This window comes from Podarcis gaigeae, assembly GCF_964106915.1.
Source record: "Podarcis gaigeae genome assembly, chromosome: 1".
NCBI lineage: Eukaryota > Metazoa > Chordata > Lepidosauria > Squamata > Lacertidae > Podarcis > Podarcis gaigeae.
In genome coordinates this window covers 105,049,013-105,121,101 of record NC_139678.1, presented here as the reverse complement: position 1 = coordinate 105,121,101, position 72,089 = coordinate 105,049,013, and the positions used below count along the sequence as shown (strand labels likewise).

The window sequence follows — 72,089 nt, the reverse complement described above, 5'->3', positions numbered from 1 at the left end:
ATCCCTATGGACATTTTTGTGGGTGCTTGCTGGGGCGGGAGGTATAGTCACAAAATCCTGATGTGTTTGAGTAGGGAGTTTATTGGTGATCCCATATCTTTTCGTATTAGGAATTGCAAGAAAACGTTCGGTAGATAGGATTGTCTGCTCTTGATTCATAAAAACACTGTCCCCTTAAATGAGGCAATGGGGTCAAAGCATACCATGTTTGGGAGCAGGGCAGAAACTAGGAGTGGAGAGCTGGGGGAACTGGGCAAGTCAAAGCCAAGGCCAAGATGGAATATGGTAGGGTTAAGGGTGTGGCTGGAATTGGTAGAGGTGGAGCCATAAAGGTTTAGGCCCTAATACTGGTGACTTGGCAAAAACAGGTTCAATGGTCAGAGTAGTTTGGTCTGCTTAGATTATATATTTTTTAATTCTAACAGTTTAGTACATTTAGTTTGGCACCTTGTTTCTTATGGGACCCCTTTGAAAAGATGCTTGAAATCAGTGGCTGTGGTTCGAGATGTTGAGTTACTTGATCCCACTGCTATAGAAGCCCTTTTTTTATACCTTTCTCTCAAAGCATCTCATGGTCCCCGGTAGTGTCAGTAGTGTTAATTGCAATAGTCCAGTAGTGTCATTGCAATAATAGCACGATCCGTACAATATTACACTTGAAATCAGTGAGGATGCACTGACTGCATAAGATAGACGGCCCATTTCTACCGCATTCAGATTAGATTGGTTTGCCAGCTTGGACAGCTGAATTTAGCTCCCAAATTCTACAGCAAAGTATATTCTTTCACTTTCACAGCCAGCTCTCTCACTGTTTCTTATATGGCAATATAACTAAAGAGAATCCATATTTTACTATTTAGAATAACAGGAATTAAACCACACAGAAGGAAATGCAGTGGAAACTATTCAGTGGCTGATTAAAAGTAAGGAAATCCAGATTTGAGTGCAAAACTCTCTCTCTTTTTCTCTGTTTTTGCTTAACTCTTCCCCATTACTTTAGAGGCTTCAAATTGTGGCTGATCTCACACATCACAAGCTGTAATACACCTAGAGACAAAGGGGTGAATTAAGGATGCAGCATCTGACTTAACTCTGAGTTTCCTGGCTGTAGGGGATTTAACGTTATTTGAACACACTTTTCTATGGTTTAATATAGAATTATTTTAGGGCAGAACTTGGTGGCAGTGAAGTAGCTGACACCCTCTCTGCTTCTCCTAACCCTTTTTAAAGAGAGAATGGGAGGGGGTGGAGAGAAGCTTTATCTTAATTAAAGTTTAATTAAGGATCACGTTTGGCAGTACTTTTCACACCGATCGACACCAGCAGATTTTCTAGGGCTTAACTTTATCGTGCAGAAAATCCTCTTTTATTACTCCCAACCTGTTGTAAAAGCTGTTGGCACAGAGCAATGGGCTGCTTCATTCAGCCGCCTTGTTTGCCGCTGGAAAAATCCCAAGTCTCTAGAGATAGCACCACAGTGGTTCAATTTAATATCTATCCTATCACTACAAGACTCTAGCTCATTATTAATGATACTATTCATTAATTTCTTGTTGGGCTGATGTTGTTATTTATTAAAATATTAAAGAAAGCTCCTGAGACACATACATAATGAGAGACACCTCCGTTCCATGAGCTATACCAGTGGAGGGGAATGAATATACTGGAGATTTACCCATAGCCCCATACACTCTCCCTCTCTCATTAGTCCTGCTACATCTCGGAGTGACACAGTAAATTCATTTTGTGCTCTGTCCAATCAGAGCATAATACAAATGTGGGGCTCTTTTTTTTAATGAGCCATTCCTATGCAAAATGAATTGACTACTGTCTAACTCATCTAATCTGCCTCTATTTTGGGAGAAGGACTAAATTGCTTATATTTATATAGGAAATAAATAAAAGTTGGCATAGAGCTCTTGGCTCTCCCCCTTTTCCCTTTTCAGTCTTGCATTTGGAACATTTCAACCTTCATCTAGTCTATATTTTATAAACCTGCCACCTTAGCAAGCTAAATCCAAGCATGACATTTAAACATGTGAAGGTTGTATTTAAAGTAGCCCAAACAAGCAATTTGTACACCGTAGTGGTCATTTGATACTGGCTTGCAAATGCACACATATTTTTATTCAGGTGACGGTGCCTACAGATATCCTAAGAACACCTGATCTTTGCCCAGTCTTTCAATACAGAGCTTTTGAGATCACAGCTGCCTTGAATGGGCTTAAAAATACGAGAAGGGACATAATAATAAACTCAATTTACATCTATTTTAGGAATATATTTTTTTTATTATCACAGTTTTGTGCAGGCAGCTGTGGTTTGGAGGGGGGGGGGGGAAATCTCCCGTTTTATGTTTGTCTTTTGCCACTGACTGAAATGAGCATAGGGGAATCTGCATAACAATTGAGGGGTAGCATCTGAAGGTAAAGTTTTAATTTGTTCTATATGGTTGTTGTTTTCACCCCTGTGCAAATAATTGCTGTGGGGAAGAAATACCTCACTGTTTTGAGGGGATTAACTGGGCATAATTGCAGCTTGTTTTGATCCCTCTTTTAATAATGGATCCTCTCAATCCATATCCACTGCAGCAGCTTTGTGTGGATTGCAAGCTAGTTTCAAAGCGTTTATGTATACCTCTAAGGCCTTTGTACTGTGAATTCACAGTCGTTTGTTTCTTAGGGGGGGGGGAGAGGGGAAGGAGTCTGGTTCAGAAGTAGAAGAGACTCCAGTGGAACTCTTTATTTGTTGTCTAAAAAGATCAGGCACCCACAGCTAACATAATAGCGGGCTAAGATACGCTGCTGAATGTCTGACTATATGTTTATGATCTTTCCCTTGTTCTTCTATATATTTTTTGCAAACTTCTAGAAGCAATATTGTGCGTCACGCAATATCACCTATTTTAAAGAGCCATAGTTGGATTCTGAAATCAACTCTGTGTTTGTATAAAAATGCTTTACCCTCTGCCTGCCCCACCTGAGTTCCAGGATAGGGTGTTTTTCTTTGGGGGGTGGATCTGACCCTTCTCACTTAAATTACTCTGCTCACCAAGGGGTGTCCGTGTGTGGTAATGAAAATGCAACATGCACCTGCAGAGAGGAAGCTGGATCCAAGTGTACCCCAAAGCTGTAAGCCGGTCCTTTAGGGGGAGTGTGACTCTGTCTAGAATAGGATGAGCACATTAACTCACACAGATGAACCACCCACCAATGGCACCTCCTTGTCTGCATTGAACTTCAGTTTTCATCTTGTCCATTATTGTTCCCAGACACTGAAGTATCACTTCCTCACTTAAATTTGATGTTCAAAAAGGAGTAGCAGAGATGTCTGTCATCAGCCTATTGTTGGCACCTCACTCCATAGCTCTGGATGGCCTAAGTCTTGTAGTTTATAGACACTCAAAGGCCTTGGGGACAAAGGGGAACTTAACAGAAGCACTTAGCATAAATGTTACAGCGTTGAGCAATAGTCCCCAATATCACCTTCTGAAATCAGCCTTCCAGGTAGGAATAAAAATCCTGAAGCACTTGGGTGCCTTGCTCAGAAAGGGAATGCTACTAACTGGCGGATAGTTATCAAAATCTTCCATATCCAAGCAGGTCTCTCCACCCCCATCCTTCAGGTCCAGCGCCGAGGGCCTTCTGGTGGTTCCCTCATTGCGAGAAATGAGGTTACAGGGAACCAGGCAGAGGGCCTTCTCGGTAGCAGCACCCACCCTGTGGAAAGCCCTCCCTTCAGATGTCAAGGAAATACGCAGCTATCTTATCTTTAAAAGACATCTGAAGGCAGCCCTGTTTAGGGAAGTTTTTAATATTTAATGCTGTGCTGTTTTTAACACACGATTGGGACCTGCCCAGAGTGGGGTATAAATAAATTGTTGTTGTTGTTGTTATTCAGGCATGGGCCATCCCATCTCAAGGTCATAGGTTCAAGCCCTGAGTTGGGCAAAATATTCCTGCACTTCATGGAGTTGGACTGTGATCATCACGGTTCCTTCCAACTCTACAATTCTTTGATTCTACAATTATGCCTTTTAAGGCAGCCAAGCCTACCCTCTCTTGGAAGGAGGCATTTACCCAGCAACCCATTACCTTTCAGCTCAAGAGGGACTAGGGATGAGCACATGTGATAGGCAGTACTCACACAGACTCCTGGCCCACATCCTTTGGTTTGAATAACTGGCATGTGTTACATACATATCTAAAACTTATCCAGCTCCAAAAGTGTCTGGATTGAAATGGGTTGATGTAATTTTAGTTATATTCAAAACAAATTCAAAGTATTACTTGGAAATCACTGTACAATGGTACCTTGGGTTACATACGCTTCAGGTTACAGACTCCGCTAACCCAGAAATAGTGCTTCAGGTTAAGAACTTTGCTTCAGGATGAGAACAGAAATTGTGCTCCAGTGGTGCGGTGGCAGGAGGAGGCCCCATTAGCTAAGGTGGTGCTTCAGGTTAAGAACAGTTTCAGGTTAAGTACGGACCTCCGGAATGAATTAAGTACTTAACCTGAGGTACCACTGTATTACAATACTTGTAAATAGTTTGAGGCATGATAGTTCAATAGCATTTGACTCCCTTTCTGTGGCTTACAATGCAATTATATATACATGTCCAGTAAGACATGAGATAGTACTTATTCCCAGGTAAGTGTTTTCAGAACAGCGGTCTTAATTTTTGTCACTCATGAAGATATTGAGATGTGTGAGTGAGAACTTTTCCATTATACAGTGATACCTTGGTTTAAGAACAGCTTAGTTTATGAATAACTTGGATTAAGAACGCTGTTTTGGTTTGTGAACTTTGCCTTGGAAGCAGAACATGTTTCGCTTCCTGCTGAGTGTGTTCCATTTGTAAACTGAGTCCCCCGCTGCTATGGGAAGGCACGCCTTGGTTTAAGAACGGACTTCCGGAATGGATTAAGTTCGTAAACCAAGGTACCACTGTATTGCAACTCCGAACTAATAGTGTATGGGTTAATCTTGCTCATTCATTTTACCAAACAATTCATTTTAAGAAGCTGTGATCATCGCTGAGGCTCTTTTTTTGTGTGCTTCCTCTGTGTGACGTCTGGAGGATGGCAAATTGGGCGTTTTCTGTGGTGGTTCCCCATTTGTGGAACGCTCACCCTAGGAAGGCTTGCCTGGCATCTTCAGTACATATCTTTAGGCGCCAGCAAAAGCACTCTTCTTCTTCCAGGCTTTTGGCTCATTAAACTATCTATGGCCTTTTAAACTGTGTGTGTCTTATTGTTATGTATTTTGTGTTTTTAACATTGTAAACTGCCCTGTGATCCTTGGATGAAGGGTGAGATGATGATGATGATGATGATGATGATGATGATGATGAAAAAGTTTTATTTGATCAGGCCAGAGTCCAGCAGCCTGTTTTCATAAGTAGTCTCCCTACTTGTAACACACAGCAACTGGTAAACAGAGGCTTGACAGTGGAGGTAGGAAATTAATAGTCTTTATCCTCCATGAATTGTCTCAGCTTTCTTCAGAAGCCATCCAAGTTTTAGAAATGGAAACAAATTCACTTAAAAAATACTGTAGTGGAAAAAATTCCATTATGCCCCATGTTATTGACTCGGGATGAAACACAGCTGTGTTCATCCCCTGAATTTAAGGCTCTGAAGCCCCTGCAAAGCCTTTTGGGGCTGAAGTGGGTATTTGTTCCCTCTCCTGTCTTGCCTCCCGAACCATTCCTTTTGTAAGCTACTGCTAGACTGCAGTCAGTTCCTTATACCATGATTCCAAAGAGTATTTTTTGCTTATCTGAGGTCCCTTCCTATAATATTTTTGAAATATGATATTTCATATTTTATTGCCCGTTTCCATTCTTTTATAGTTGGTATTTGTTGGTTTCCCCCCACAGTATTTACCAATGTGCCACTATACACCTTTCCTTTTTGATACTATTCCTCTTCCCCCCCCTAGCAAAATAACCATAGTGTCTAGTTCTAATTTATCATTTTTAATTCAAATGACTATAAGCAAGAAAGGAGATACTTCGCAAGAAAGGTGTAGTGATACTGAGTTGTACCCAGATTATTTAAAAGCATTTGGCTTAATATTACAAAAGTCACTAAGTGGTATGTGAAAACCAGTATAATTATAAAATACAGTACAGCCTAAAACCAATAAAACAGCAACATAAAAGCATATAAAACAGCTAAAACAGGAACTAGGGGATTCCAACATGTATGCCAACACAAAGGACATTCCATAGTACAGGGGCAATAGCAGAAAATGGTCATTTTCTGGCTACCACCCTATCACATACTGTTTGTTTTGGTGCCACAAGTAGATAATCCAAGTGATTTTACAGGTCAAAATAGGGAGGCAGTCTTTCAGGTGCGCTGGTCCTGAGTTGTTCAAAATATTGCTCAAAGTAACCCATTAAACTTAATGGACATAAGTTATTCCCATCCATTCATTTCAATGGTTCTGCTCTGAGTAGAACTAATATTCTATAAAACTCATTCTTTCTGAGATTTGTACAGTGGTACCTTGGGTTAAGAACTTAAATCGTTCTGGGGGTCCGTTCTTAACCTGAAACTGTTCTTAACCTGAGGTACCACTGTACACATCTCAGAAAGAATGAGTGCGATTTCTGTTCTCATCCTGAAGCAAAGTTCTTAACCCGAGGTACTATTTCTGGGTTAGCGGAGTCTGTAACCTGAGGCATCTGTAACCTGAAGCGTCTGTAACCCGAGGTACCACTGTATATAGCATTCTATCAAACTCTAGATTGGGAAAATGCTAAATACTGGTATTTGGCAATCTGTTTGGGTCAATTTGCTTTAATATCTGTAGCAATTCTTTTTATTGTTGCAACAATCTGGTAAGGCATTTTATTTAATTATTAATACTTCCAGGCCTTTAACAACAACAACAACAACAACAACAACCCAAGGGGGCTTGCAAATTAGACACACTAATGCAACTACAACCATAAAACTGTTAATAAAAACTGGGCATTCAAATAACAAACATCCGGCGTGCACACAAAGAAAAACACCAAAATAAATCACATAACTACAAATTCCTGCTGGTTGTAGCAAAACAACAACTCTGGAGAAAGCAGGCAAAACAAAGCAACAAAGTAGGTCTCTGGGGCAGAAAGTAATGGGGCCTGTTGCAGCACAGTTGGCAATGTGTTTCAGAGACATGGGGCCAGTACAATAATTTATAATACAGTGGTACCTCGGGTTACAGACGCTTCAGGTTACAGAATCCGCTAACCCGGAAATAGTACCTCGGGTTAAGAACTTTGCTTCAGGATGAGAACAGAAATTCTGCTCCGGCGGCACAGCGGGAGCAGGAGGCCCCATTAGCTAAAGTGGTGCTTCAGGTTAAGAACAGTTTCAGGTTAAGTACGGACCTCTGGAACGAATTAAGTACTTAACCCGAGGTACCACTGTACTGTATTTGGGCACAATTTAAATCAAGACACAGCTTTAAATTAGGACTATTGATACTTCCCTCCAACCCCCCTCCCCCAAATGTACTAAGAACAGTTTCAGGTTAAGTACGGACCTCTGGAACGAATTAAGTACTTAACCCGAGGTACCACTGTACTGTATTTGGGCACAATTTAAATCAAGACACAGCTTTAAATTAGGACTATTGATACTTCCCTCCAACCCCCCTCCCCCAAATGTACTAAGAACAGTTTCAGGTTAAGAACGGACCTCCGGAACTAATTAAGTTCTTAACCCGAAGTACCACTGTAATTTATTATTTATACCCCACCCATCTGGCTGGGAGGAAGGCCCTCAGGACTGATGCTATCATTGATCCAACTAGGCAGCAACCTCGGGCGCAGACCTCAGAGGGGCACAGTACAAACCTTTGAGGTGCACCATTTTATACAGATTAGTTTTTGATATATCTTAGAAATTACTGATAATGTCTTACCTTTATATTTTGAAGAATTTTATCGTTTTTACACATTTTTAAAATAGACATTAGCAATTTTTTGGGGTGTGTGCAAATAGTTAGCCTTGCCTAGGGTCATGGATGGATCTCCTATGAAACCTATGGAGCTTAACTTTCAGGGCCCCTAATCCCGGAAGGGACTTTGGGCCAGCTTGCTTAAACATTTTAGGTCTAGTAGACCCAATTTGAATCAAACAACACACATTGATTAAATTTTTGTTGTATATATATCAACAACCTCAAAGTCTGAGAGTCAGTAGCACAGACGTTGTAAAGGTGTGGCGATCCGTCGTGGACCAGGGCGCCAGCTTCTGAGGTCCAAGGCACTGGGGCTCCCAATCTTTTTTTTAATGGGCTAGACCCCCTCAATGTTCAGAGGGCCCCCTGCGTTGTGTCAGGATGTTGTACGTGGGCCCCCTCAATCCTCTGGAGAAGGTGGTGCCTCTGGTCATGGAACAACCCCATTGAAGAAGATAACAGTGGCTACCCAGACCTTGTTGCTGGTTGCAAAGGCCCCCCCAGGCAGTTGAAGCTTCAGCTCCCCCAAAATGTAGGCCCGACACTGTCTAGGGCATAAAGTAGCCTGGCACTGGCACTACCTCGGGTAGATCCTTTTATTGTCCTACTGTTAACGAAGACCTGAGATTGACTAATGGCTTAGCGAAGGCCATCCACCGCATTCATGGCTGTGCTGGGATTATAACTAGAGGCTCCCAGGTCATGGCACTTTTTCACCCCACTACTAGACCATCCGGAAACATGACATCTTGAAAGATGCCTTCTTAAATCAAAGTCGGCACTAATTTAACACACGGGCCTAGGATTGTGTATTTTATAAAGGGACTACAAAGGTGTTAGTGATTTTTATATGCTCTGCTATAACCTGTCACTCCAAAGATGAAGGTTTCAGTGGCTCTGGGTTGTGCTGCATTTTTATTTCAGGGCTCAGACTGTGGAATTCAAAAGAGGGGGAAAAACCTTTTAAGTGGTTTGTAAAATGGCTGCATGATAATGTTGTCTCTCGAGGGAATGTTATAGGATTATTTAGTACACCCGTCATTTTAATAGGCTTCAGAGGAGCCACCTACATAAGGCTATATTATACACTGGCAATTCACCCAGAGTAGGTGGCAGTGGGAATCTGCCATTGAATTCTCTGCCATCCGTTGAGCTGGCTAGTACCATGCAAAATGGAGATCCCATCATTTATAGCATTGTCAGGGCCTAAATGTTGGTGAGTGCTCCTGAGCTGACACACACAGGACAAAATTGGGTAGGTGTGTTTTCCCTTGTCACTGTAGAACTGTGAAAGGTAAAGCCACACATGTCTACTAAAAGCAAGTCAATCCAATCCCCTTCAAGCAGTGTGAATACATACCATATCAAAGCAGCAAATATTATATTGTTAATCTTAAATATTGTTCCAAACGTTCTAACCAAGGCAAAAGAAGCTGGGGGAAGGGATGGGAGAGGGAGGGAAAGACAAGGGCGAAATAGGGGGTGGGGTTAATGCCATAACAAGGCTGACGCTAGATTACAATCACTATCACAAGGGAATCTGGCTTTCCAATCTCTTACAATCTTTAACATATATTTGAAGTGCATCCATTCCAACCCTACATAATCAACCATAGCTGATGTTTTCGTTCATCAGCATAAACCACACTGTCTGTTATCTTCCTGTTGTAAATGAAACTTCAACTGTTTTTTAGTATATAGATATACCTCAATTTTAATATTTTCTTGTCCTTCACTGGACCATTTTTTTCTGGTACCAGGACCCAGGTTTTTAATGCCATTCAGCTTGACTGGTGGGTCTAGGCTTATGGGTAGCTTTTCTTTTTCTCCCCATCACCTTCAGGAGGGGCAATGTTAATCAGGGAAAGGTTTAAGCCCCCCCACTCTGAATACTGCCCAATTCCCCTCCCCCCAGTGGCTTTCAAGGCTGAGCAAAATGTTTTGAGATCTAATCATGGATCTTCTGTGTAATGTGTAGCTTGGCCTTTAAAGCCAATTCTGTCAAATACGATGAAATATTCAGAGGGACCAGAAAACTAGAGCAGTTGAGAGAACTGAATCAAGGAATCTGTTTCATCGTTCCATAGTCAAAAAAGAAGAAGTATATGAACTGAGAACTTCCTCTTTCACAATCATTCCTCTTCTGCCTTAAAAACTAAACCCATGTGGTTATCAACTCTCTCACTTCCATTGAGGCCTTTTCCCCATTCAAAGCAACAGCAATGCTATTTTTATTTTCCTCTCCACACCTTATTTTCTTTCCCAGATGCTGTTGTGTCTCCCTGAAGCCCGCTGCAAACATACATGCTTGCATCTGCCTATAAATCTCTGGAGCTCCTAGTTCACACGTCTGGAGCATAATGATTTGTTGCAGGAGACGTACATTTCTGGACCACCCGTAAACAACTTCAGGACCTTCAGTGTGTCTTTATATAAAGTAAGAAGTTTAAGAAACAACAACCCCCAAGCCCTATAACTACAAACCTCCCAGCCCCAGCCCCCATCTCAGAACTTTTCATGGTACCTGTTGGCCCAATATTATTTTTCCCTGGGATATTTTCCTTTATCCTGTTATGCAGCCTTCCCCAATCTGATGTCTTAGACGACAACTCCCATCAGCCCACAATGCTCTCTGGAACTGGTGGTTGTTGTTGTACCAAGTATCTGTGTTTGTGGAGGGGTACCAGGTTGGAGATAGTTTATGTAATATAACAACTGTAAGTAATCTCAGTTGGAGTACAGAAATGGTGAGGAAGGGACTGCTTCATCCTCTCATTCACATTTGTCCATTCAAAACCATCTCCATCCAGAGACAAAAGGATACAGGCCCACATATCCTTTTATCTCCAGGGGATGCTGGGTATGGGAAGCATAAGGGGTGGGGGTGGGGAGTGACCTTGAGTAGGCAAATGGCTGAGGAGGACCCCATTCTGCCTTACTGGTCCTCACCAGTGGCTCATGGAACTTTAGTGTAACATGCAATTCTACTTTAAAGTCCACATTCCAGTTCAGATTCCTTGTGTGCTCATCTTCTTTGGGCTTCCTGTATAGTAGACTGTGGAATTAATATCACATTACATAAAGTTATACCCTTAATAAAAATGTCAACCCATATAATTAATTTTAAGCAGTAGTTTTATAACACAGCTTCTTTCATTTCAAAAATTAAAGCTGCCACCATCCAGTGTGTCATATTTTTTGTGTGTGTTTGCAAAGATTCTGCTGCAAAGATTCTGCTAATAATGACCAGGACAGAAGGGTGTATTGGGGAGACCTAAAATACTTTTGATATTCCCAAGGTTCTGTAGAGAGGGTTAATAACTCTTTGGGAGAATGAAGGGAATAAAGAATCTTACATCTTCCACAGGCTACAACTCTGTGAAGTGTTTCCAAGTGTAATTTTCTTGAAGTTAAAGTTTGGGTTATTACGGTTCACTACACAGATAAAGTTTGCCACAATTTTCGTGATCTCGATGATAAGATGACAAGATTTCTAATTTATAAAACCAAGACAGCATGTTGAGGGCTATGAACCATGGTCAAGGGATATGTTGAGCTGCTCCTAGCTGTTCCCTTTCATATATATTCTTATTTACAAAGGAATTCCAAGAAGGCTTGTGCTGGAGCTGCATACCTTAACCCTCTGCATTGTCATCATTGGTGTTTTTTTTTTTTTTTAAGTTTCCATACAGTAACAGTTGCAGAATCACCATGAAATAAGAGTAATGTTTTAAGATTATTTAACACTAAATGCCTGGTAGAATTGTATGTAGTCCTAATTCTAATTGGTCTTTATTTTTTTTAATGAAGCCTAATCAGTTTTCACACTGATTTGATCAGAATGGATTCTCTACTTCTCTACAGTAGTACCTCTGGTTACGAACTTAATTCGTTCCAGAGGTCCATTCTTAACCTGAAACTGCTCTTAACCTGAGGTACCACTTTAGCTAATGGGGCCTCCTGCTGCCACCAGAATGAATTGTGCCCAAATACAGTACAGTGGTACCTCAGGTTAAGTACTTAATTCGTTCCAGAGGTCCGTACTTAACCTGAAACTGTTCTTAACCTGAAGCACCGCTAATGGGGCCTCCTGCTGCCACTGCGCCGCCGCCACCGCATGATTTCTGTTCTCATCCTGAGGTAAAGTTCTTAACCCGAGGTGCTATTTCCGGGTTAGCAGAGTCTGTAACCCGGTGTTTGTAACCCGAGGTACCACTGTACAGTAACTAATCAATTGATAGTCAATGACATAATCCTGGCCCCCAACTGCCTTTTTCTCCTACTTGTAGGAGGTAGAAAGGGGTGCCATCTTGCCCTCAGGATTGTGGGGGCCCACCGCCACAACGCGGATATGTGATGTCACATGCACACACCTGCACGTAGTGCGTGTGATGTTACATGTCCACGTTGTGGTGGCTGGCGGTGGCTCCTCTTCCTCCTCCTCCTCCTCCTCTCGAAAGCCACTGAGACATCCTTTTACACAGGGAGGGGCTCAGATCCGGAGGCAGAGATACTCTGCCTCTGTCCCTGAGCCTTCCCCTGAAAAGGGTGCCTTGCTGAACTGCTTCTCTCATGGAGGCAGTGCTGCTGCCGCCTGCCGGCTTTTCTTATTGACTTCGCGGGTGCCCAGCCCCCACAATTGGCTGCTATGGAGGTAGAACTGTATAGCAAAAATGATTGGGGATTGCCACTGTGCTGCTAAGAAATGACAGTACAGTGGTACCTCAGGTTACAGACGCTTCAGGTTACTGACTCCACTAACCCAGAAATAGTACCTCGGGTTAAGAACTTTGCTTCAGGATGAGAACAGAAATCGTGCAGTGATGGCGCGGCAATAGCAGGAGGACCCATTAGCTAAAGTGGTACCTCAGGTTAAGAACAGTTTCAGGTTAAGAACAGACCTCCAGAATGAATTAAGTTGTTAACCCGAGGTACCACTGTATAAAGAAATTTAAAAAGCAATCTGCTACAGCAGCATTCTTGGAGTATTTGGAATATGTGGCCAACTACAGTGGTACTTCGGGTTAATAACTTTATTTGTTCTGGAGGTCCGTTCTTAACCTGAAACTGTTCTTAACCTGAGGTACCACTTCAGCTAATAGGGCCTCCCACTGCCGTGCAATTTCTGTTCTCATCCTGAAGCAAAGTTCTTAACCCGAGGTAATATTTCTGGGTTAGCGGAGTCTGTAATCTGGAGCGTTTGTAACCTGAAGTGACTGTAATCTGAGGAACCACTTTAGTAGTTGTTCAGTTGACAATATTTGACTAGAAAATTGACTGGAGTTGCATGGTGGAGTAGGATAAAACAAGTTTGGAAATGGATATGTTTATTTTAGTATCACTTCCTATACATTTTTTTTTAAATCTACATTATTGCAGAGACAGGACATAATGAACTTTATGAATGAACATATTCTAAATTGACATCGCTTGGGAAGACTAATCAAATAGACTAATCCATCAGTCCTGGACCAGATCAGGTCCCTTTAAGCAAGTAGAAGCCAATTTGGTTGCTACATCAAATTTTAATCAAGTTAAGGCAATAGTTTCATTCATTTCTGCTTGTAATGAAAAGAGCTAATGAGTCTCTCTGCGTATTATACATCTTATTGTATAGCTGCCTCTCTGACTTGTGGCGGAGAAAAAACACCACTGCCAATCTATCTCTTGAGGGGAACTTTCAAGAAGCACATTTGTTATTTATTTCCACTCCCCATCCCAATCAAAGACCTGAAAAGGTGTGCACCATCCCTCTGAATCCCTTATTACTAGGGAACACTAAGCTTATCGCAGAGCCTGGCAATCTGTGAAGGGTTGGATTGCTTTGGCCCCTGGGTTAGTATCTGGAGAATGGAGTAGCCTCTGAGAAATACAAAAATTGGCCTCCCAGGGTTACATATCAGGTTAAGCCCTGCTTTGCACAACTACCTTTTCTGAGCAAGTGATTTACAATATACCTAAATAACTGGGGTGGAGTGGAGAGTAAGGACTATGTACTTGCTGTGATTTCTGCTGAAACCACTGACAGAAACCTTGACACCAGCAGAAAAGGAGGAGGCAGCAGTTAAGACTCCCTAGGGTATACAATGCCTACCTTATTTTGAAGCACACACATTACTATCTCCACCTGCTGTTATAAATTTAGTCTGAGTGCATCTTTATGTGTTAATTTTCTTCTCTTCTTCATTTTTATGCTATCATTCTGCATGGGAATGCAGAGATTTTCAAGAGGTTCTGTGTACTTTTATTGCTTATGCCAGAATACATATACAGCAAATAGGAATTCAAATTCCCTTTCTCCTTTCTTTTGGGAGGGGGAGCCCCACACACAAAGTGGAAGTGACTTTTTTCCTGTTCCAAAACCAGACTGCATTTTTCAAAACTAGCTCTTTCCAGCTGTAGCTTAAAATTACCTTTCTAGCACCCATAAAATCAGTGTATTCTCTCAATTTGTAACATGTAATGCGGTAGCAATCAGTATAGTTAGTGCAGGGGGAAGGGGAAAAAAAAGGGGGGGGGGAGATGTGACTCTGCTAACCAGAACTTATTATTTTTTTCTTCTTCCAAACTGTAATATGTTATCCCTACTTAAATTGGTAAGCGGAAATAAATGGGGCCTCTTAGTGAACTCTAATCTTCCCTAGATGCACAAGCCCTAGAGAATGCACCACTGCTTTTCAGAAGATAATAATTACAGCCAAAATGATGTTCTGCTAGCTTTCCTTATCTTAAATTAGGGCAAGATTAAGGTCTAGGTATTCTATTTGTGTTAGGTTTGGAAAATAATGGATGTTTAGTTCAGATTTATTCGGCTTTCTAGAATACTTTATTTCCTGTTCCCCTTTTCTTTGCAATTAACCACTCAGGGTATAACCCAACTACTCTCCCCCTCTCCCCCTCCCATGGTGCTTTTTCCTGTGGATTTTAACAGGATGAGGATTAAAACTGCATGCTGCATTCCAGGAAATTTTGATGCACTCACAAGTTTTGTTCTGTACATGGACCTCTTCCATCTGCAAAAACTTATTAATCCCCCTCCCCATTTTTTACAATAAAGGATTATGCTCAAGTACACTTTTACATGTGGATTCCATTTTTCACATTTGAAGGAATGTGGAAGCATGGATTTCTGGGCCCGTGTTCCTGGATGGGACATACATATACAGAAGTAAGTCCCGCTTAAATAAATGAGCAGACAAGGAACCTATCTATCAAATAACACTCTGGCCCTTCCTGTTCTGAAATTACACAGAAAGTTGGGTGCGCAGTTTAAAAAGCCAGGGGGGAAAAGGAGGAAGCAAACACGAGGGATGGAACACTGATGGAAAGAATGGAGCAGCTTCAGGAAGTATCAGAGTGCTGCATAAAGTGAGTCTGGTAGCTGCATAATGCCCTCTGGGGCTCAGGCAGCCCACTTGTGTCCTAGATACACCAGAAGGAGAGGAGTTGAGCCTGTGGAGACTAAATGTTAAACTTCAGCTCATCAGGTCAGGATCAAAATAGCTACCTTGAAAGGACAAATGAGAATCCCAAACAAAAACACCAACAACCCCAGAGTGTGTTCATACCTGCCAGGTGTCCTGGGGAAAATGGGGCATCCAATTTTTTTGTGAGAGATCACGGTGGCCATTTTGGGTGTGCACTGTGCTCTCACCCTGAAGAAAGCGCTTTTTCTAGAGTGAGAGTGTGGTGTGGGTCATGTGACTCACCCGGGAGCATGTCCTAGAAAACGTGCATCCTTTTTTTTTTTAATCTGAAAAAGTTGGGTGGTGTGTTAATTGGATGGTATGTGCCATTGGAAATTCATTGGGTGGGGAAACTGTGGTCTTCTATACACTGTTGTGTTCTGACTCCCAACAGTTCTACTCAGCATGGCTGATGGTCAGTGATGATTGGAGCTGTAGTTCAGCGGTGTCTGGAGGGGCCACAGGTTTCTTACACCTGTCCTACAGCTTCTCTGTGTGTACCTGTGCAAATGGCCCTTGGGTCCCATCGATCCAAGTTGCAAGTTCAGGATCAGTATTCTGTGTTTCCAAATTGCGTGAAATCTTTTAAGTTATGCAAAAAGAGAAAATAACATTGTGGAATGTGTCTCGGAAAGTTCAACAAACACTCGAAAAAGGGGCTTTCTTTGCTTCAGCACTAAAAAAATAATAGTCATAAAAAAATTAAAATACACAAACAGTGATTTATATATCAAAGTCAATTTTATTCCATACTTTTCAAGCTCACAATGCATATGTTACGTGACTGTAATTATGCTCCTCAGGGTGTGCAAGCTGAAGGTGACAGAGTCGGACAAAAAAGCACAAGGAGATTGATGACATGGTATTTTGCTAATACAATGCAAAAGTCGCTAACAAATTATGAAACTTCAGTGTGCTCATTCTACTAGTGTGGTCTAAATTTTGTTTCTTAACTTGACGGCTGAACAGATCTCTCACTTATCTCATCAGTCTTTATTGTAAAAAATGACAAAAGCCTCATCGAAAAAATGAAAACAGGAAAACAAAAATAACTCAAGGATCCAAGGAATGAATGAATATATATCTATATATTTCATATTGACCCTTCTGTGCACATCATGGTTCACATTTTACCCATGAAGAAAGAAGGGGAAATCTAGTGTATGCCGAAGTGAAATATATATCCAAAAATATATTTATTTAAGTGATTTTTATCCCCTCTCTAATATAACAGGGCTCCTGGTGTTTCACAATAACATATTTAAAATGTAAAACAAAACAATCACAACCATTCAGTGGCAACAGAACAATAACAATAACAACAAAAACAAGGTAGCAGCAAAACTTCAAAAACCAGGGACAGCAACAGGAAAAGCATTCACTTGCATATATATAATGCCTAAACATATCAGAAGTTTCTTTGTAGACATTTATGATTAGCAATCCCACTAGAACATACTAGGTCAGAAAGTGACAAGTCATAGAAATGTTTCTAACTTTTAGGTTTCCCTTTCACGTTAAAATAGCCTCTGCTTCCCAAATTATATAGATGTATTTTGAAGTTTACATCTGAATTTCGAATATTGACATTTTAGAGGGCATGGATGTCAATGCTGACAATTTCGACTGCAAAATTTAAATTTCAGTTGCAGCTTTCTAAAACACTTCTGATCTATCATTGATATTCAGCATAAAATATGAATACAGATAAGTCAATATTTCAGTTTACCTTGCTTTGCATTACTGTATTCTAATAAATTCTAAAATGAATTTGGGGGGGGGGCATTTTCACTCAGATTTTCATACTTGTGAAAAGGCTTTGAATTTGTTAACAACTTGATCAACATCACTCTGCTTTAACTGTGCAACAGATGCCCTTTCTGGACATCATTGTGCACCTACACCATCAAAACTGCATCACTACCATATTGGAAACGTAGGGACTGCTACACATACCTACAAGATTCCATCTTCTACCAGACCACCCTACAAAATCCATTGCCTACAGTCAAGCCCTGAAGCTACAAATGCATCTGTTCTGTGTCACCAAGGCTAGACTGGTACCAAAGAACAAGCTACTACAGTCGTACCTCGTTTTGTGACCGGGATCCGTTCCGGAGCCCCGGCTGCTAGCCGAAAAGTACACAAGGCAAAGGGCTGCGTCTGCAAGCGGCAAACCCAGAAGTAACCTGTTCCAGTACTTCCGGGTTTGCTATGGACATTTGCCGGAATGGACGCTAGACAAGGCAGACATTCGCAGAGGTATAACTGTATAAGGCAAATGTAGAAGAGATGGCAACATCACACCACATGTTGTCACCTATGGCTCCCAACTAAGACTGTTCTGACATTACATTCTGTGATCTACAGCCCATCCATCCTCGTAGACTGTGACAATTCCCTTTCACTGGCCTTAAGAGATAGCTTGTCCTCATCTTGCAGACAGCTCTCCAGCCTAAAACAGACATTCACCAGGAACAAACAAGAAAACAACAGGCACATATGCCAACTCTTTCTTCATATGAACTCAGGCAGATTGCAGGACCTAATAATGTCAGCCACCACATGAAAGGTTCATTCACCTGCTTGTCTCACAGTGTAATATATGCCATTGTTTGCCAGCCAGCAACACCTTGCTGCATTCTGCATAGGGCAAGCGAGACAGCCCCTATGGAAAAGAATAAATAGTCTGACATCAGAAATGGCAGTATTAAAAAACAAGTCAGAGAACGTTTCACTCTACCAGGACACCCTGCCATTGAACTAAAGACGGCCACCCTAGAACAAAAGAATTTCAAAGAGAAATGCTGCATCAAGAGTCATCAAGACGTTCGGTTCTATTCATTTGGGTCTGAATAGAGACAATGGGTGGTCCCCAAATAACTTGTTCCATCAACACAAGGCTTTATGCTTCTGCAAAGGAACTTCCCCCATCTCCTTCCCCACCACATGCCCCCGAACTCTGTTCTGGCTGCCCCCTCCCCAACCCTTTGGAGCAGATTTGGGTAGGAGTGGGGCATCCACAGGGAGTGGGAGGGGAGTTGTTGCACAAAACTAGGTGCTGGTGAAATGTGTTTGGTGGATACCGCTTACTGGTTTCCTGTTTGACTGCAGATGTTAATATAATTAATGTGGCAATGCATTCATTATCACCTATTTCTGCTTTTGTCAAAGCCACTGTGGCCATTTTTCAAGCATTCAAGCTGTAATTTAATTGTAACTGTTCATACTTTTTGCATTTAATTCCCCTCTGGTCACACTGCATACAGTCCCCCCCCCCCCATGTAAATCTATATTTACAGCTTAGGATAACACTTCGGGCATCTGATGTAGAGTGGAATCTAGTCCTCAAATGCCTATCCTTTGTTAGTCTTGGGCCGTGTCTTGGGTTTTTCCCATGGCAACACAGACTAAGATGGCTATTGTTCCAGAGTGTGGATGCTTTGCCTAATAATTTGTGTATGTATAGCATCCACACACTGTATACTAATTCAGTTTCTCAACCAAGGCACAAATCTAAATGCAGGCATTTGTTTTCATGTTCTTGCAGTACTTTTAACCATTGCAAGCTAGGCAGCTAATAGTACTGACCCTGTTGCTGGCACAGAGATGTATATGTGACTCTCAGTATTTTGGATTACAACTTCTGTTACCCCTGGATTAACCTTGCTGGCAGGGGCTGTTGGGAGTTGTTGGCCAGCAACATCTGGAGTGCCACTAGGTTCCCTATTTCTTCTCTATATTCTCTCTTAATCCATTCATTATAAACCCAGGTCTTATTTAAGCACAATCTCAGCATGATTATAGTATTTTGGAAGAATCACAGTTCCTCCCTGATAACAAATGAGCATACTTTAAGTAAAGACAAAATTAAGAGCAAAAGTTTGATAATTCTTAGTGTGGCGCCATTACCAACTCCTGGGAATAGGCAAGTGCGTAGATTAACATCAGTGACACTAATTAACCTTGGCAAAATGTTGGGAAGCAATTTCAACTACTGTAATGCACCTGAAAAATGGCACTGATAAATGGTTTGAAAGAACACTTTCCTTTTCTCCCTATGTCCCACCCTAATATCCTCTTTATAATTAGAAAAAAAACCAAAGCTATGCAAGACTCACAGTTCACAACTGTTAAAAATGCAAGTTCCCAGGTACACTTGCTATGTATAACCCTGAGATTGACATCTAAATTGTTTCCATCCACAAGGATGCTATGAATGATTGCTGAAGGAACATCTCTCAAGCCTTCACCCCTGGTCATAATAATAATAATAATAATAATAATAATAATAATAATAATAATAATAATAATAATAATAATAATAATTTCAGAGCTTATATTTCATAGCAAATTATCTACCCATTTTTGGTAGATGGATAAACTAGTTCAGATTCCGTGGGCTATAATCCAGAACTACGTAAGGTGTGTCCAAGGACCTGTGCGATTTGGGCAACAATCCTATATACACTTGGGAGTAAATCGCATTGAACTTGGTAAAACTTTTGAGTAGGGCACATGCATGGAATTTTGCAATCAGAACTGTTGTACCTGGAATAACCTACACCCCCACTTTCAATATCTCGTAAATTGCTTTTTAGAAGGCCCCTCCTCCCTGGTTCCCAGTTTCATAAATAGTTTGCTCAGTTACTTGTGTTGGAGAAACACAAAACAAAGGCCCAAGAAAGTGGATTTAAACTATGCATTAGGAAAAGTCAGTTGTTTGACACTGGAAGACACTGCCTTGCTGGGAAGCTGAAAGTTGAGCTCTTTCCCTCTTATTTACTGATATTGGACAGCACCCACTGAGGTAGTTGTGTTAGCGCTGTGATTTCCGTTTGTGCAGTGGAATTTCCCCTCTTACCATGTGCCTCTGTGCCTTCCCAAAGTCACCTCTGGAGAACTGGGAAGAAACCCAGAATTGATTTGGCAGGTGTGCAGGGAAAGGAAAGAGCGGAAAGTTCTGTTCCACAGTCAGAAGTCCTTTGCCAACTGAACTCCTTTACTGGATAGTGCCCATTGTGAGGTGCTTGAGCTAACTCTGCGAGTTAGCTGCCTTTGTGTCAGTTGTGGAATTAAACCTGTGATTTTGAGAGGAAATGCATGCAGTGGGATTTCTTGGAACAGGCAGCAAGATGGGGGAGTTGTTAGCATTGGACATATAGTATTCACTACTCCAGACATGGGCCTTGGAAAGAGAAAGAGAAAGAGAAAGAGAAAGAGAAAGAGAAAGAGAAAGAGAAAGAGAAAGAGAAAGAGAAAGAGAAAGAGTAGGTTAAGTTGACACTTGGGAGTTGTATCCAACTAAGTTGTACCATTGAAATAAGAGTAGACCCATTGAAATTAATGGGCACAACTAACTCTGACTAGCACTTAGTTCAGTGTTTCCCAACCTTGGGCCTCCAGCTGTTATTGAACTACAATTCACATCATCCCTGACCACTGGTCTTGCTAGCTAGGGATGATGGGAGTTGTAGGCCAAAAACATCTGGAGGCCCAAGGTTGGGAAACACTGACTTAGTTGAATACAACCCACAGACCCTCCAAGCATCCCTAGTTTCCAGGGACATTCCTGGATTTACAGAAGCCACCCTGGTTTCTGGTTTGATCCCGGAATGTCCCGCTTTCCCTTAGGACGTCCCTATTTTCACCGGATAAACGTTGGAGGGTATGAACCCAATGCCCTAAGACAATGGTTCTGTCTGGGCAAGTGTTTTGGCTTGCCAGATGGAACAATCGCTCCTCTTCTCCCCCTGCGTGCTGTTCCTTGGGTTCTCCTGACACCCTTCCCGAGTCAGTTTTGGGGGGAGAAGTGGGAGGAGAGGGGGGAAGCCTTGTTGCACAAGTGGAAGCCCTTGTGCAAGGCTTCTACTGATGGGACTCCTTAGTTGAGACCCACCCAATGTGTAGTACGTTCAGTGGATCAGTGCTGAGAAGAACTAGCATTGGACAGTAAAGGTAAAGGAACCCCTGACCATTAGGTGCAGTTGTGACCGACTCTGGGGTTGTGGCGCTCATCTCGCTTTATTGGCCGAGGGAGCCGGCGTACAGCTTCCAGGTCATGAGGCCAGCAGGACTAAGCCGCTTCTGGCGAACCAGAGCAGTGCACAGAAACGCCATTTACCTTCCCGCCAGAGCAGTACCTATTTATCTACTTACACTTTGATGTGCTTTCGAACTGCTAGGTTGGCAGAAGCAGGGACCGAGCAATGGGAGCTCACCCCGTTGCGGGGATTCGAACCGCCGACCTTCTGATCGGCAAGTCCTAGGCTCTGTGGTTTAACCCACAGCGCCACCCACTTAAGTACTTAGTTGACTAATGTCAGAGCTGCCTCTAGGTCCCAGCTCACAGAGGACCAACGCTAGGCTGTGGTAATGTATAAAAGTCTTTATTGAAGTTCAGTTTCCATTTCAAAGCCACAGCGTGCAGCCCTACGTCTTAACCCTTAGATCGGCGAAGTCCCATCTGAGTCTCCTCCCCTCTGACACCAGTTTAAGATCCTAGCCCTGCTCCACCTTTTCCACTGCTCTCTCCTCCTCTGGGTCCTCCTGCCCGCTGGGGCATTGCCCTTTCTGGACTCTTCCGACGCTGAGTCGCTTAGCTCCTCCCCCTGCCTCCGTCGGGCTTTAGGACCCGGTTCCCAATCCTCATTCTCTGCTGTCCCGCGCTCCTGTACATTTGAACTTGCCTCTCGCGCCAACCCAGTGACCTTTCTCCTAACCGTTACACTACTTCTGTCACTGCTTCCCTCTTCCGGGACACTGGCTGGATCTGACCTCCCCTCCATTGCCCGACTCTCCGACGGAGGCGTGGTCAGCCCTGCCTCGTCTTCTCTTCCTGTTGGGGAATGCACTGACCCCGATACTTGGGAACCTTCCCCCCCACTCTGCTCTGGTGGGGAAGCTGGTCCTGATTTCCAACTACTGCTCTGAGAATCCCTGCTGCCCCCTTGCTCCTGGGGCGTTCCCCCTGGGAACCCCCTGCCCCTGGCCACTGGCGCCCCCTTCTGTGAATCTTCCGATTTGCTGGAGAGGCTCATGGAATACCTCGGACCACTGTCCTCTTCTCCTACGCTCCCCTCGGATTCTTCCCCTTCGCTCTCCATTTCCCCTCTTCCCTGTGCCTCTGCTCCTGAGCCCCTGACAACTAATAACAACTTGATTACAGGCATAGACGTTATTCTGCTAGCAGTGGTTTACTTTTTAAAAAAACACACACCAGGATGCTCAGATGAACAGAGCTCAACATACTGTTATCAGCCACATCCCCCCAATTTAAACACACACACGGCTATGCATATGAGAAATATAGATAAAAAATTGAAAATGCTCATTACAGTTCATAATTATGGTACAAATTTTATTTAGTGTAGTGTTATTTGTTTAAAGTTTATATAAAACAGATGAGATATGATTTGTGAAAACTAATAGTGATTATGTAAAATTGAGGTAACCAATGCAAAAACTCTTGCTAGGCATTTTACTAGATTTTCTTTTTCTTTGAATTATGCACTTTTGCAAACAGGCATTTGTATATACCCTGACAACTGTTTACAACTAAGTACTGTTTTCAGTAATTCTGCTGTGTTTTGATTATGGCCCTTGAACATTTTATGTTACGCAATACTTAGAGTACAGAAATACTGTATACAAGTTGCCTAATTCAAATTAAAATAATGCAATGCATTTAATATTTTAAAATTGACACTGTGGTATCCCCCCCTTTCAACATTTTCCTTTGCAGTTTGATAGCAATACACTACACTGTACATCAGCTAAGAGGTACTGAATCCCAGTTGTAAGTAAGCATTTTCTATCTCTTATTTCTAGTTCCCAAATATGGTAAATTTGTCTAGAATTTTTCTCTGTTAACATGGCATCCAAAGCATCAATGACCTTATTCTGGCTCAGGGTGTGATTAAGGCTGCTGCTTATTATAGATTGAAATCACAGTCAGCTTCTTCTTTTTGAGACTTAGACAATCTTTGCAAAAATCCTCCAGCTCCTCCAAGTCAGAAAACTCTCAAAGCATATCTGATGTTGTACCATTTTAAAAAAATAAAAAAATAGAGCTTTATGCTACCTCCATGGGGCTCATGCTATCATATATATATATATATATATATATATATGCGCTGCCATTAGACTGAAATGATTTTTCTTCAGTTTGCTCAAAGCCAGATTTAAAGTCAGGTCCCAGAGGTAGCAGGAAAGTCGATCCCCTAAGCCACTCAGTCATTGTTTGCTTTTTTAAAACATGTAATATCCCATTTCTAAGCCAGGAGGCAATTTAAAAATACAGCATCTACCTACATAAATATTTCCTTTGAAAATTTTGTAGTGCGGCATTTAATGAAAATTAAATGCTTTGTGTTATCGTGCTTGTTGCAAAAATGATATATCCAAAAGTGTGCCTCGCAGAAACGCATTCATTCTATTGTTCCACTCGCTTGAATGAATGCTTCTTTAGATATCTAATTTGGAGCAGGGGTTGGGTGGGGGAGGGGATATCTATAAATTGATAGTGTACAGTTATAGTAGTGCACGTGTCAAAGCGTTTCCATGCCTTGCCCAACGACACTTTCTCATGTGCTTTTGGCGTGCTGTTTCTTATTGTGATTCAAATGCAGATTCCATCATTTTGGGAGAGATCGGATCAGCAAAGGGTTACTTTAGCCTAGGCATTGTAAGTGCAAGCAACAGGACTCCATTGGCTTTAATTTGTCCCTGTCTTTCATTTGATACTACCAGTATTAATAGCTTTGCAAGGAAATTCTGCAGTCATTAATCATAATAATTAATCAGATCCAATTATATTGCATATAAATGCGAACAAATTGCTGAAAAAATAATGATCTATCACCAACATGTCATGACGAAAAGAGACTAAAATAGTAATTAGAAGCAGGATTTAGTTGTACACAAGTGCTCTGCTACCGATTTTACCAGGATGATGATCTGATGATGTAATTAGTGGGAAGTAAAAGTCTAGCAGGCGTTAGCAGCGGACTGCCTAATGAATGCAACTACAGAAAATAAAGGAATACTTTATTTATACATTAGCCATCATTTCCACATGAACTACTAATTCCTTGTTATCAAACCTAAAGGACTGGAAACAGGCAAGTAGCTTTCCAGTAACAGCACAATTGTATGCATTTTTCCCCTCAGAAGCGAGTCCAACTGAATTCAGTGTGGCTTACTCGCTAGTAAGTGTGCCTAGATAGGATTGCAGCCCTGTACACACTTACCTGGAAGAAAGTCCCCCTGTTTCTGAGTAAACACCCATAGGATTGTGCCATAAGACGACAGTCCTACACTTACTAGGGTGTAAGTCTCATTGTACACAGCAAGACTTAACATGCATGCAAGGATGTATAGCACAGGCTGCCCATTTTAAAAATTCTGAGACTGTATAATTGTTGTTCCTTTTATTCTTGTGATGACTCTCCTTTTCAATATTTGCTAATATAAAGGGCTGTTTTAAAAGGTAAAACAAATAAAAATAACAGGGCACGGGATCGTCTACATTAAAAATTAACATTTTATTAGTAATTGTTACTGAATTTTTTTAGTTGAGGAAGAAGCAGCTGTTAGAAGAGAACAAGATTTTGCTCCCATACGTATAGCTAAACAACTCCTTGAAGCATTACAAATGGTGCAAGTTAAAGTTACTACACACCACAACTTACATTCTGGCAAACTCTGGCCTGTAACCCTTGTACGATCGAGAAACCTTCACGCCAGGAAATAAGTGCTACTGGAATCGCTCCAACTTATTTTGAAGTAAAGCCATGTACAACTGGGCTGTAGATGCTTAATTTTTATTTTTTTTAAAAAAATGACTTCACCATAAAGGTTTATCGCTTCACTGAAGCTATGTTTGGAATACAGCAATAACATTACACTTTGTGGTGTTCTGGTTCTGTTTGCTGATGGGGACATGCACCCATTTTATTTTTTAAAAAAAGCTCAGACACAAACACACATACATTTTCAAGCCTTTAAAACTGCTCAGCATTGGCTTAGTGGATAACACTAAATAGGTAACTGAGGATTGATGAACAGTTTTATGACAGACGTGCTACTTGAAAAAAATAAATGTTAAGTTCATCATAGTTTTCCGTACTAAGCACTGCACTTTACTGCCTTTGATCTCAGCGTTGTGACTACTACAAAGAAATAAAACCTTATCTTACCTTCTCCAGCATCTACTGCAGAAGACCTCAATAATGCATAAGAACATCTGGAAGTACGGTAATTTCAGCTATCAGAGATAAGAATTGACACAGAACAGGTAAAACCTACAAAGACCTTGTGTTGAAATGAGCTGATTAAGGTTGGGTTAACTTAAAACACGTTGTGTGTATATAGTATATTCATGCCATGCTTGCTACATCTTGCAATTTTATATAAGAGGAGGAAAAGGTGGAGAGGAACAATTATTTCTTCTTTTCAATCTATTGTAATAGCGTGATTAGTTTGGAGCAGTATTTTGTTTTATATAAAGGGAGAGAAATGACAGTAAATCTCTTTCCATATACATCCATTTGGAGTTAACTGTGAGTTCATAGAGGATACATGGGCATAGTAAACAGGTTTTGAAATGACAATTTTTTACTGGTTGCAAGTGCTAATTGCTAGTTTCTCAAGGGTATAGAATTAATCACCTGCTAGATTTACAGTCTCTAGGTTGAGACCTGAGGATGGAAGCAATAAGAAAAGCTCTTGAGGGACATATCATATGGCGAGTCTAAATATCAGTCTCTATGCATATGTAAATTGGCAACAAAGTTTTTTCAAAGCTCAAGTATGCTAATTTCAAACAGGCAAGACTAAAGCTAGCTTTTAGCAGCTGTTTAACGTCTGCCTGTGGGTGGTAGAGAGAAGCTTAAAATACAAGCAAACAGTGGTGCATAAGTAATTAAGCAACATTTTGCTGGGCATAAATAATTCTGTTTATATTGCTCTTTTGAAGAGTGTAGAATACAAAATAACAGATCGGGTGCACCTTTAGTCGCCAGAGGTTAGCCACTTTTCCTCTCTACCTTTCCTTTGGTTTCATATTTTAAGGATGAAGCAGAACCAGGTTAATGTTGTGTCTCTTCCCTCCCCTCCCCGCTGGCCCCCCCCCCCGAACCCCACACCTGCACACTCCGGAACTTCATTTATCATGAAAGTGAATCCATTCCTTTACAGAAAGTTAGAAAGTATGTCTTACTTCTAGTTCAGCTGTGGTTCCTGTAATGATTTTCTAATACACTTTCTTTTTTAGTGGCATAAAAGAAATTTAAAACACATTGCCACAACCGGCAGCTTTGAATCTTTATAAGCATACCCAAAAGATGACAATTAAGGATAGATAGGTATTTCCCCCTTCCTTTAAAATGGTGAAACAAAATGTGTTTTCAAGGTCATAGCACAATGGCTGTTACATTTTTGTTGTTTTTAAAACTGATTTTGGACTTTTCAAATCCATTTATGATTTTTGCCTCTATTAAAAGGATACAGATAGTTGTTAAGTTGTGCTCATAAAATCAGATTTAATTGATGTGTGCATAGTCAGAATAATTTTGATTGCTTACCCTAGGCTAGTGGAGGTAGCTAAAAACTGGACAAACCTATTTAAAGGCATGAATAACTATAAATCCCCATTTGTATCAATAAGTATCTTGGAACTGACCTGAAGCAATATGGAAGATTTGGCAACATCTAGTCTGGGAAAATGGATTATGAGTGTTGGTTGTGAGTAGTGTCTCATTTTAAAAGCTTGATTTTGATTAAATGTTAACAGTTGCCGGAATTAATGGTTAAAAGTGATACTGGCCAATGAAATAAGCTGTTCATATATGCTGTGTTGGTATTTGAAAATCATATGAGAAGACCCATCATTAAGAGATAGTGTCTCTTTGTCAACTCATTGCTACGAGTCTCAATACATGCAAAAGGTTCTGTGAATCAATAGTATTCCAAATGTTGCTTTGCGTGTACTGCTACACACACACACACACACACACACACACACACACACACTACTTCTTATGCATCCTTTGCTCCCTTCCGTGGCATAGACAGAGTTGAAGAATTTACCCTGTTGCATGTGGGCTTGTTTAGCAGCAGTGCCTTGCTGTGTGTGATGTCATGCGTTTCCACCTTGATGCTTTGCATTGCCTGGCCTCTGGAAAACAGGCAGAGTGGGATTATTGCTGTGTCTGTTAGGGCATACTTTGAGTTCTACTATTCATGGGATTCATTCTTCTTCTTCTGTCCATCTTACAAGTGATGAAAAGAGCATGCTCTTACAGAAACTTGGGGAAATTGCATGGTTGAACTTAATCTATATGACTCATATCCTATAAAATTTTTTTAGCAAGGGTTTGTGCATTTATCCTGTTTTGAAAGAAAGCACAGCTGGGCATTCAGATATAATCTTGGTTTGTCCTGTATTTTCCTATTGGTGAAGACTACTACTAGCCAATGTGGCTGTGTTCTGGAGGTGTTATGCTGGACAACACAAGTGGGAAGAGTGTTGCTACACTCATATCCTGGTCCTGGACTTTCCATTAGCCATGGTAAGAACAGGATGCTGGGCTAGATGGCCCTTCTGATTCTCTTAAAGCAATGTTCGCTTCCTATATAGTTGACCTAATTAAATATATAATCTCTAGTACAGTATATTGGATAGTTCAGTTGGCCAAAGCATGGTGCTCATAAACACTAAGGTCGCAGGTTTGATCCCCATATGGGATGGCTGTATATTCATTGACTTCATGGTCTCTTCCAACTCTACAATTCTATGAATCTTACCTGTTTTCCTTTAGTAATTCCCTTTGCAGAGCTGATATATAATTCAAGATATAAGGTGAAAAAGCAGTGGATGATTTTATACTGGAACACCATGTGGCAGCTAGCTTGGCAGTCTGATGTGTTTTTATGAGAACAATTTTGCATGTAAGAGGGGCTTGTGTAATTCCTCTCACCTCACCATGTGCATTGCTCAACACTTTGACTATCAGGATGCTCATTCGTCCATCACAGAGACTGTAAACTACTGTCACATTCTTGAAATAACTATGGAAAAGCTCATTGGCCTGGTAACAGTCTTCATGTGGTGGTTCAGAAGAAGGTATATTCCTTCCCTTCCGTCATGCAGCTAACATCATATATGGCATTGGCATTGAGGAATGGGGATGCTGGCATGGTACAGGTGTACCAGTAGCAGTACTGGGTTGACTTTGCCAGGGTACCTGCTCAGGGCCAACTGCTGCTGTTTAACTGCTCCATTAACCTGCATCTGTTGAATGGAAGACTCTCAGATGACCTTCCATATAGTAGTAGTAAGAACAAGGAGAAATGGTTTGCAAAGATAAATTAAACCTGAATCATGGTGCATCAGTAGAATACAATTTATGAATCACTGGTCTGAAATAGCTGAACTGATTTCTACAAGATTGCTTCATAATACATGGTTTTAGGGTTATATCCTTAAGATAAAACCCCCAATGATCTGCGCTTTTTTGTTGGTTAGAACACCCTTTTGAAAATAATGCATTTGAATTGTATGTCCGGGATCATCATCTTTGTGTTCTGATTTCTGCCTTCTATTTGCTTTTCTTCATGGCTTTTTAAATAGATATGATTATTGGAGTCTGATTCCAACTGGAGCTGAGCATTTTCTTTCATCTTACACACATGATTTGCATAGTGACCTAAACATAGGATGGCAAAATCCATGCATTTTAAAAATATTATTTACCTAATACAAAGAGATATATATATATTTTGCCTAAACTTATGAATCGATTTTAAACTGAGCCAGTAAACTTTCATATTTCTCTTCTTTTGAGTAGTATTTTACATTTGCATGAATAAATATTTTACTACGATGAAAGGAATCTGATTAAAAGCAAGTTCCCTACCACTGATGTAACATCAGAAAGACATTAAGGCTGAGTGTGTTTCCACTGCTGGCTTTTGAATTCATGTATACACAACATTACCCATGATGCAGAGCTATCCTGTGGTTTCTTAAGAAATACTTATGTTTGATGCTTTCCCCCTCAAACCAGCTTTTAAGCCAGAGTTGCTTCACAGTTGAGCTGAGGTGTGTACATTTGAGATAGCCATTGGGCATGTGCAGATGATAGATGAACCCAAACAGGTAATGATCATTGGGTGAAGACATCTCCACCCCATCTCAAATGTAACTACTACTACAAATGTGGCCTGAAACTCAGCAGGGTGGGAGGAATAGCCTAAATCACAAAAAATTACACACCCAGTAAGCTAATGAGTATGCATCCATTTCATTTAGTCCAGAGCTAGAAAGATTTCTTTTAGCTTCAGGAAACCCACACATTATATTAAAGACCCCTTTGGTTATCATTGCTAGTGTGGCAGAATTTGCTTCTATCCTGAAGAGTTTCGTTGTCCCATGAGTTTAAAGACAATAGTACACCATATAGAGAGCCAATAAATCAATTAGCCTTAACAGCCAGTGTTCAGGAAATGCATTTATTTTCTTCGGTGAAAACACAGCTCCTTCCCCTCCCCTCCTTATAGCCATACTTCATACTGTTAAGGTCATTTTTTCATCTGGAAATTAAATCTAGTGTTTGAAAAAATCACTTGCAAATTTCATAAAGAGGAAAATGTATTTACTAATGTAAGATCATAGGTTTGTTTTATTTGTAATTATCCATCTTAAGAGTAATTGAGATTCTAAACACTAGCTAATAGCCTAGCTGTCTCAAATTACTATTGCCTGTAACTTTACCTTGCCAAATATCAGTGAGATTTTCAATTGCTACACAACTGCTAAAGCCTGGGTCATTTTGAAACAATTAATCGAAAGAGGTGATTAATAGCTTAATAATGTGTTGCTCTGTTTAAGATGTGCAAGGAGCACATGCAGGAAAAGAACCTGGAGTTTTGTGTCCTACAGCATCACCTACCTAATTGAAAAGCCAGTGGTATGCATTACTGCTGCTTTGGGATTGCATTTTGAGTCCCCTTGTTTGATCTGTGCAGAGCAAATGTGTAAATCTCTAACATGTGTTAATTTAACACTTCTGAATATTGCTTGCTACGTGATTTCAAGGAGCATAAAGTTTATGATGGCATAGAGCACACCAGGCCAAGTAAAAGTAATAATCACACTTAGATCAAATAAAGGGCGCGATGGATGTAAAGACATTAATTACTCCATACAGTCTTGCAGTATATGTAAGAGTTATTGCCACCAGCGCAGAGAAGAGGACATCGATGCAAAAAAAAGATGATGTGGCTTCTCGTAGGTGCAATGAATTGGTGGCTGAATGCAGTTAGAATTCATGTCTTCAGTGTATTCAGTTAAGTTTTATTGGCTTTCAAAAGTCATTGGCTTAACCCATTATGCAGTGATGTATCTCTTGTCGGTTTGGACAAATGCTTCTCTTCTCATTCATACCGTGTGTACTGTATATCAAGATGCGGTTTTTTCTTGCTGAATTAAGACCACGGAGAAGATTTCCCACAGTACTGGGACTAAACCTGTAAATGCTCTGCCGGACTTAGGCAAAGGGCTCCTTGGTTCAGGTTGCCCGGTTGCTGCTTTACCTGTCGATACACATCAAAGAAGAGAGAAAAGGGTAGAAAGCTGAATCCAGGACTAGACGGAGGTCAGAAACAGGGAAACCCATATCTCAGGGGCAAGGAGGCGAGAGAGAGAGAGAGCTCAGGCTAGGAATAAATTGTAATGGCAGTGTGCTTCTCTGAGAAGGTCAGTGAGCTGTTCTGAAAATTCATCTGCAACATCAAAGCCTGAAAAATTCAGCACAGATGAGGGCTGGGGAGGCCTTGAAGTTCTTGAGCAAGTAGACAGAGGGAGTACTGTATCTGTATTTGGGTGATCCATTGGAAGGAAGAATATTGGTTCAAGTCTAGCCACCTCTCACCGTATCCTTAGAACACTGAGTGGGCAGCAAGTTGTAACTTCCAGTGACTAAAATGGTTCCCCAGGATTTATGCCATTAGTATGCCCATTTAGTATTCAACTGATTGTTAAATATTTTCATATGTGTATAGCAATAGCTGTTTGGTATGTAGAAGCAGTAAGCTAGCTAGGAAGACAGCTGCTCCCGAGGAGCAGTCACATCTGTTCCCAAACACCAGGAGGTGGCAGGAAGAGGGGTCAGCAATCTTTCTCTAGTTTTTCTGTGGTTTTGCTCCTTGCCTCCATTCTTTATTCTGTATCTCTAGACCAGTGATAGCTAATGTGGTTCTCTCCATATGTTTTGAAATCCAGCTCCCCTGGCCAACAGTCGGGGGGGGGGATGTGAGTTGGGTTCCCTCAATATCTCAAGGGCACCACATTTGCTACCACTGCCCTAGACCATATGGCAAAAGGAAGGGGGAAAGAAAAAATAATGGTGTATAAAGGAGCTGAATCAATGCAGTCTGACCGAAATGGGGTACTTGGGGTAGTATTTATTTTTTATAATAAAGCTGAGATCTGGATGTGTTGTGTTTATTAACAACTTAAATTAGCGGTTTTGTAACCTAGTCACTTGTGCGGGGTTTAACCTAGCCTCTCCCACTGTAATGGGCAAGTTTAATACATACACATTTTAGAGAAATACATTAGATAAATATAGGAAAATAAGCAATTGCTCTCTCCACCGCCCCCCCCCCCCAGTTAAAAAGATGGCGGCAACTCTAACCATACAATATTCCGGTCACTTTTTCCTAGGCAAGTTAGCTTCTTTCTTACCTTTCTTTCTTATCATCTTTCAAAACTTTTAGAATATCATATAACTGAAGAAGCAATTCAGACACTGCCAAAAACAGTTTCTCTTGCCAACTCAAAAGAAAATAATAAATCTGGGTGCTGCAAAAGTAGGCTGCAAAAGGGCCTAGTTCTATGTTACCAGCTAAAGCACCTCTCAGTTGCACCTCTCAACTACTTGCATGTTCCTTTATGAGTAACCTTTGTATATTCAATTATTATTACTTTATTATATAATATGGTGATCATGCTAACTTACAGCACACTTAAAACTAAATTAAAAGCACACGGTCTAACAACAACTTTTATAATTCTAGCCCTGCACAACCTTTTTTTTTTTGACCCTGTGATTATTAAGATCCCAAGTTGACGTCTAGCTGTTTTCCTTCATGTCTTGCAACACAAAAAGCTCCTGGCCAATGCTCCCCTGTATGTAATTAATTTGGCCAATTGCTTCTGCTAAGTGCCCTTTTCTGACTTCATAGTCTATAATCTGCTTCTTAACATTTGAACAAACTGTTCAGCCAAGTCATTGAGGACTGGGTGTTGTGTAGTCCTGGTTAAGCATGTGATTTTGCTGAAGTTCTTGAATTCCATTAAATGGCTGATGAAACAAACAATGGGAGTGTTATTACTGACCATATGCTTTGAGATTCTCTTTGACAGATTCCCATTATCTTCTCTTTTCCTTGGCAAACAGATTGTAGAATTGTAGAACTGCAATGATGTGTACTGATGTTGTGGAAATCACACAGGACCATTTTGATGAGAAATTCAAGGCAATGCATGTTTGGCCCTTGAAAGGCCTAATAAAATGCTTGGACAGGCTCTAGTATCTTTCGCATTTTCTAGATGACCCTATCTGGAGAGATTCTGGATTCCCTATAATTCCAGCTGTCCATTTTTCTACTATGGACACGTTTTCAGACAGACTGTTTGTATTTTGCTCCCAAGTTCCCTTTTGACAACTAAACTCATTTATGTCTCGGGTGTTAAAATTTCAACTTTCTGAGGCATTGATATTTCAGCTTTGAACTGATGATATAAATGGCACTTGGGAAAGGCACCCCGATGGGAGGTCCTTTTATGAGCCCAGTGTTATACATTAGTTGTGAGGCTCCTATGCTTTTGCTAAATACAGATTCTATCCCATTTGTTCCCTTGCTTATATTAGGATTGCTGAAATTACATTAGACATCCACATTTTGAGCCAGAGTCCTAAATGCACTGTGATGCTTACAGCAAACACTTGTAATATGAGCCTCATTCATTTCATTAGACGGAAGCAGATGCATTCTGCATTGGCAGTGAAAAGAAAGTGGAAAGTTCATTGTGTGTGTGTGTGTGTGTGTGTATGCATGCATGCATTAAAATCCTAACCCAAGCGTCCATAATCACTGGATCAGGGGAAAGAAAGAAAGAAAGAAAGAAAGAAAGAAAGAAAGAAAGAAAGAAAGAAAGAATTCTCCATTATTTATTTGTAGATCATACTCTGCATAGGTATTTGAATGTCTTGCTGAGTTCTGATTTCACAGAGGAGCAGAGCCCGGCATTTCAACCATGCAGTAGACATTATAGAAATATATATTCTGGAGCTGAATAAAGATGTCAATCTGATGGTCTGTTATTAAGGTAAAAGGTCATCTATATAAACATTGGTGAGATTTCCTAACAGCCCCCTCTCCAAACCAAATGGAGGGCCTCTTTATCTATTTGCTCATAATTCTTTTCGAGTGCTGTGAACAAACGAGATGCAAATAGAGCTGGTCTTTCAACTGTCAGGCTAGGAGCGCTGCATCATATCTGCATGACATGGGGTGAGGAATTGCAAAGGAAGTTCTGGGTCACCAGTGACAGAGAGACTGGCGTTCCTGCCGTGAAGCTGTGCAGACTAGCATCTGATGCTTTTCAGAAACCTTCTTGGGCCAGTTAAGATGGATGTTGTTGTTTGTCTGCAAGGCTGGAAACGAGTAGAAAAATAAATAAATGGTATCTTTGTACATTTAAGCTAAAATTTTAACACACATTTATTCCAAAAATGAAAACAAAGGCTTTTGACAGAGTTAAAAAATTACAGCACTCAAAATGTTAACTTAAAAACAATGATCAGCATTAGCAGGGTTCTTTGGTCCTACTCTGATGGGTAAACAAACCGCTTTAATATTTTTGTGAATTTTGTTGCAGCAAGAGAGATGTGTTCTCTAAGATCTTAGGCTGTTTAGGATTCTATGGGTAAAATGACTCCAGCACTTTGAATTGTGTGTGGAGGCTAACTAAAAGTCAGGGCAAACTTTTCAGTGTTTGTATCACATATTCTTGTATCCAACTCTTGCAAGGAGGTGGTTCATTGTACCAACTGAAGCTTCTGGAGAGTTTTCTGGGCTACCTCTACCCATAGAGGTCAACTTTTCCCTTTTCTTGCACGGAATCCTATTCAGAATAAGGGAATTTCCTTTAAAAAAGGGAAACGTTGACAGCTATCCCTCTGTCAAGTACATGTTGCTGTAGTTAAACCCTGAAGTTATAAAAGTGAGACAGACAAGTGCTAGGTCTCTGTCGTGAGCACAGCTTTCAGGTACATTCTTATTAAGACAAGCCAAACACAGATGTTTAGAAAGTTTGTAGGAATTTTAATTTGGCTTAGTTTATTCTATTGTGATTGATGATAATTTATCCTTTTACCATTTTTGTAAACCGCAGTGTAGTGTTCAGACTACACATCTCAGGGAAAACCAACATGGTGCTTATTAGACGTTGCACCGAAACTACCACCAGCCCAAGCCAGCATAGCCGATGGCCAGGGAAGATAGGAATTGGTGCCCTTCAATTGTTGCTGGACTACAAGGTGTCAAGAACTTCCTGTCCACTAGTTTCTAAATACTTTCACCAAGTACTTTCAGTTCCATCTTTAGTTCCATTTCCCACTGCTCTTTGACTAGTTTAACACAGCTTCCAGGCAGTAGTTTTGAAGAGAGATTCCTGCTGCTGGATTTGATGCAGAAAAATGGAGCTAGATGTCATTATCATATTGATGAAACTGCACTTCAAAATTATAGACAGTCTATTTCAGCAGCTTTATGTAGATGTTAGAAGAAGAAGAAGCAGTGGAGGCAAGAACAAGGCTTGTGAGATGCTCAAGAAAGTGTTTGGGAGAAGACGACGACAAAGGCTCATGAAGCTGCTTTCTGGAACCGTCCTATCACACAGAACGGATCCATTTCAGTGCAATCCCTCTGTCCTTCCAGGTTACTCCAGCAGTTTAACTGGAGAGCCCATGATATATAAAAAAATTGCTGAGTGAACTAATAGAATGAACCAGGTATAATTGCTTTTGTCATTCTGCAGATGCAAACTGTTTACGAGGCTGGCTAAAGCAATATTAGTCCCGTGCCCAATTTGCAGCGCCCAAGAAAGCCTGGAGCAGTGAAGTGATTGCATGCTCAAAAAGCAAAGGATCATCACCATTTACAGATTCTCCCTGAGGAAGAGTAATGTCCACATGATTCAAAGGATGAGGCAATTCCTGTTGCTGTAATGCTTTGCCAGTAGTGGGCACATACTAAGCCATTCACTGGAAAGGACTGCAAGAGTCCAATGAGCAAATAGTTGCACATACCTTACCAGATACTCTATAGTATCAGAGAGAGAGAGAGAGAGACTGACTGACAGACAGACAAGACACACACCTAAGTAAATGCAACAAGAGGCAACTGGCCATCCCTCCACCTTGCAGATATGTTACATCAAACTACTCACCATTTTGGCTCAGGGTTTAACAGAGGAGGATGTTTCATGCCATCATGGTAGAATATTTCACATATTTCAAATATTGTGTCCTCTCACATTCATTGCAAGTCTTCTTCAGCGAATGCTCTTAAGTGTCTTCTTTGAACCCTGGCCAGTCTGAACCCTTTTGAGTATTAGAGGGCTTGGTCCCAGAGAATGGAAGATGGGGTGCTCAAGGGCTATCATTTTAGTGGCTATGATAAACTCTTATTAGGGAAGTGGGTAATTAGAGACCTAGGTTCTACCCTCCCCATTCTGATCTTCAGCCCATTTACAACGATGAAACACAGCACATAGATCATGTTATGAGTACTGAAGTTTCACATAACCTGATTAAACAAAGCTGAGAATCTCTGTGAAAAACAAACCTATCCAAGATGAGGTTATAAAGTAGAAAAGTATAAACACATATCTCTAAGACCTAAGTATTAAAATCAGCAAGTGCTCGAATAAGGCTTGATACCTAATACACAATTTGGATTGATGTCTGTCATACTTCAGGGGGAGAGCTGTACATGTGTCGCTGACAGAATCAGGAGGGCCTGATCTGTAGATCTCAAGGAATGGGCAGGCAGATATGGAAGAAGGTGTTTTCTCATATAAATGGGTGCCAAGTTGTTGTATGGCGGCAACATCACCTTGCACTTTTGAGGAGACAGTACAATGGTTCGAGGAAATGTGTAAGATGCTTGCAGTAGGTTGCAAGCTAGCTGCTGAATTCTGCACTAGCCTCAGTTTCTTGACCAGCCTCAAGCAAAGCATTGCTGTAGTCCAATGTCAATGTGCAGATTATTCGGCTTCAAAGGGAGTTGCCTCACTCATAAACATTTTTTTTTTAAATGTAAAACTCGTTGACTTTAATTGCAACCTCATATGGCCATTCTCAGGTACGAGCCAGTGCCATCCTGGAATGTTTGGCTTGGAGTCTGCAGATCTTTCTCCAGTTTGATGGCTAACTCTGTTCCTTGCAGGCAGATCTTCTAATAGTGGATTAAATCAAGAGAAAGCTGATTTCACATGGGATTTAAAGTGTGACTTCCTCTGTGTCCAACTGAGCATGTTTTTGTCACAATTTGCTATTGGCTACAGAATGAATTCTGTTTTACAGACTTCGTCACCTCTAACTATAAAAAAGCATAACTTTCTCTAACTCTCTTCCAATAGTTCTAATATATACCCCCCCGCAAGACTGTTAAGTCTGTAGGATAGCTTGCTGAGGCTTTTGCCTCTGCGTTATGCCAAGGCATTCGTTTTTAGCAAACACAGATTAATTAAAAGCAAATCTCATATGATGAGCGTCCACAACTTAGCTGAAAGAGGAATATTGTTTTCTAAAGAATTTTTGACAATACCATAAAATTCAGAGAGAAGCCTGAGTCTTGTTTGGAGCATGTTGATTAGTGAGGTTTAATTTTCTATAGCTCTTTCTGATATTGTTGTAAATATTTTCATCTATTATGCATAAGAAGGAAGTACATTAATCTGTCAGAATATAAATGATTTTCATCCGGCCACCATGGCTTTTGAAGGATTTATTCCACGTCTGTTGTGCTATTGTTTGCCCCCAGGATGTGTAATATATATTTTAAGGGAATGTGGCTTATAGTGAGACACCTATATTATGTGTGTGATTAATATTAGTGTTACAATGAATGAGGTCTTGTGGTCTGTCTTTGCTCTTATAGCGACTTAATCATTTCTCTCAACAGCCCAGTCATCTTAATAAAACATTCCACATGCTAGTTTGTTTTTCTGCAAAATGACAAATGCAACTGTGGTAAGATGTGAATTTTTCTGTTATTAAATGTATAGGATCATGAATTTAATTTACCGTACTGCACACACATGATTGCATTATACAGAACTGTGGATTCTTAATCCAAACCTATTCTCCCCCTCTCCCTGCCTTGCTTATTGTGAATTCCATTGTAAACTTTGCAAAATTATATACTGAAAGTTCAGCTCAGAGTGTAAGGGACAGAATACTGGGGGTTTTGGTTATAAAATTGTCATCTGTGAACAGTGTGGCTATGTAGATGCATATTTCAAGGATCATGTTTAAATTTGCAACCAATTGTGAAATTACTTGACCTGCCAGATCACCTGGTTTACATACCTATTCACTGAGTATCCTTTCTGAGAGTTACGGGGCTGCACTGTGAATCATGTTGTTATTCTTTTTCTTTAGCTAAGCTCTCATGTGACAAATTGAAAACCTTCTAAAATACAGGAGGATAAAATGCAGCCGCCCAGATCTTGCAACTCTAGTGTCTGTGCTTGGAAGCTTCAGGCACACATGATGTTCTGCTCGAGGAGGGATTAGCTCGTCACTTTCAGCGCTGGGAAATGCTCTGTTGTGCATAGTGGAGAAGGGAACATGGGTGAGCCTTTCTGATACTGAAGGGAATAGGACAGTCGCAGCAAAAACGTGTTCAGTCGAGGCTTGCAGAACCATGGATAGCGGTGGCCGAGAAGACCATAAGGCAGAGAACACCCTTCTGGAACTGAGGATGGGCTGACACAGATTGTTCTGTGTATTGGAATGAAAGTCATATTTGCTTGCTCATTTGTTTAATAGACCAGTGTTGTAAGAGAATCACCTCACAGATGGTCAAACATGGCATATTATTATTATTTCTTAAATTTGTATACTGCCCTTCATCCGTAGACCTCAGGGCAGTTCACAACATAAAATTTTATATAAGAACGAAAACAAATCAATAACATATTTAAAAGGGCATCAGATGTCAATCAGCCAAAGACCTGGTTGAAGAGGAATGCTTTTGCCTGGCACCTAAAAATGTATAATGAAGGTGCCAGCTTAACTTCCCTGAGGACAGCATTCCACAAATGGGGAGCCACTGCAGAAAGGGAGCTGCCACCTTCCAGACCTCTCATGGAGGATGCACATGAAGAAGGGCCTTAGATTATGATCTCGGGATAAGTTCATACAGAGAGAGGTGGCTATTGATTTATTGTGGTCCTTGGCCGTTGAAGGCTTCATAAGTCAAAGCCAGCATTTTGAATTGGGCCTGGAAGCTGATTGGCAGCCAGTGCAGTCAGACCAGGATTGGTGGAATATGCTCAAACCGTCTTGCCCTTGGCCGTTGAATTCATTGTTGGCTGAAGTTTCCAAATAGCCTTCAGAGACAGCCCTTATAACACAAACTCTTTAAAGACGTTCTCCTTTGAGTTCTAGCAGGATGATTCCCCATGTTCTGTTATCCAGTAGTTGTATGATGTTGTGCAGCCTTTGCATTTTGAAACCATTTTTTGGAAGTATGGGTAGGAGCTTGACATCCATGGTCACTTCTTAGAGAAGGGCTTTCCTACCTCTGTTTTCTATGCACTCAAGTGGCATGTTCCAGGAATAGATTGGGGTGGGGAGGAGAGGAGAGGAGAGGAGAGGAGAGGAGAGGAGAGGAGAGGAGAGGAGAGGGAGCAGAAGTCATTTCACTTTGTTGGATTCAGCCCTAAGGATACCATTAGGAGGAAACTATAAGGATCAGATCCTCCAGGAAATGTTGTCCTGAATTTCCCCCCGAGCGAGGAATGAGCTGAATCCAGTTGCGTCTTGCTGCTGATCCAACAAATACTTCCATGAGTAGAAAGGGAAAAGTGATTTTTGTAAATTCTCCGTTTTCCTTCCAACCATTGCACCACAAACATAAGGTGAGAAAAAGAGTTCTGCTAGATCAGGCCAAAGCTCCATCTTGTCCAGCATCCTATTCTCACAGTGACCAACCAGGTGCCCATGGGAAGCCTGCAATCAGGTCTTGAGTGCAGCAGCACTTTCCTTGATCCTAAAGGTCTTCCAGTCCTTTGGAGCAGAGATGGCCAGGCACAGGGAAGATTCAGCACCCACCGAAGTCTTGCTTCTTCAAAGTCGGAGGCTCCATTGAAGCAGAGGGACACAACTGGACAGAACTGTCAGCAGAGAGACACAAATTGAATACAACCTTCAATTATTATGATACTGGAAACCCACGATCACCTAGGGTTCAGAGGTTCAGAGAGGAGACTGTAGGAAGCTGAACCATATGCCAAACATTTCTACAATGTTGTGTAGCAGAATAGTCTGTCAGGGAAGAGATGTACAAAGAAATAAGGACGTCATCTTTGATTGCTAGATGTTTTACCTAGATGATTGCTAGATGTTTTACCTGGGGCTGCAATCCAGCAGGTCTGCTTCTCCCCCCCCCCCCCCCCAGTGGAACTCAGAGGATGGGATGTAGGAGTTTTCAAAGATTAGCAAAGGATTTGTGGGGCTGTGATATATCTAAATGATAATGGGGGTCAGGAGGCATGGCCAGTGGTATTGTAATATTTGTCAAGGAGCCTGACTTATGGTTTGAGACAAACAGTTCCTGTTAGGACGTTTACATAAAATATTAGTATTTTTATCAAGCAAACATGTAGATATCACTGATTTTAAAATACCTAAAGTTATCAGACATCTAACGAAAGTTGTCTGCAATGCAGAACAAGAGGGGAGGAGGTGGGGTGGAGAGAAGGGTAATTGCACTAAATTCAGCCAGGATATGGCAGACAAGGGCTTTAAAAACTTCAGAAACATCAATTAAAGCTCAAGTTCTGTGCAATAAGCATCAAAAATTGATAAAAACTCAAATTTAGGTTTTTAGATTTAGTGTTTAAATCAATCAACTGCAAACAAGATTTAATTAAAGAATATTATTTCAAAGTGTAATTACCTACTGGGATTAGAATGAACCTCTATTGCCCATAATGTTCTCCTACTGTGATCCCACACTGAAAAATGTTGAGTTTTAGATTAATATGCATCTTGTAAGTACAAGTCCTAATCTCAATCTTAAAGGACATTTAAAACACACTTGGAACCTTCTATGCAATCAAGCACAGTGTGACTACAATGTCCACCATGCTAAATTTGTGATTACATTTTTTATGTGCATGATTTAAATCGCTTTAGCAGCCGTCCAGGGAGCATTTTACCCTGCATATTAATTACACAAAGGCTTTGTCATGTGAGGGTCTCAGTGGTCATGGTCTGTAATCCAGCTCATTTGAACTGTGAGTACAGTTTTTGAGCATGCTGTGCACATCAAGCCTGGCTTTAAAGCTAGAATATGCCGAGATGGTTAACAGGTATGGTTCCGGCTTAAGGAATGAATGCCATTTATTTAGTGACATCTGCAAACTAATTGCTTAAAAATCTGATATCTCAAAAGGCATAAAAGGCTGAAGAAAGCATGCTATTAACACACAATAAAAATATGGCAAAGGAGTTTTTTTGTAGCTTTGTCTTGTTTTTCCCCCCTTTTAAATAGAAGCACCTAAATAACAATGCTATTATTAAATGAAACAGCCATCATTTACATATAAAAGCTGATTGGTCTTATGTTCGAAATGTACTTTAATTTAGCAGTGCTTCACAACACCCTCTGATCCTTTTTAGGATTTGTAAATATCCTTTTCATGTTCCTTTGTGTGTGTGTGTGTGTGTGTGTGTGTGTGTGTGTTGTCTTTGCTTGTTTTGATATAGTTTATCTTATTTAAATACCAGAAGGTGGCAAGGTACCCAGAAATTGCTAGGTACATTTTCCCACTATATGCTGTTAACGTATCTAGCAGGCATCTAGCAGAATTTTATTCAGGAACAATATGAAACCTGCGTGCTTTTTCAGCAGATAAAATCCCCTCTTTCTGTTATTTGACATGGAAATATCTTATTAGAACATTGTTCTTAGATGGGAGTTCAGGAACTGGTTCTGATGGATGTCCTCAGTGCGTCACACAAACACTTCTCATTGTCCACTCACTTCACAGATTTATCCACTGTATATGTGCACTTAATGGTGGTCTGTTGAGGAGGGGCCTACATGTTCCGCAGAATGAGTGGGTGGAATTTAACATTGCACTTGTATGATTAGGGAATTTCTGTTTGCCGACAGAATAATCTCCCCTCTCTTCCTTCCTGTGTGCTGTTCTAGGGATTCTTCTTTTGAGAGGATTGGGGGGGGGGGAGAGCTCATGGTGAATGGGGGGGTGGATGGAAGCCCCTCTGAGCTACTGTGAGTCCTTCTCCTGGCTTCCGCTTTGAGTTTGAGTTAAGTCCAGCCCAGAGTCCTGAGACAGCAGAGTGGTCTGTTCTACATCCACCTGGAGGACAGTGGGGCTGTCATTTTTTCATTCTTCCTCATGTCAAAGTACAACACCCTGCTGGTAGAAAACTAGCACTTAAAGGAGTAGTATTGGCTTGAACCTTGTGTTAGTTTTTTAATTTTATTTTCAGGAAGGGTTTGGGGTTGTTGTGTTTTTGGCATAGTGGAAGATTCAGAACATCGCCCAGTACTATAATTTGTAATTACTTTTTAGAATGACCAGCAGATCAGAAACAATGCACTCCATTGGTCTGCATTTTCACAATGGTATTCTAAGGCAATTCATTGGAACGACACTCCCTTTGCCCCCCTCTCCCGTCAGATGCACCAGGTAGCGTGAGTGCTATCTAGGCTGAAGATCATGTTTTGGAAAACACAGTGCAAAATGAGTACACTAATTGACAGATTTATGCATGAAAACCTGTGGGCTGTGCACAAGGCTGCAGCTGAAGGGTGACCTAGCCACATGTTTCTCCTCTTGACCTTATCACGGAAGAAATGGCAGTCTCTTGATGTACAGACAACTTATTTCACAGGCAGCTCCTCTTACCCTGCAATGCTAGAAAGAGAATTAGGAGACGCTGCTTGCTCAGTTTGTTCATGATGGAACAGAGAAGGTCCAAAAGAGAAGCCCCAGACTTTGAAGTCTCAGACTGGGGGTGAAGAGGAGAGTTTACCATCTGTGATGAAACCCAAGAAAGAGTCACCTGAAAGACCATTTGAGGAACTATGAGTGAAACTGTCGTGGGCTATTTTTCCTTCTCTACTTCATTGGTCGAGCAATCTGTATATTTGGTTGGACTGGGAAATCCCATCACAATAATAAAAGTAAAAAAAGGAACAAAACATGTGAAGATTCATAATATTCTTCTGATCTTTGAAGAGCTGTTTTTATTGAAGGATGGGGCGCTGTGAAGCTGATGTTTCTGCATCTGTAAAGGAATGACTTATGTGAACTAACCTTTTTATCCTCTTGTATGTTCTTCACTTTAGAGTCTAGCAAACTTTAGTACTAAACTTTGGAATTTTTGGTCACTTTATATTTATTTAATGTATCTCTGCTCCACATTTCGGGGCAAATGGCCTTCACAAAATGACTTACTTTTGAAAAAAAGAAAAACACCCTAAAACACATAAACTACAAAATACAATTTCAAAACTAAAAACCATCAGCAAAATTAAAAACCAGCACCAATGTATGTTCTCTATTTAAATGGCAATGTGAAATTAACTTGCTGTGACTTTTGAGAAGAATTTTCATACCAGTACTAGACATCTCCAGGAACGTCTGTGTGTCTAGCATGGTAAGGTACAATAGATCTTGCAGCAGGACATGAAAACTTATAGACTTAGGTCTTAGACCTCTTAGAAGAGGGTTAAAGTAGAATGAGCCTTGGCTGTTGTTGTTGTTGTTATTCAATAATTACAACACACACAAATGTTTAAATCAAGTCCATTTAATTTAATTTCATTTACACCTCACTTTTTCCATGTTAAAGTATAATACTGCAGTGCATTAATGTAATGTATATAGGAAAGTTGTAGAGCAAAGTACCCTAGCCTCTCCCTCCCAAAAATATCTATATGGCCCTTTTCAAAAAGAAAGCAAAGAATGTAATCACTTTAGAATTCTAAATCTCAGCATAAAACTGTGTGCCTTCGTTGATCTATTAGAAAGGTAAACTTTTAATGAAGAGCGAATGGGATCACCTTTGCTTCTTGGGGTAATAGAACAGAAAAAGCAAACAAACACATTTTTCTTACTGCCACATGCCTCTCCTTAATAATAAGTTTTGTCTCTTCTGCAGAAAGAGATGCCATGCAAAGTCTCATTAAATTAGCTGACTGATGGAATAAATACACAGTCCATGGCTCTCCTGTCCATAGCAAACCAGGCAAGGGTCTTGCTATCAGACTTTTGCTTATTTACATATGCCTTGGACTCTTCTTACAGATATGTAAATTATTCTGGTTAAAACTAAATGCTAAAGTCTACACCATTAGTCTTCCACTTCATGATCACCGCATGGGGCTGTTAGAGGGATAATGTACCATACAATACACGGTTTACTTTTAATTAATAGGAAAAAAATGTGAAATGAATATTAAATGTAGCTTAATGCGAAAGAAATCTCAAAGCGGTATGGTTGAGTTTTATATATATGTCAATATTCAGCTCTGCTTTGGTCTAGTTAAAAAAGAAGAAGAAAAGAAATAAAGAAATTTAAAAATGCAGCGAGTCACTTAAGATATCACAACCTCTGGAATGAAAGAAGCCAGAGAAACAGCTTGCATAACACGATGGCCCACTCTTGCAACATGTCATCCACAAACATTAATGGCCTAGGCATTTTCCTTTTATTTTGCTTGACCATGTATGTTTCTATATTGTGGCATTCTGATGGTCTGAGAGAAAAAAGATCAGTTGCTGACGCCCTCCCTGTGGAATGCCCTCCCTTCGAATGTCAAGAAGATAAAGAACTCCATAACTTTTAGAAAACAACTGAAGGCAGCTCTTTATTGGGAAGTTTTTAATGTTTGAAGTTTTACTATGTTTTATATATGCAGGTGGCGCTGTGGGTTAAAGCCTCAGCGCCTAGGACTTGCCGATCGAAAGGTCGGCGGTTCGAATCCCCGCGGCGGGGTGCGCTCCCGTCGCTCGGTCCCAGCGCCTGCCAACCTAGCAGTTTGAAAGCACGTCAAAGTGCAAGTAGACAAATAGGGACCGCTTACTAGCGGGAAGGTAAACGACGTTTCTGTGTGCTGCGCTGGCTTGCCAGATGCAGCTTGTCACGCTGGCCACATGACCCGGAAGTGTCTACGGACAGCGCTGGCTCCCGGCCTCTAGAGTGAGATGAGCGCACAACCCTAGAGTCTGTCAAGACTGGCCCGTACGGGCAGGGGTACCTTTACCTTTTTATTTATGCTGTAAGCCACCCAGAGTGGCTGGGGAAACCCAGTCAGATGGATGGGGTATAACAACAACAACAACAACAACAACAACAACAATTATTTCTGTTTTAGTTGCCTGGAGGTAATTAAAGGACTCTAGAGGAGGCATGGGAAACCCAGTGATTACTAACAAGAACTAACTAACTAACAAGGCACCCTCCCAGAATTCTATCTTGTGTGAATCATCTGCCTACATTGTAAACAACTTGTGAAAACTAATTCTTTGGCGTTTAATAAAGTAAGAGTCAATTGCTAACTCTTGTTTCTACACTATACACAATGCTAGAGTTCAGTACGCAATGTTATACCATGGTAATCATGATGGTTATGTTTTATAAACAAATCATTACATATAATGCAAAGGGAAACAACAGAATTTGTTGGGGTGGGGGAGGCAAAACAAAAAGCGCATTTAAACATCATTTTTCTCTAGCAGCATCTTCTTTGTCTCACTTGAATAAAGGAGGAACCTTGGTATAAGAATACAAGCAATGCTATAGAGGATTTAGAAAACGAACGCCAATGATACTTTTCAAGTCTTTTTTATTTTGCTGTTTTATTGTTCTAAGCCTTGGGGGCTCCTTTTTGCAGCTGCAAGGCAGTATAGAAATGTTCACAGATAAAAAGCGAAATCAACAAATGTGTAAGATTAAAGGGTGTGATGTAAAGCTTGAAATGAGCAACTTTTCATTTTCTTTTACCAAGCCAACCTGGCGATTTTCATAAAAGAAATTAGAATGCTACCTTTTGGGGGGAAATTCCCTTTTTTGGTGAGTGGGAGTGCACAGCGCAATGACTGACTTTGTTCCTAATTGGGATGCTATCCTTGTAAGTGGTAGCATTAGCACCTTTCAAAGCCCCCAAATTCAGCAAAATGCCTAGCAGTGACACAGCTCACTGAAGGCAGAGTAGCTGAGTGCCCTAATACAGGGGAACGGATGAGACGGCTTGCTGGCAGAAATAGAGCAAAATGCTTTACTTTGGTAGTGAGGTATTAGGAAACCTGGTGCAGCAAGGGAAATCCCAATGCTTTTCTTCCTGCAGAAATACCTTCCAATCCCTGGATTAACAATCTTGTTTACTATTATACTAGGAGGCAGACCCATTGATCATGTCTGCCATCTATCATACCAGGGAGAGATGTTTGACTGCTGCCTTACATATAAGCCTCATCTCCAAAAGCTTAGCATTTATGTTCAAATGATCGGACTGCTGGTAGGAATGTCGTGAAGTGGTTGTGCATCAATACTGTGAACGTCGGGATGTGCATTAATTTATGCACCTGTTCTTGCATCCCAGTGTAAGGAGCTACACTGAACGTCCCTTGACAATGAAGAGTGCCTTCTGTGCTGTCTACAAGTCCACAGTCAGGCTAGTTTGGCCTGTCATGATTTTGCTGCTTGTCAGGAATTCAAAACCAACCAGCTAGGATTTTTGGGTGGAAACATTTTCTGCAAGCAGTTACTGTTTCCTGGGATATTGGGGCAGGTTTCTTTATTGTGATGTAGGCAGTAGCTTATGATCTTCCAATTATTGATAGAACACATGCTTTCTTGGTACTGGCTGTTTATATTATGCCCAATGCTATTTTTCTAGAAAAAGAGGTCCCAGAACTCACCATGAAGGTCTCAGTGAACATCTCATGAACATTACAATGGCGATGGCGCCCATCTGAGAGGTGCTGGATCTGAGTTCCAATGAGTTCTGGCCGGAAAAAAAGCCCTGATTATACCTAACATTAGACAGAACCACACATTTTCTTCTCTGGAAGCAGATGTGTCATAAATTACCACCCACATATCTATTCAGCTTTCACATACACCTTCCAGAAAATGAAACATGTGGGATCGCTCAGTGGTTGCATCAGCCACTCCAGCAATGTGCAGCAATGTGGGGCACCCAAGGGCCAAACTAGATGTGACATTTCTCACATACTTCGCCCACATTTGTTGTTGTTTAGTCAATTAGTCGTGTCTGACTCTTCGTGACCCCATGGACCAGAGCATGCCAGGCACTTCTATCTTCTACTGCCTCCTGCAGTTTGGTCAAACTCATGCTGGTAGCTTCGAGAACACTGTCCAACCATCTTGTCCTCTGTCGTCCCCTTCTCCTTGTGCCCTCCATCTTTCCCAACATCAGGGTCTTTTCCAGGGAGTCTTCTCTTCTTATGAGATTGCCAAAGTATTGGAGCCTCAACTTCACGATCTGTCCTTCCAGTGAGCACTCAGGGCTGATTTCCTTAAGAATGGATAGGTCTGGTCTTCTTGCAGTCCATGGGACTCTCAAGAGTCTCCTCCAACACCATAATTCAAAAGCATCAATTCACATACACCTTCCAGAATATGGAACATGTGGCTCAATGGTTGCATCTGTTTAAAAGTTTTTAGCTGGTGGTATATCTGCATGTAAGTACAAAGCAGACAGGGACCTTTGTGTGCTTTTACCTTTTTGCCCTGCCACAGTCCCAATGAGAACTGGACCCCCACCCCCTACCTGCTGTTCATAATGGGGGGAAACCCAAGTTCCTAGCCCTCAGTGTGAAATGGAAAGACGATCTGGTTATCGATCCTACATGTTACCTTTGTTACTGCAGTAGTCACCCCACGGGAACTCAAGTGTCATTTTACACATCTCATTTAAATGCAGTTAGGATTGCATCCCTAATTACCTATATAAATGACATTTATGGAGCAATCCAAATCGGGGGGTGTCCGTGCTATGAGGATAGCAGGAATGTGTGTGAGAGAGAAATTGGGTCGTCTCTTTCTGCTCTGCATTTCTTTGATTTTGAGGTTCCTTTCATTGGAATCAATGCAGGAAGATAAACTAAGGCAGCCCCATGCTTGGTTTGTGCCCGCATTTTGTGTGTCTTTCAGGAGGGCAGAAGGTCTACGAATGCACAATCTCTCCCAGCGTACTCCTGAAACCCACAGGATCCTCACCTTTCCCCCCTGTTTGATGTTGAAGTGCCATTGGCTGCCTTTTTGCAGCCTCATGGAGGAGACCTAGCAGGTCAGATCACCTTGCCCTCAGAGAAGCAGGTGAATAAATCCCGCAGATTCTGAAATGTCCTTCCAGGGGACTATAGGACTGAAGCCTTAGTGTATGAATTTATTAAACTTTACAGGATTGTCGTAGGGATTACAATTAGTGCTTTGAATACTTGAAAACACTAAACAAATGTTAAGTATTATTATTAAATAAGGAAGCGGCCTTATAGAATTAGAATCAGGATTTTGCAGCTTTCAAGATTGCAGGCTGACATTCTATACATGAAAACAGATTGGTTTCAGTTCTACAGCTAACATTAATGCAGTTAAGTATATTCAGAGTATGTGAATGGCAATGACACCAGAAGAAATTCTTATTTCTAGCTCTGGCGATTCCATTGACTTGGGAAGAGTTATCTTGATTTACACCATTGCACAATCTGATCTATGCTAGTCATATCTTCCGTGACTCCCTGGTTGACATCTAGTCTTCAGTAAAAACAATGATAATATTCCTACTGACCTGATAGAGTTTTCACTCCATCTGCCATAAGTGTGTGGTTCACAATATGAGGCTTAGAACTCTATTGTTGTCTCTTTACTTGACGTAAGGGTTATTTGAAATAAAAAGGGAGGGTTATTCTCCAAGCAGACTGATAACACACACACTCTTAAATCAACAGATATTACAGCTATTTGAAAATGTTTCTCGTGATGTAACAAAAATTATTATTCAGGGTTCTGTTTTAGACGAACTGTGAACTAATAGGTTTTTTTAATAAAAAAAAAATAGTTCACTTGACAGGGAATTGGTAGATTTTCTGTGTAATTTGCTATTCTCCTAAAACTCAGAGCAAACCAAAATGTCAGCCTTGGTTTCAAGGTGTGTGTTGTGTTTGAAAATGGAATTTTTACCACTCCAAATAGCAAAATCTTAATTTCCATTAGGATTTTATGAACTGTCTGATTATACATCAGAATATTCTCACATCACTGAAAGACCTGCTGGTAGTGTACAAGGCAGTAAGATGAGGGAAAGTCAAAAGTAATTATTTGTACTGGGAATGGCATATTTTATTAAATGGTTTATCAGAAAATATAGCCACATTGCATGCTTTTTGCTCCCCAAGATTTATTTATTTTAAAAGACCACAAATCTCACTTAGTCTTCACGTGCTCCTTTTTATCCATTGAGAATAAATGATAAATGCATGAAGGAAAATAATTAAAATTTCAAATAGAGGTATTGAATAATGAGTATAAAAATTTGTCTAAAATGTATAGAATGTTGTTGGAATGGCATACAAAAGATGAAGAGGTGAAATCAGTAATGATACATTGGGCTAGAGACTTTGGTTATAATATACAATATGATGATTGGACGAAATTATGGAATGAAAGGTTAAAATTTACGGCGTGTACCGCGTTGAAGGAAAATGTAATGAAAATGGTATATAGATGGTACATAACACCAGTTAAATTAGCTAAAATGTATAAAACATGTAACAAGTGTTGGAAATGTAAAGAAAAAGAAGGAACTTTCTATCATATGTGGTGGGAATGCAAAAAGGTGAAAGGCTTCTGGGAAATGATATATACGGAATTGAAAAAGATTTTGAGATATACATTTGTTAGAAAACCAGAAGCCTTCTTACTAGGATTAGTAATAATCCTAGTGAATTTAATGAAATTAATAGAAAAGATTGTAAACTTTTCCAATACGCTGTAACAGCTGCAAGAATACTTCTGGCGCAAAGATGGAAGCAGGAAGAAATTCCAACTGTGGAAGAATGGAGAATGAAACTGACTGAATATGTGGAACTGGATAAATTGACTGGGAAGATTCGATATCAGAAAGACCAAAAGTTTATCGAGGAATGGGGGAAATTTACAGATTATCTGAAAAGCATATGTGATGCACAGACAACGCTTGTTGGTTTTGAAGAGTCTCTGTGAAAAATTAAGAAATATTGTAAAAAAGAAAGTAGGAGAAAGGAAGAGGAATGGTTAAAGGCAATAATAAGTTCAGAAATGCGTTAACAATAGAAATTTTAACGAAAGATTTGCAGAGAAACTGAGGGAAGTCAAAAATTGATGAATGTGAGTTAATATGAGTTGATTGTATAAAAATGTTTGGAAAATGAATAAAAAATTATTATTAAAAAAAAGAGAATAAATGATAAATGCATTCATAATTTGCGTCTTTTTTGCACCCTTGCATTCTCTGTAACCTAGTACAGTAGTACCTCAGGTTACATACGCTTCAGGTTACATACGCTTCAGGTTACAGACTCTGCCAACCCAGAAATAGTACGTTGGGTTAAGAACTTTGCTTCAAGATGAGAACAGAAAACATGCTCTGGCGGTGCAGCAGCAGCAGGAGGCCCCATTAGCTACAGTGGTGCTTCAGGTTAAGAACAGTTTCAGGTTAAGAACGGACCTCCGGAATGAATTAAGTACTTAACCTGAGGTACCACTGTACTGTAAGTTTAGGCCTTGTGTGAGAGTATGTATCTGAGTAAGATGTATATATGGGGTGGACATGGTGTTGTTTTAACCACCCTTCTGAGTCTGACGGGATTCATTATTCCTTCAAGAAAGACTAATCACTGAGTGCTGCCAAAATTTCAGCTGAATCATCACATGCAGGTAAATGCAGTTGGAATTGCCAGTTGCAATATGACTCTTGGGGGTGGAAAGTATTGAGGAGAAAGAACAGCACAGCGGTGGAACATTTCCAAGTGTGTGGCCTTCTGTATAAAGTGGTTGGAGACTGTATCCACCTTGACCTTCTTGTTAAGCTGAAGACACTGTATAATTAAATAATTCTAAAAAATTAGTCAGTAAACCAGAGTAATTAGGGTTGCCACCATTGTTCTGCCAAAATACAGGACAGGACAGGGTGGGGCAGGGGAGTTGGGGGGCAATTCCTCCCCCGCCCCCCAATCTGGTGCTGAAGCAACTTCAAATTAACCCATTACAATCTATTTCAGCCTAACAGGATAGCCCCTCTGGAATTTGTCACACACATACACATGATTTTGTAAGTCTATCTGTGTGCTTGGCTAACCAGAACTTAAATACATGGCTTTTCATACATCTTTTCAAACACATGCATTTTGAGAGGATTCCTAACCTGGCGCAGAGAAAGAGAGGTGTGGGTGGGACCTGAAATACCGGACAAAATACGGAATATAGTTTTTTACATTGAAATATGTGACAATCCTGTATTATACAGGACAGGACAACTCTCAGTAATCTCCTTCAGTTCCCCCTACAGTCTGAGCTCTGCAGGATAGTAAAACCTTCTACAGATGGGTATACCAACAGGCAGGTATATACATATGGGAGCAGGTATTCCTGAGTGGTGTAGGTCCTCCACTGTAGGGCATTATGTGCCAACAGAAGCATCTGAAATTTGGCTCAGAAGCAAATTGGAAACCAGTGCATTGCAATAATCCAAGCTTAAGTTACCATTGCCTGGGCCACAATGGTTAGGCTATCCCTGCCCAGAAATGGCATTATCCCTGCCCAGAAATGGCATTAGCTGAAGCTGGTAAAAGGTGCTCTTAGCTGTTAAGGTCATTTGTGCCTTCACCAATGGTTATGCACCCAAAATCACCCCCCCCATATTACATTCCTGCTCCTTCAGAGGAGGTCCAGAACAGGTACCCTGCCTAATTCCCAGACCCAGGAATGGTGCAACCCACAATGGTGTCAAGATTGAGTTTTGACTTGTTGGCCCTTGTTCCAGTCCACCACTGTGTCTGAGCAGTAATCAAGGTCCAGTAAAGCCACACCTGTACTTCTCACTTCAAGCTGCTCCTGTTGGAAGAGGGCGAATCTCTTCAACAGAGAATGTACTGGAAATGCCTCACATTCCTTCCTTTGGATCACTTAGCAACAGTCATTAAGTGACTAAGCGTCCTTAGCAGCAGCACTACCTCTATATCTGCCCAATTAGCCTTAGAACATTGCCTCAACATTTTGCTTTCTTTACTGATGTCCGATTGTGTTGCTGTTTTGAAAAATGAAAGCTGAGAGTCTGGACCTTTTGTTGCCAGTGCCGGGGGTGGGGTGGGGTGGGATGTAAATGAATATGAACTAGAAATTATTCAAAGTACTGCTCCCAATCTGAATGTAGTTCATCTTTAGTAAATTTGACAATTATGGGAACTACTTTTTGGTATACTTCAGAATATTTTGAACTAGTTCAGTTGAACTTTGTTCAACTGAACTAGTTCATTCCAAGCACTGGTCATGGGGTGGGTGGCTTCTGATAAGGTAACATAAAAATAAATATGGACAATACTTTTTTAGCATGGACCTTCAAGGCTGGTGTCTTTGGCATTTCTATAGATCCTGCCCATCTCTTTAGAAATTGGTAGTTTCCAGCAGTAATTGTTCAGCCTTATCCCATGACTATCCACCAATGAAATAAGAGGGCCTTCTCGGTAGTGGCACCCTCCCTGTGGAACGTCCTCCTATCAGATGTCAAGGAGGTGAGTAACTATATAACCTTTAGAAGACATCTGAAGGCAGCCCTGTATAGGGAAGCCTTTAATGTGTAATGTTTTATTGTGCTTTTAATTCTGTTTGGGGTACAAACAACAACAACAACAACAACAGCAATGTCATGGACCTTCAAGTATTTCTAATAATTCAAATTGCAAGGTGGTCTTACAATTTGATGTAACATTTGCTAAGTAATAGTAAATTGTCCTACATTAGTTGCTTTGTATATATAGAATGCTGCTGTTTGGAGTATTAATGACTGAGTGAAAAACATTAACACACATACAACTGGACATGGTGGCTACACATCCTTTTTGAAAATGTGTTTGGGGCTTTCAGGGGGAAGAGAGAGTAGATTGAGGTTGTTGAATCGCACCAAAGGTAAAGTGCTGTGACGCCATCTTTGCGTAAACTTTCAGGATGCTACAGGAAGGATGTTGTGCTGAAAAGCCTTCCCGGTATCTGCACTGTTGCTCATTTGCAGGCAGCTACTCACTCTACTTTTGGCCAAGTGATCCTGACGCAACCAATAGGGTTTCAAGAAAGAAATCCCAAAGGTTAATCTATCCATTATTATAAATATTTATAAATGGGTTGGATAAATCATACAGTGTAATTATCTACCTAACTAGTCAAGCCATTAGGACATTAAATAGCACAAATCAGAACTCATTTGCTGCATTACTAGATTGATATTGATATGAAACAGCTCAGCAGCAGTGCTCATGAGCATTTACTGTGATTTCAAAATGAGTAGGGAGCCATATAGAAACATTTCCATCGGGGTTCTGCTGCTGCTTTTTATTTAAAGAAAAGTTAGACAGATATGAACGGTCTAATTAAAAACAAACCTGTGAAGACCATAAGTACACCAGTCATCTTGAGACATCTTTGTGGTTTTATGATTGCTGCGGTGTTGTGACACAGAACTGGGGGAAGGGTGAATGCATTCCTGTAAAGCTAGTGTCTAGATTTTGGAATGCCAAAGGAATGAACTGTCAGCATTGATTTTTGTGGCCCTCTGTTAAATGCATAACCTCCCAAGTGGCCAGAAAAATACGGGACATCCCATTTTTTGTGTCAGATCATGGTGACCATTTTGGGTGCCATGCTCTCTCATGTTCTCGTGCCTCTTTTTGGGGTGGTTCTATCCTTCTGTCTTCATAAAAGCCCTGTAAAACCTTGTAAAGGCTAGTGGATAGGGAGTGACTTTCCCAAGGCTGCCCACTAAACATTGTGGCTGAATGCCAATTTGAACCTCTCTCGCGCCAGGCGTAAGTCTCACACTATAGACAGTACGCTATACTAGTAATACAGTAATATAAACATTTGGGAGCATGACAGATTCTAGAGGTTTCATCAGGTCTTCATGGATCAGATTTAAAATTAGATTAATTCCAAAACTCTAGCAAAGGCCTTCCCAATCAATCCATTTTAATTGGACCCATTCAAAATTGGTGTACTGGATTGGGGAGGGGGGGGAGAGAGAGGCCTATTTCTAGCCCATTTGCAATTTCCCTTCAAGTCCTTAATTTTTGTATGTGTTCACAAATTTATGTTGGAGCCTCTCAAAAAAAGTAGTTATTGGGTGGCATGTATAAATGCTGCAGGTGCAAAGAAATGCAATTAAATATATTTTAAACAACCAAATAAAAAGTTGTCTCGTTTATTTACAGAAGGTTACCTACCATTTAAAATTAAATTACCAAGTGTGTTTTTTTGCTACTGATGCAGCTATCGTATCAAAATCACCACTTCATTTATAAAAATCAGGTTAGACTTACAAAGCAAGACTGATAAAGAACATACACATTAACTTGTAACCACTATCTGCTTATTTGTGCTTCTTGTCCCTCAGAAATGCAACGGCTGTTGCTTAGTGTACCCTCTTTGCAGAAGTTGGAATGTTCTTCTTAGTTTCACTATAAGTAATAAATGTCACGGCGTACGATTTATTGTCCCCTGTCCCCTGCTCCTCCAGGCACAAATGCTTTGCAAAGACACCATCATCACGGGAGGGGTGGCTTCACTTGCACAGAAGACACTTTTACAGTGCTCTCCATTTACCTGGCAGAATCCTTAAGCTCCAGTTTTCACTTAAACCAAGAAAGTGGTGTGAGACTGACAGTGTGGGCACCTACCGTAGCATTGCATCTCCGAGCAGAGGAGAGCCTGCGGGTAGAAGCAGCTGACATCCCCCAGGCAATCTATAACTTTGCCACACAGATCTGAGGCATGAATTCTGAAATATGCAGGACAAGGTAGACTTGCTAGAGTGCTGTTGTTGTTTTGCAGTTTTACACAAAGGAGAAACATAATTTTTGCAATGACATTTAAATAACAATTATATATGGTTTTTTTTTAAAAAAAAATATGACAAGAAGCAAACTTTTAAGCAGCATATTTTCCTGCTAGCTCAGCTGGAGATATCTCTCCTGTCGGCATCGATGGGAGCTGTGCAGACACACCTGGGGCATTAACAAACCCTTTAGAATTGCACATCCTACCTTGATTTCTCTTGAGAGTATTGTCTACCACCAACGTTAGGAATGATGCATTTTCTAAGTTATTTGCTTCCCTGTATCTCAAATGACAAGTTCTAATTTTGGTTCAGCTGTGCCATTCTGCATATCCCATTCCTTGAAGCATAATGTTCATTGCGCACATGTAGATCAAATTATATTTCATACTGTGCCTAAATACATTTACTAGAATGAGATTCAAACAAACGTGTTCTGAGTAATTTTTCTTTCTGTTAGTCCTTTAGCCTAATAATTACCTCGGCTGTTTCATTGTACCTTGCACTCCCTTGCAAATTGGTTTAGTTGAAATTAGTTTTCTATCTCTTTTCTTTTTTGTAAGAGTGGCCTTAAACAATATTTGGCTTTGCCTAATGATATGTACAGAAGACAAGCCTAAGTGGAACATCAGCTGTTTACATCAGCTCTAACAATTAATGCATGTTAATTTTTAATTACACTGATTGTACTACAGGCGGAATGTATGTTTTTTCACAGAACAGATGCACTAGTCAGTTTTGCTGGTGAATATGCATATCGATTAGCTGTGGCCGCTGCCAGCATTTGAGAGACAGCCGGCTTCAAATGTGCTGACAAATAGATGCTTTACAGTCCTGGGGCAAATGGTTATGCATCCAAGCTAGCCATGTTACATTAAAAAGAGGCTTCTGTGAAAGGATGCGAGAGAATCAGGCATGCAATATTTCCAGCAGTGATGGTGTTTTAGGTAGTCCTCCTTGGGTATACCCATATTTGAGGGAAAGACTCTCACAACTTAGAACATAGCATGAGAACATTAGAGCAAAGGCTCACTGAATTGAGTAACCTTCTTCCCAAATTAGTCTACACGCTGTATCCAGGCAGCCCAGAAATGGGTCAGAAAGGGAACAGTCCACCTTGCTATTGCTCCCTAGCAGTTGGTATTCAGTTGGAAACTGCACATGGGCATACTAATAGCCATTGGTAGACTTGGATGCATCCCTTCTAAAATTGTCTATGGTGAAGCTACCTTATAAAGAGCTGAACTACTGGTTCATCAGTAATATCTGCTTTTAAGGGCATTGACTTTCCAAAGCCCTGCCAGAGTTTTTGCCCCCAGTCTTGCTACCATAGATCTTGTGTGTTGAGGCTTGCAAAAATGAAGCTTTTCAGTAGTAGAGCACGTGCTTTGCATGCAAAAGGTCCCCGGTTCAATCCCTGGCATTTGGGCAAGGGCTAGGAGACACTTGAAACCAAGGAAAGCAGCTGCCAATCAGTATAGGCCAGAAGTTTTGAACCTTTTTGAGTCCACAGTTCCCTTGACCAACTATATCTTTCTGTGGCAACCCCCTGGAGCTCAGGAGCTCAGTTATGTCACCCCTTGCCTGCAGAGCTGGCAGCCTCTCACCCTTTTTGAATACCCTCCCTTGCGGGGTGTTCCCTCAGCCTCCTCTCCTTGGGAGTCATCTGGGCAGCCACTGCTGCAGCCCCTGGTCTTTGAGCTGCCCTCCTGCCCCAAAGAGAGGTGCCTTCTCACACTGCCTCACAAGGGGCCTGGGACTTGTCTGTCCATTCCCAACAGCAAACTGGCTGTCTGGGCTTCCTCACCCGCTTGCTTTCCTTCCCCAAGGCTGCCTCAGCTCCTGGCAACCAGCACCCCCTGGCCAGCTCTAGAGGCACCATTCATATGTGGAGTTAGTAGCCAAGGCTTCCGCAACAAGTACAGTGGTACCTCTGGTTACAAACTTAATTTGTTCCGGAGGTCCGTTGTTAACCTGAAACTGTTCTTAACCTGAGGTACTACTTTAGCTAATGGGGCCTCCCACTGTCGCCGTGCAATTTCTGTTCTCATCCTGAGGTAAAGTTCTTAACCCGAGGTTAGCAGAATCTGTAAGCCGAAGTGTTTGTAACCTGAGGTGTTTGTAACCCAAGGTACCACTGTAGCTTTACAAGCCTTTGGGAGGCAGAGACACAAGAAGGCATCAGAAGAGGAGGGAAGGACAGAGGGACAGAGGTCATTGTTGCCTGCAGCCATCATTCAAGGCACGCCAGGATGCCACGGCACACTGGTTGAAAACCACTGGTATAGACAACACTAAGATAACATGGACCAATGGCCTCAGTTGGTATAAGTCAGATTCTGTTGTTCCTATTGGTTATATGGCTGAGCAAAGGCCCTTTCCCTCATCATTAGGAGAGGCAGTTTTTGACAAGTTTACACCTAAAGTTTTGATTACTGGGCATTAATTTGTGTTTTTAGAAAAATAAAACGTAACAGGTTTGACAAGCTCTCATCTAGAGCTTTGCTCACTGGGCGTTAATTGTTTTTAGAAAATAAAACATAATTATGATCACTAAAATCTGCCATAGTCTTGAGAATTTGATGTATATTAGACTTTAGACTACTAGGCCGAATTCCTTGAGACTATAACAAAGTGTTGAAAAAATCAATAAAACTGCAAACTTCCAATTTGAAAATGGATAGCAATTACTACTTCTTTCAGAAATAGGACTTTTTAGAATATGAAGTGTTTATGTTTTTTATAATAGCCTTCATACTTTTCGGTATGCAGTTGGATATGCAGCATCTTTGATGATGAGTCAGTGGCTATGGCTGCCCAGTGCCATCAGTTGAGGGCAGGGAGGGCAGGGCGTAGAAAAATGGAGACGAGAAGTGTCAGCATTCTACAACTGAGTAAAAAAAAGGTACCAGAAATAGAAAATGCCTTTTCACTTGTGGCACCTTGCTTTTGGAATGCCTCACATGAAAACCTGTTTATTTCTCCAGGATATTCTGTCTGAATATTTAGGTGGTTATGCAACTGCTGCAATTTTATAGGGTTTTTTTTTTAAAGAGCTGCTGTTTTAATGCTTTTTTAAAAATTTTTTTGCTTTGGCTCTTTGCTTTTAATGTTGCTGCATTCCCTGGGTATAAGTGATGCTGAAAGGCAACCCACACATTTCAAAAATAAATAAAGGTGCCTTTCAGCTATAGCAATATGTGTGCATTTTCCTTTGCATTTTTTAAATACAATATACATTGCATTCAGTATATACCGAAAAGAGCCTCCCTTAGATACATTTGTATTAGATATCACCATTTGTTGCCTTCTGCAAAACCTGAAACTCAGCATCACAGACTGAGCTCTGTATCTGTGAACTGGGCTGCAGAGGTGGGCAGATATCTTTCTGTTCAGAATGCAAACAATTTTCTGAACAGGAGTTCGTTGGGACAATAAACATACAGCGTTAGGCGAGACGCACATTTTGTCTCCGTTCAATCTGCTTTTAAAACTGCATGATTTTTGTTGAGGAGCTCCAGCTACATAGGAGGGATGAGTCCACTTTGCAGAGAGACACAGCCCTGTCTATTTATCAGCACAGTTCAAGAATGATACAGAAGTGAGGAGGGGAATGTAAAGGATGCCTTATTAATGGATAATGAAAAGCAGGTATTTGAGAGCTTGTCTGTAATTACCCAGCTGATACTAACACTATTTGTTTTTCTCTTTTAGGGTTTAACTAGATATGATGTGGGAAGTACATGATTAGTATTTCCCTAAAAAAAAAGAAAAGGAAAAAAAGATAGCGGTTGCAGGAATTGTAATCTGTTCCAGGACCATGGCACTATCTGCTCAATTTTCCTGATTTTTCCCATTCAAGCTGCCCTGTGTGTGTACCTTACAGGCACTGATATCAGACCTATACATTTTTTTCCCTGTAGGGAAAATAAGCAGCTTCATGTCACGAGCGTGTCTATGTGATTTTAATCAGGAAAACAGTTGGTGGTGGGGCAGAGGAAAGGGTTAAGGCTTTCTTCGCAAGTTATGGCCCTGATTTCCCCCTGCCCTCCCCCATGGCTGCTATTATTCTATTTATTTTTTATTTTTTAAAAACCAAACAAACCCTAAAACACAGAAATCTTTATCACAAACATCTAGTGTTACATCTCATTTGGCTTTTACCATAGTTTAGCTGCTGATATTAGAGGATAATGCTCTTGTGTTGTCTCTTTGCTGGAGATGTGGAGTATAATGAAAATTATCACCTATCAGCTCTGATGATGTAGGGTTGTTTCCAGTGGAGCCTTATGCAGTTTCATCCCTGAAGTGTGTGAACATAGTTTGCTATTACCTTGTTTTCGCTTGCATTCAGACTTGCAATTGTATACTCCACGCTGCCCTCAACCTTTGACATCCCCAGGGACACGTTGCAGGCAAAATGAAGCACCTTTGAATACCTATTTAGTTTAATAGAAGAGTTAAGACCCATTCATTTTAATGGAAGAGTTAATCAATGTGCTGCAAAGCTGGTGGCATTGGAAAGTAGATGTCTGCCTTGCATGAGGGACAAAGCTCCCATCATTGCTGCACCACAGTTAATATTTCGAGGTAGTGTTCTTGATCAAGGAAGCATGCTTTGAAATAAGGAACAGGTGGCTGGCTGGGTGAAAAGCAGAACAGGGCATCTGCACTGCAGAAGGGGGAATTTCATCAAGTACAGGTGACACCTGTTGAAATTTCCTCTTGAGCGCAGTCTCCAAAATCTGAGACTCTGCACCATGTGCCACCATTTTAAGAGCTGTGCTCGGCGAAGTTTTCCTGGTAGCAGCACTCAGGCTATGGAACTCCCTTTAGGACGTCTGTTTCTGCCAGCCATACTTGTCAACTGCCCTGGGAAAACTGGGACATGGTGTCTCCCCACCCCCACCCCACAAGAGTACAGTGGCCATTTGGGGTGCCTTGCTCTAGCCCGATTTCGGGTGAGATCTCACCCCGGGAAGAGCGTTTTTTAGGGTCCATGATCTTGTGTGGTGACCCCAAACCTGCATTTTTGGGTGGCGTGCAGGGCAGGGCAGGAAAGGACAAGGTTAGATAAAGCAACAGGCGAGCGCGCTTGGGTGCCTTTGAAGGTGAAGAGTGTTTCCGGAGGCCAACTGTTCTGGGTTGTGAGGCCTGGATAGAAAAGGTTATTGAGGCTTGCCTGCCATGCCCACCCAGAGTTGTGGGGCCTGTGAGGAAATAGGGCAGGAAGGTCTCCCTACTCACCATGCAGTGGGGCCCAGGCTTTGGGGCTATGCCTTGTCACAGTCCGTGGAATGGGCAGGGTTTGGCTCTCCTAAGGTCAAAGATAGCTTTCTGCTCTTCTCATTTTCCCTGTAGGTAATAGTTTTGAATAAAATGTGGGCCTAGTTCCACCCACCACTTACGCCTTGCCTCTTTATTCCTGGGTCCAGTAGCAAAAGCTTCTATTGGCTCCCTCTATTGACAGATTTCTGGAAAAAACAAATAAATGCAATCTGCTTTAGCTTCAATTTGTTTCCTGCAGCAATGTGTGTTTTATACTTACCCAATTTTTAATTTCTTTCACTTGCTGATATTTTAATTGTCTTTGGTTGCAAATCTTATTAAGGTTTTTGGGGGGTTTTCTTGCATAGAAATTGTTCTTAAATCAATAGAAATCTTAAAAGACATTGCTGCTCTATTCTACTACCTGTGGCCTCAACCCTCATTTATCATCTTAGCCCCTACACACATCTCCTTTTCAGAAGCAGTGCTGAGGGTGAGTGGGTGTGTTGAGGGTGGGGTGGGGTGGGGGGAAGGGGCAGTGGTGGCATCGACAGACTGGTTCCTCCAAGTTCCTGGGGTTTTACAGTGTCACTTGTATCAGACTAACTGCTGGTAAAAATATCACTGTACTGTGGAAACATAAGCGTGACAGTTTCCTTTTGTTTCTGCAAAGCTCCATTTCAGACATGTAACCCTCACTTCGAAGCATTGCAAATCAAATTGTAGCATACTGCACACCCACTAGGTGGCTTGTTGGCCTACAGAGAGCTGCAGAATAACGCAGAAGAAAATTCCTAAATTCTGTGGGAAAGGTAATTCCCGCTCTTCCCCCATCTGCCTGGAGAGCTGTTTGTCCGAGTAGACTAGCCCAATCTGACCATGCTGCTTGTGTGTCAAAGCTATAAACCAGCAAGGAGAAGTACCCGTGTTCTGTGCACCCGTGCACCCACTGCCCTTCCACACGTTACTATATGCCCATAGCTCTCCATGAGTTGGAGAACGAAGTCTGAATCACAGAGCCTCCGCTCCTCATGGAGTCTTCCAGGGTTCCAAACCAGACAGGGAGCTTCTACAAGCAGAAGAGGCTTCTCACTTCAGACTTTGCCCTCCAACTTGTGGGGAGCAACTGGAGAATGTGGGCCAGAGCATAGTACACCTCCACCTGGTGACAGGTTCACTCTACCCATGAGCACCACACCCAAATAAGGCTAAGGAAGACGAAGCTGCCCTCCAAGAACCAAGAGACACAGTTGGGTCTAGCAGGGACTGTCACCGTTGTTCTCGATTTCTCTACCGCCAGTAACCAAGAGTTACTAATAGCTGTGGGTCACCTGTTGCTCTATATTCTCAAACACTGGTATAAGAGCTTAGAGTATACTGGCCTCAGTCCAGTATACCTGAAGGAGCGTCTCCACCCCCATTGTTCTGCCTGGACACTGAGGTCCAGTGCCGAGGGCCTTCTGGCAGTTCCCTCGCTGCTAGAAGCCAAGCTACAGGGAACCAGGCAGAGGGCCTTCTTGGTAGTGGCACCTGCCCTGTGAAACGCCCTCCCACCAGATGTCAAAAAGAAAAACAACTACCAGACTTTTAGAAGACATCTGAAGGCAACCCTGTTTAGGGAAGCTTTTAATGTTTAATAGGTTATTGTATTTTAATATTCTGTTGGAAGCCTCCCAGAGTGGCTGGGGAAACCCAGCCAGATGGACGGGGTATAAATAATAATAATAATAATAATAATAATAATAATAATAATAATAAGTGTGCTGTGCATTGTATGGAGATTAAAGTCCAATTCACTTGTGCTTCCATGAGTTCACTGGAAGTGTGGAGGGTCCACACCCTGCAGACTCCTGATTCAATGCCACTATGTTCTACAGTTCCGTCCCTGACGTTTGGGCAGGATCTCTGAACAGGGATGCCTGTGTGCATGAAGGTTTTGTGAAATTTCACACAATCGCTTACAAAGTTACCTATGACCACTTAGTTGATCCTTAGTAGCAATACATATCTGTTGCAATTTGGTGTGTTTAGATACGAAGTATATCTGGGTTTCTAAACGTATTTGCTTTTTTCGTTTTGTTTTCACCAGGTGGCATCATGTTGTCAGTAGAAAGTGTGTCTCGTTCCAAACTCTCGTAGGGCGATCTGGGGAATGGTAACTGTGCAGCTGCAATTGTTCAAGGGGATTACACATCTGAGAGCTAATTAAAATAAACAGGGGTGTGGGGGTAAATATGTCATTTCAAGTACAGAGGAGTAGGTATTGCCTCCACCCCCACATCAAAAACTCCGCCAGTGGAAAGCCAGAACGTAAAGGGCAAAGGTTCAGGCTTAGCCATATCACTGATGTGCTAGCTTTCCACCAAAGTAAGCTTTTGACACGGGGGAACAAAGGAACATTTTGGCCCTTATAAGCATTCCAAGGTGGAAGAGCATGTTTTTGTGGAGTAGAACTCATGCCATTGCCAACAAGCTCCAATGCCAAAATTATAATACACTGTGTTGATATGAGGCATACTGAAGGGCTACGGTAGGTGAGAACACACTGTCTTCTCCATATGTTGATTAAAATTTTATTTTACAAACATATATACTTCTGTGTTGGACCACTGCCTTATTTTTTATGGTCCGGTTTCACTTCCATACCGGATAGACACTTGACTTCCTGAGTGCGCCATTAGAGTAGGTTGGGGAGGCTGTGGCTTTCTAGCTCTTGCAGGAGTCCAGCTTCTATCAGCCCCCGACAGTGTGACCAGTGATAGTGGGGAGCTGTCCATCAATATCCAGATGCCACACATTCACCATTCCTGTATGAGGGGGATATGTCATGCAGGCTCCTATGCTGGCAGTATAAGCAATGTGTGGGCAGGCTCAGGGACTCGTGCACTTTGATCTTCATTTGCTGATTATGTCTGCAAAAAAATTTCAGAATTTGGATCAGGAACTCAAACTAGGCATACTTTGGTCCCACACAGATCTGCATGCAAAGCCTTCATATTGAAAGGTCACCCCAAAATTTCTCGGTTCAGCTAAAAACGTGTGACAAGCATTTAAAAATGAGCATATATGGAGTAAAGAAAAAAACAAAAAAGCTTTTCAAAATAGGATTTAAAAACTCTCCCTTCTACCACCCCCAAAATGCTAGTAATAATAAACAGACAATATAGAGAATGAGTTAGTTGTGATGGTCAGTTCCAATCAATCTGTTTGGAGCAAAATATACAGAGGTGGTACTTGGCTCATTTATTTACAGGACATTCAGAAGAAAAATGCTGAAGAGTACACAGCCACTGACCAGACCAACTAGAAAAGCATTACTCACAGCAGACAATTGCTTTCTTTTTCTGAATTTGCACAAAGAGGGCTTGAGATAAATCAGCACTTTTTCTGCCCCATGAATTAGAAAGACAGAAATTAGCCTTGAAATGAGGTGGCCATGTTGTCCTATTTTGCTTAGAACAGTCCTGCACCTATTATCTGTTTTTATTTATTTATTAAAACGTTTCTTACCTGCCCTTCATGAGGGCAGTATTTTATTTCTTTATTGTCAACATCTGCATCTCAGCCCATAACAAAATTCTCTGGGCAGTTTACTATCTATCTATCATCTATCTATCTATCTATCTATCTATCTATCTATCTATCTATCTATCATCTATCTTTTTATCTATCTATCATCTATCTATCACCTATCTATCTATTTCCCTGTGTAATTATAAAAGCAAACATCAAAGCATAACGTCAAAACAATATAAATACAACCCAAACAGCATACATTGCAAGATTAAAAATAGGCAATTAAAAACTGAACAGCGTATGTTGTTTGGAAGGCGTAGGTAAGCATAATGGTCTTCACCAGTTATGCAAAAACATGAAAAGAATTCATGCCACATAAATGCAAAAACAATATTTGAAAAGAAATGCAACAAACAATGAAATGAAACACACAGAATCATGAAACCAAAACACCCCTGACTTCAAATTGCATCTAAAATGTTTTGGGCAAATAGGTGAGATTTAACCAGGCAAGAAAAGAATGTAGCACCAGTGTCAAATAGGCCTCTTTGTGATGGTTTCAAAGTTGGGGTGCCACCACAGAAAAGACATTTTCCATAGTACATGCATCGTCAGGAAAATACTTGGAGAAGAACCTCTACAAGAAATCTTAAAACATGGGCAGGCTGGGATGCAAAGAGGCACTCCCTCAGGTATTTGGGTCCCAAGCCGTTTAGGGTTTTAAAGGTAAGCACCAGCTGCACCTTAAATTGGGCTCCTCTGTATAAAGGGCTGTCAGAGGGCAGTCCTGTGTTTGATCAAATACTCTGGTTAAAATTATAGACTTTTCCAAGTCTAGTTTAAAGTTAAAGAAGTGTAAGAAGGGGTGGCACTGGCCTTCAAGTTGCCCAAACAACAGCAGCTGGACAGCAGACTGAGCGAGCACACACAACCCTCCCCACTATGGCGAGACCTGCTGTATTTCCAATTTACAGTTACAGATAGGTAGCCAGGTATCTGAAGAAGTGTGCATGCACACGAAAGCTCATACCAAGAACTGACTTAGTTGGTCTTTAAGGTGCTACTGGAAGGAATTTTTTTGTTTCCAATTTACAGTTATTGTTTTTAAATTTGCATGTATACATATAAATTAGCATATCTATATTATATGCAAATTTGTGTCCTCTGATGCTTTTCTCCTTTCTGGTGATGGGTAAGTGGCCACTCTGCTTGGAATGTGGTAGTGTCATAGCTATGCCAGGATTAATAAAGTACCGGTAATGGTTTTCATTTTGTATGTGTGTGTGTTTTCCATTAACTTGATGGCACACCTGCCAAAGAACATAAGAAGCAGTATACATTTCAGATGGCTCAGTGGAGGGGATTGTAGGGTGCCCACTTAGTGGGATGCCTCTGCTTTTGGGCACCCTTGCCTTGATGGCGATGCCAACGCTGATTCTTTTCTTTTGGCGCCAGTTAAGGATACACCTCTTTGGCCAAGCTTCTGGAGGGCGGTGGCGATCTGGCTGGTTTCAGGTTGAGTTTACCACCTGCTGCATTATGACAAATGTTTTCAGTGACTTTATGTGATGGTTTTCAAATTGTTGTTATGGCACTGCTGGATGTGATTTGCATTAGCTTGATCTGTTCGACTGTTTTGCGTTCGTTTTTATGTTGTAACCCGCCCTGGGGTCATGAAGATGTAATATGGGTTTATAAACTGAATAGAATAAACAGTTAAATAGGTGTTGCTGTGGGTTTGCTTTAAAATGCTTCTTGATACTGTGTCCAGCCGGGATTGGATAGCAATTCAGCTTGCACTTAAAGGCAAACCTACCAAACAATATGGCAACCAAACCACAGTCACCCTTCAAAATCCACAATTTTCTGAATTTTTTCAGTGCACTTCTCCAGGCAATAGGTACAAAAATGCATGCAAGCACTAAGGTAAAGTGTGAATAAAATTTTATTTATTACATTTATATACCGATTTTATCTTCCAAGGATTTCAAGGTGGTGTACACGGTACTTCTCACAACAATCCTGTGATGTAGGTTAGGCTGAGAGGCAGTGAGCTTCATGACTAAGTGGGGATTCAAACCCTGCTCTCCCGGCTCCTAGTCCAGCACCCTAACCATTAATGCTACACTGGGAAATTGCTTTGCAACAATGTGCATATTAGGCAAGATTGCATAAAAATGTGCGAATTAGGAGAAATTCACACTAAAATGCAGGTGAATTTTCACAAGGACTTTTATTCAAAGCACACTGATGTGCAAGAATGGAGAACTGAACTTAAGACTGGGAGATGAGAAACTAGGAGAAATAGTAATTTGGAGCCCAACTTACTGGGTTATCTCTGTATTGCATAAACACAGATTTACAGGCGGGAAGCATTGAAATTGGTGCGGTTTGCAGGTAACATCTTGTGAGCTACACACATGAAATGGGAATGCAAACAGCTGCAAAGCTGGGTAAACTCAGGTGTGCACAAACCGCTAGTCTGCTATAAAGATAAGAAGGGAGAACAGGGACCTTGATGTTCCCCATCAGCAGTTTCAGGCAGTGGGTTTTAAACTTGCTGTACATGTGGAACAGCAGAAAGGTGTGAATGAAGTGGTAGAGTTCTGCGTTGAGAGAAAGGATTATACTTTAGACTGCTGTTTAGGTGCTAATCACACACACAGGTCATTCTGAAGGGTTTGGTCCATTCTCCCATCTCAAAACATTAGCACCTCCTGCCTGCTTTTCTTCTGTTCCCCATGTACACCCCCCGCCTGCCTGAAATATATTGGAAATAAATAAACCAACTTCCTTTCCTTTTCTACTTTAACCAAAGTCACAGCAATACAAGATCAGAACAATCTTTGCATGCAGGTATAATATCAACACCCTTTTCTCTCCCCCCCCCCATTTAAAAGTAAGCTTCAAAATTTAGACCTTGTGCAAAATGTATTGGACATTGATATATTAGGGAAGACAGCACAGAACTTGCTTGTGGAATATGTTGGCTTCCAATTAATAGCCAGCTGAATTTCAGATGAAAGGTACGCCTGTAGTCTTTCTAAAATAAATGCCCTTTAAAAGAAGAAGAAGAGAAACTACGGTAATTTATCAGGTAAGAGTTATAAATGGTTAATTCATGATTCCATCCCCCCCACCTTAAAATCCTGTGTTCATATTTAGTGTGCCTCTTTCAAACAATTAAACTGAAGTTGCTAATTTGGAATGGTTAATAAGGATCATTTTTCATTTAGCGAAAAGTGGCTTTACAGGGGAATACTTTTCTCTACATTCACAGAACAAGAACTTGCTGCCCTTTGTATACATGTATTATAGCAGCTGGCAATAATAGTCTTGGATCTCTGTGAATAAGGTATCAATCAAGATGCTGGAAGAGGCTGGAAGGTAGTCTGTAGGTTACAAAGCCGAAACATATGGACAATATTTATGTCACACTGGTTTACCTAACCAAGCCCCAACACCTCCCTGTTGACCTTTCTAAACAGAGGAAGAAAGCAATTTTGTGTGTATAATTGTGGCAGGTGGGTACAATGAAAAGAGTTAATGTCTTTTTGCGTTTATGAAAATGCATATTGAGCTACTGCATAATCTTGAATGATTTTCTTAGAATTAAACATAAAAGTTAGCACCTGTAACAAACTGTCTTTCTGTACACATAGCATAGGGACATGCAGTATGAACAGAAATTGTCTCTGCGCCCCCACTCCACCCCTTGTTGTTCTGTTGTTCTCTGAGAAAGAATAAAAACATTTGGGTGCAACAGTATCTATAAAACGAAGGCAATGAAATATGAAATTTCTACAAGAAACAAAGAGGTCCCAAAAGGAATGTTTCGTTTTAAGTGAAAAAAGTATAAATAATAGCAATTTGGTGTGTGCGTGTGCGTGTGTGTATGTATTCCTTTTTAATTAGTCATTATACATATTGATTGATTGCCTACTGTACTTCTGATGGCTCTCCTTCAGGGCCTTGTGTATTTCATAGATTGTAAGATGTAAAAATACTTTAAATCAAAGCAGTAAAATAAGCATAGTTAGAGGGGGACATGAGGATTTTTTCTTCATTTACATTCATTACATATTATGAGTTTAATTACCTCCCTCAAATAATACCCTGTGTGTGAAGGAATGATGCTAAAGAAGGCGTACTTCTATGATGATTTTATTGATTGTGACTGATGGATGGCATCAACATTTCATAGTGAAGAATCATGGTTTTGTTACATCAGGAAAATTAAATTGGGAGAGTTATTTTCTTTCCCAGTGATAGTGGCAGTTAGAATATTTCACCTGTAATGAGATGTGTGTGCTATGTGCCATAGTGAACCACTGCTGAGCCATTAAATATATGTAAATGAACAGAAACACACGAGAGCCTGGGCATAATAACGTGCAGAACAGAGAAATGGATCCTGGAAAGTGATTAATTTATTTGATGATGCCTCAAGTGAGGAATTTTAGGTCACAAATGAAGTGACAGAATGACAAATTACCATTTTAAAGAATTTACTGGGCATCATTACTGAACAATTGTCAGGTAGTTTATGGTGGCTGAGAAGATGGTATAAATATAGATCTTTTCCTTATCTGAGATGAATTATTAATCACCTTTTTAAAAATCTTTGTGAGTGATGGTTGGCTGTCTGATTGGAAATAATGTGTTCTACAATTTTAACTAAATTCTAATATGATATGTAACAGGAATCTTTACAATTAAAGTCTCAGTGGAGAGGGGTAGGAGGTTTACAGTCAATTGCCGTTTTAATGGGAGAGAAGAGGATGAATTCAGTAGCATATTTCAATAGATTTCCTTAGGTATATTATCCCTGCTGTGATGTTATTCAAATGTTTGCAGTTTATTTTCATTTGTAGCTTTTTTCCTAATGGCATTCTGATATTTTATTTTTCACAATTTATTTGTTAATGATGATGATATTTTTATCTAGGCATGCTTATACTATGGGTTTTTGATATTCATATACCAGTATTGTAAGGTGACACCTATACCATTGGCACGTGTGAGCACAGATCATCATTTTTGATGCCTGCCGTCGCTATTTACCATAAATAAAAGTGACTGGCTTTCTTCAACTGGCTTTTGCGAATGTTTCTTTCTTGTGTCTGTGTTCACTTTCAGTTTGTTTTATGTACACCATGCCTCTCTTTTGCTACAGTCTCACTGCCTGTATTATTAGTTAAGAGGAATTGGACAGGTAGGAATTGGAAATCTGAATTCTGGGAAGGGGAGTTTGTGTGGGTAGGACACCCCACAATGCAGTGTTTTACTTAAAGTTGACTTCAGTCCTTTGCTGAAAGCTCTTGGCTGCCCAAGTTGTGGGATAGGTTTTAGAATATTAAAAACATATGTCCAGTGGGGTGAGGGTGGGGAGTTGATTTAAATACGGTAATACCCATATATAGCCACAATGTCCCCCAATGTAATATGTGTGTGGAGGAAGATACCTATCTGTGCACAGATTTCACTGTAGGCTAACTTTCTACAGATGGATGATCATCACTCATCAACCATAGTCGACATGGATAATGGTCAGTGATGATGGAAGTTGTAGTCCAGCAAGATATGGAGGGTACCAGGTTGGATAAAGCTGCTCTAGATATTTCCATGTATACAAAGAGAGGTTCTGCATCTCAGGTTAGAGGAGCAAATCATTAGTAATGTCAGTGCTGATCGGCTGGGAGAGGATGAGCTGAATCTAGACACCATTGTCCCTCCAACAGCTGTGTAGTGTTGTCAGAGGTTGGCAGTACTGATGATCTCTTTTGCATGCGGATTATGAGAAACAAACATGCAATTGATATTATTATTAATAATTACCTGCTAAGATCCCAGGGCAGGTTACAATCTTAAAACACAATATTAAAAACAGTTTCAAACAACTTACAACCACAAAAATATGTCTTTTTTCAAATTGTATGCAGATTTACTGATTAGCTTTTAAATGATTAATTGGTTGGATCAATCAATTAAAAACCTTTAATTAACTTTGAATGTGTTCCTGCTTATTCAGGCAGCATATTCTTAAAAAATAAAATAAATTCAGTACAGTAGGTTTAGGTGTGGATTCCTTAGGGGGCCATAGTGCGTGGGGACAGGGTTCAGCCCCACCCCACCATGTGCAAAACCTGATTCTCTCCCCCTTCCCCCGAGGCTCCTACTTAAAGGATAAAAACAAAACCCACTTTCCATATTTAAGTGTGTCTAATGTCCTGCCCAGATATATTGAATTGTATCTTCATTCTGATCCAGATCTCCCATGTGTGTTACAGCATGCCTGTGGACATCTCCATTTACAATAATGGAGGCAGTTGGATTATGTTTTGAATTGGGCTTCCTTTAATCATGTTTGTATAGCATTTCCACGTGAGGAAGACATAAGTGGCCATCTCTGCATCTGGAAATGGAGTGGGCTGCAGACATTCTAAGCGGCCAAGGAAAGGGAGTGTGCCGCTAACTCCCTCTCTTCCTGCTTTGTTTATTTATTTTTTAATAGCACTGCATACCCTCCTACATGTTGAGACAAAATATCGGGATGATGGCTTCTGGGGCCATGCTCCCATGCAAGTCAAGTGACCCCCACACAATCACTGCCCTGAAAGACGTGCTTTTTCAGGGCCGTCGTCCCAAAACTCACATTTTGGGGCAGTACATGAGATTGTGGCCCCGAAAAAGTTCATCTTTCAGGGCGAGATTGCGGTGTCAAAAATGTCCACTGTGCTCTCATGCGAAAAAAAGGGATGCCCCAGTTTTATGGGGACACTTGAGTGGTATTGACACTGAAGGCTTCTTTTATATCTGGTTCTCAGCGTTTCTTTATCTTCCCCATACCAGCTTCCTTATGTGTACTTCTAATTGTTTGGCATGTGATGTGGCTCCATCAAGCTGCCCCTTTTTTCCTGCCCCAAACACATTCTGTGGAGTGGGGGAAGGAAAGCTTTTACAGTGTGAATATTGTAGATGTTTCAACGAGGGCAGGGGACTCTACACAAGGAAATGGAACATGGTACTGTCTGGATGGGGCCATTAGTGACAGTTATGAACAGCCTCAGCAGAAGTGGAGATCCTCTAAAGAGGTTGTACTCAAAGCATAGTTTGAACTTGGCTACACTTACAGGAAGAATATATTTTGGTAATGGAGATGAAATGCACATTAAAAAAAATTATCTCAGTGTAGTAGTAGCTACTTCTGCTGGTAAATACCAGTAAGCTCTGAAGGTACAAAGCAGACTGTATCAGTATAGATTTATAAACAAAGATCATGCTAAGGTTTAAGTGATTGCAGAAGTCTGTGGAAACTGCTCTGTTGACACTATGGAGTTTACAGGTAGGAAATTCCTGAACTGAAGACACAGTAATGGATGTGGTGGTGTAATAAGGCTGGAACAAGGAAGCATGGTTGAGGGAGTGAACAAGGAAGTCTGTTAATTTGGACAGGTATCATGAATCACCAGAGTCCCTTGGAATGATTGATGAGAGCAAGTATGTCTTCGCATTCTAGGGAAAGGTTCAGCAGACAGTCAGCTAAATATTTTCCTCAGTAGACAGGGAGCTTGGATTTTTCTCTACTGTGTTGGGGAGACTTGCATTTACAGAAGGTGATCAGAATGCAAGAGGATCTGTATACGGTATTCCCCTCAAATTTCACAACTGTAGGATTTCTGAAAAATTGTCGGAATATTATTTACATAAAGTTCAAAAAATAGTTATAGCAGAAACTTTATCAAATCAGCACTATTGATAAGTTTCTCCCCATTTTGCCCTCAGTTTCTGAATTGGACCAGCAGTATCCCCCCCCCCCCCAGGTAGATTGGCCTATTTTTTTCCTGGGGGGTGGCTTAGCAGTTTTACGTTCTTGCCCCCAGTTTAATCAGTTAGGTAATGGTGCATTTATAAACTGTGTAAATAAATTTAATAATGTATACAGATTAGGATTGGTTGGTTTGCTTCACCAAGACGACTGGAAGCTTTCCTTTGCTTGTATGTTCTGTAATACCAGTTTAACATGCTGTGGAACCTGGTGTGTAGTTTTTGCTTCTGCTGCTATTATTATTTATTAATATTATTACTGCTACTACTATTAGACTTATACCTGCCCAATACCAGAAGGTCCCAGGGTGGGATGCAGCAGTGTAAATAGAGCACTAAAAACAGTTTAAAACGAATAAGTATCATAGCTAAAATGGGTCTTTTAATATCTATAGCTATATCTATCTATATATCTCAAGTATCAAAAACCAGGGTAAACAGATGTGTCTTCAGCATACAACAAAAGCTGCACATTGAAGATGCCAGACACATCTCTTTTGGAAGCGAATTGTACAAGTTAGGGGCTACCACAGAGAATGCCCTTTTTAGGTCTCAGAAACCCCTGAATCTCTGTTAGTGGTGAAACCACCAAGA

General features: G+C 40.9%; 1 long non-coding RNA gene across 1 annotated transcript; it reads right to left on the bottom strand.

Moving 5' to 3' along the window:
• Positions 1-54,326: 54,326 nt before the first annotated feature.
• LOC310833622 lies at positions 54,327-60,630 on the bottom strand. The gene is made up of 3 exons (XR_014558849.1): positions 60,132-60,630; positions 59,218-59,323; positions 54,327-54,827 (listed from the first exon to the last, which is right to left on the bottom strand). It is a non-coding gene; the product is annotated as an uncharacterized lncRNA (long non-coding RNA).
• Positions 60,631-72,089: the final 11,459 nt, after the last annotated feature.